Source organism: Nicotiana tomentosiformis, chromosome 1 (assembly GCF_000390325.3).
Source record: "Nicotiana tomentosiformis chromosome 1, ASM39032v3, whole genome shotgun sequence".
In the NCBI taxonomy this organism is placed as follows: domain Eukaryota; kingdom Viridiplantae; phylum Streptophyta; class Magnoliopsida; order Solanales; family Solanaceae; genus Nicotiana; species Nicotiana tomentosiformis.
The window spans coordinates 112,998,250-113,070,338 of record NC_090812.1 but is presented as its reverse complement, the minus strand read 5'-3'; the positions used below and the strand labels follow the sequence as shown (position 1 = coordinate 113,070,338).

Below are 72,089 nucleotides of genomic sequence, written 5' to 3'. Positions count from 1 at the left end.
AAAAGGAAATAAGGGATAGCCTTAACATACCTGAACCAATTCTCCTCAAAATCCCTGTAACACACGTCTTTTGCAAAAATATGTAACGGAGGATCGAAGTAGGGAAAACTCCGTGTGATATTCTTGAGAAAGATTGCACTGTACTCCCTTAGAAACGCAAAATCCCGTTGCTATTATGCTAAGAAGTCTCTTATGATTTTTTTGTTTAAGTAACTCACGTTACTATCATATCTTGGATGAAACTTTCTTGTTGAAGCTTCACCCGTCACATAATAGTCATAAGCCTTTTCATTATGTGAGTTTAGAGAGGCATTCTTAATCACATCTTTTAACCAAAAATGAGATAAGTTGTACATGGATCTAAATAGTGCCACCACCTCCGTAAGCATAAGGATAGTTGGCAATTTGCTGCCATATTTTCATAATCCCATGTGGATTGTTGTCCCCTCTACTAATTATCCAAATCTCACTTAAATAATTAACCACAAAATTCAATTTACAAGTTAATCTCCCACTTAAAAATCCATAATTACCCAAGTATTCACATAAATAAGAATTATCCCAAATTACTTAAAACACTACTCACTTTATACACCATATTATCATGTCCATGTGATACCTTCTATGGTACTAGTCCATAAATACCGGATATTATAGCTCGGACCGTATTTTATCTTAAAATGACAAACTTTGACGAAACTCATTTTCTTCGATTTGCTTACTCTCTCACCTTCACGAATTTACTTATCGCTTGTTTGAAATAGCATAATACTTATAACCTCCAAATAATGTCATTCCTGAGCTTTCATCGATTTACTTATGGCATACTTTTACGTACGAAAATATAGAGTGTAACAATGCTTGTGCAAAAGGGAAGCAGGTTAGGTCATCATTTAGACAAAAGAAAGAAGTGAGCACCTCAAGGCCACTTGATCTTCTTCATATGGATCTTTGTGGACCAATAAGGATTCCAAGTAGAGGAGGAAGGAAGTACATATTTGTGATTGTGGACGACTATTCGAGATTCACTTGGACACTATTTTTGAGGACGAACGATGAAACATTTCCCGCATTTGTTGCGTTTGTGAAGCATATTCAAGTGAAACTGGGAAATCACATTGTGATTATCAGATCCAATCATGGTACTAAATTTGACAATGCCAAGTTTGATGAGTGTTATGCTTAATATGTTATACGTCATAATTTTTTTCCTCCTAGAACACCTCAGCAAAATGGTATTGTGAAGAGGAAAAACAAGACTCTTGAAGATATGGCTAGAACAATATTGATCGACAGTGGTGTGCCTAAGTGTTTTTGGGCTGAAGTAGTCAACATTGCCTGTTACTTGATTAAAAGGTGCATAGTCAGGTCTCTACTTGAGAAGACTCCCAATGAATTGCTCAATGGGAGAAAACCCAAGCTGACTTACTTGAGAGCATTTGGATGCAAATGTTTCATTCTCAATAATGGTAAGGAGGCTTTGGGAAATTTTTATGCAAAAAGTGATGAGGGAATTTTTCTTGGTTACTCCTCTCAAAGAAAGACATACAAAGTCTACAACAAAATAACCCAATATGTAGAAGAAAATGTGCATGTGATCTTTGATGAATCCCATGAATCAAGTGGGAAAGGGTCTCATAACAAGGAAGATGAAGATGGAGAATTTTCAAAAGTTCCTGAAGAAGCTATAGATATTGCCAATGGAAAGACTGATTTGATGAGTCAAGTCAAGAACAACGATGCAGAAGATACACTAGAGCCTCCAGCAGACATAGAGGAACATGGTACCTCTATTACCTCAATTGAAGCTAAGCATAGGATTGTTGATGTTTTATCAGGTACTTCTTATGCAGGACAAAGGAGTAGAAGTCATACCTCTGTTGATGTCAATGATGGTTCAAATATGGAGGAACCTGGTCCTTCAAATCCTGAAGTTCAAGTATCCAACTGGAAGCACAAGAGTTCATATCCCTTACAAAATGTGGTCACACCCTTAGAATTTGGTATTCAAACTAGATCTAAGGCAAGAAACATGTTTGACTTCTCACCCTTCCTATCTTAAATCGAACCTAAAAACATCAAGGAAGCATTGAAAGATGCTGACTGAATAGCTGCTATGCAAGATGAACTCCATTTGTTTGAAAGAAACAAAGTGTGGCACCTGGTTCTTCGACCTTCAAACATAATTGTGATTGGAACTAGGTGGGTGTTCATGAACAAGCTTGATGAATTTGGTAACAAAACAAGAAATAAAGCAAGGCTGGTGGTCCAGGGATATAATCAAGAAGAAGGGATTGACTATGATGAGACATTTGCTCCAGTTGCTCGGAAGAAAGCTATCAGGATTCTTATAGCTTTTGATCTCATATGGAATTCAAATTGTTCCAACTAGATGTTAAAATTGCCTTTCTAAATGGATATTTGAAGGAAGAAGTATATGTCAAGCAACCTCCTAACTTTGAAATTCATGAGCATCTTGAGCATATCTTCAAGTTTGACAAAGCTCTATATGGTTTGAAGAAAGCCCCTCTAGCATGGTATGAGAGATTGTCAAAATTGCTTCTTGAGAATGGCTTTACTAGAGGAAAAATTGACAATACTCTATTTCTGAAGAAAAGAGGGAGAAATTTGTTGATTGTGCAAGTCTATATTGATGATATTATTTTTAGTGCAGCAAATGACTCTTTGTGTGAAGAATTTGAAAAGCTCATGGGACGTGAATTCGAGATGAGTATAATGGGTGAGCTAAATTTCTTTCTTGGGCTCCAAGGGAAGCAAACCTCAAAACGCACCATGATCAATCAACAAAAGTACATCAAGGAGCTGCTGAAAAGATTTAAGATAGAAAATTCTAAGACCATTAATACTCCTGTTGCCACTGCTACTCGATTAGACATGGACGAACCTAGTTCTCCTGTCAATAAAATGTTGTATAGGGGTATCATTAGATCTCTTCTGTACCTGACTGCTAGCAGACTTGATATTATTTTTAGTGTTAGGTTGTGTGCTAGGTTTCAATCAAGCCCAAAAGAATCCAATTTGAAGGCTTCCAAAAGAATTATGAGGTATCATAAGGGAACGCATGACCTGGTCCTCTTCTATCTTTCAGGAGATAATTTTGACTTGGTTAGATATGCTAATGTTGATTATGTTGGATATCTTGTAAACATGAAGAGTACATCTGGAATGGCATATTTTCTAGGGTCATGTTTAATCTCATGGGGTACAAAGAAACAATACTCCATGGCTCTTTCTGTTGTTGAAGCTGAGCATGTGATTGTTGCCTCTTGTTGTGCACAACTACTTTGGATCAAGCAACAACTTGAGGATTTTGTGTATTTACCGATTGTGTAACCTTATTGTGTGATAACACAATCTCTATCAACATGGAAAATAACCCACTAAATCATAAAAGGACCAAGCACATTGATGTGAGACATCATATCTTCACCAAGGCGCTGAGCAGGAAACACTTTGAAAGAAATCGTTTGGAGTTGGGGTTGATCAAGCTCAAGTAAGGACTAAGTCCCTCAGTGATTGGCTATGTGAAGAAGGAAATGTACAATGCTAAAACGTTTTTTGGCGACATCTAACTCAAATTTGTACTTTTACAAATAGACACACATGACAGACTAAGGACAAAACAAGTCAAGAATGACATTTCATATCTAGAAGTTTTTGCTCAAATTTTCAAAAACAACGTTAAGGAACCTAGTTTTTGTGACTCAGGTCAGTAGTTCCTTCAATACTTATATGCTTTTTAAACTGCTGAACTGCCATGTCATTAATGCATTCTCGTCTCTTCCAATTTCTTTTAAGCCCAAACGTTGCATCCTTTCTAAGCTGACCTGTTGCCCCATTTCCTCTCACACCCGTTTACAACTGGTCCCTTTTTCCTTTTTTAATCCTAACTCTTTTTCTCTCTCTTCACTCAAAGCTTAGAACACTCTCTCTCTCTCTCTCTCTCTCTCTCTCTCTCTCTCTCTATTTGAATGTTCTTCTCCTCGTATCTTACTAAGATAAATCAAACCATGTCTCAACAAAAATCTCCTTCTCCCAAAATATCTGAGGACAACACTACTCTGTCTCCTTCTAAAGTAACATCCCCATCAAAATCTAATTAAGCCAAATGACTCGCCCCCAAAAGCCACAATTTCCATAGAAACCAACCCTACTATCACTCCTTATAAACCATCTGCTTCTGGTCCCCAACGATGCCAAACTCCTAAAACGTTTATCCCACGCCATTATCCTTATGTTCCAACTAACAAGATAGACTCCGAGAAAACATAGTCTGCATCTCAGTTTCTTCAAAACATAGTGGAAATCAGAGAAGACGATGATGGTGTCAAAGTGACTAGTCAGACTGTCGTGACTGAGGAAGTGAGGTTGGAGGGACAAGTAGTTTCTAGTGTTGTTGGGAACTGCATGCGCCTGGGGGAGATGGAAATCAAGTTGTTGAGGTAGATATTCAAGGTACTCCAACTAAATCGGGTAATCTTCTCTCTCTCTCTCTCTCTACTTATAAAGGGATAGAGTCTATGGAGTTTGAAGGAAATTTAAGTGAGAAAAAAAAGGGGAGATCCAATATTCTTGAAAGTGAAACTGAAATTTTGGAAGATTTTGTTGAGGCCTTGAGGGAGAGTGGTAGTGGTTAAGGGACTCAGGGGGGACTACAGACTCAAGGGGCCTGACAAGCCAAGGGGAACAAGTGACTGAGTGTAAAACATGGGAACCAACTATCACGCCCCGTTTTCTCGTGAAAGCGGATTTCGACATGTGATATCTCTTTTAAATGGGTATTAAAAGAGATGAGTCACCACCTAATACTTTTAAGGTGTGTTAGGGCACTTATTGAAAATAACTTGATTAGTCTACGTCACCAAAGATCGAGTAAGGTCTCAAATTACCTCGAAATGAAGGTGTTAGATACTCTCTGAGGTCCACAACTATGGTTCCTGGCAGAATTTTGAACTATGTGAGATTTACCAAATTAATCTGTCACGGCCCAAAACCCAACCAGTCGTGATGGCACCTACCACACTTGCTAGACAAGCCAGACATAACAATAAAGAACCAAAATAGCGGAACTTATAGAAATATCATAAGTTTGAAACCTCAATAACAAAATAGTATTAATACATGATAAATCCCCTTGAAATGGTAAATACATAGTCATGAGCTCTAATACTGAAATATAAGTCTGAAATGACCAAGTACAATACTGTTTGAAATAAAGACAACAGTACAAAGGAAAAAAGACTCCAAAACTGCAGTCAAGAATGCATTTCTACCTCGTCTCTCAATGGTCCGCTCTGCTACAAGCCTCAGCTACTGATGACTGGGTCTGACACCTGGATCTACACAATTAAGTGCAGAGTGTAGCATGATTACAACCGACTCAATGTACTTATCAAGTATCATAACTAACCTCAGAGAGATAAAAGAAGCGAGAATTATAAACGATACTTGCTATAACCTATACAGTTTCATCAATTCAACAAGTACAGAACAATAATGTAATCAAGTCATAAAGCACAAAAAGAACCATTTGTACCTGCACAATTACTCAAGTTCTTTGCTCAGTCAATGATATAGCATATAAAGATGATTATACTCAAGTAAAGATGAAATGCAAAAAACCAAAGCAAGCACTAGCCAGAGTTTCCTCAATAACTCCATATCCGTACCAAACCACTGATTAGTTTTCCTCAAATCCGAGTGTACACCATCAAGAGAGAAACATGAGAGGTTGACCCTAGGGGGATAGATCCATATCCACACGCAGCACGGCCAATTCAATGTGCTATCAGCCCGGCATGGTCATAGGCTCAATATCATAATCCTCCCGGCATGGTCATATGTATTTCAACAAAAACTGCTTGGGTGGTCAAAGGTATTACAATACAATCCACCCGGCGTGGTCACAGGCACATCAACACAATCTGTCCAGTGTGGTCACAGGCTAACAACATAATCCACCTGGCGTGGTCACAGGCATATCAACACAATCCGCATGGCATGTTCACAGGCGTCAAGTTCAAATCATATCACACATAAGTGAATATACAAGATTACATATATATATGAAGAATGAATATCAATTTTCATGCCCATGGACTGGTATAATGACATGCTAAAGTGTAGGCATGTGCAAAGTGTGCTATCATAGCTCAAACCAGTACTTTCATCGCAAAAATAGCAATTATCAAGTTCATTGAGGGAATTAGCCTCTATGTAGCCTCAAACATGGATCAAATAGTTCACAACAAGGTTACAAATATGAGAAACATCATAGCTTAAAGATTAGCAGTCAATTCTAGGCATATCATAGCCTAAGCACTACCCCGAGCATGGATAAATACCACGGTGCTTGCACATGGGCTCAAACCCCACACATATCACCCATAGCACGTAGCTATCACACATAATTGGAGCAACTAGTGCCTCAACCAAGTCTAGGTAAGATACTTACCTCAAGCAAGCCAGATCACTCCTCTAACAAGCTCTTCCCCCGCGTATCAATCTCTGGACGGCTCAAATCTAGCCAAAATAACTCAATACCATCAATAATAGCCATAGGAAACAATTCAGAATGATAAAGCTAAAGTCTTGAATCAAATATGCAAAGTCAATCCAAAAGGCCAACCCCGGGCTTGCACTCTGGAACCTGACACAATTCACAAATTCCGAACACCCATTCAATTATGAGTCTAACCATACTAATATCATCCAATTACATCCACAAATCGACCCTCAAATCCTCGAATCTCACTCTCCAATAACATAGTTAAAAAAAACCAAATCCCACCTTAGATTCATGAAAATTTGGTGTAATAATCAATGGGTAATTAATATCTAGTACCAAAAGTGAGTAAAAGTCACTTACCTCTTCAATTATGGTGAAAAGCACTCCAAATATCGCCCTAGACCGAGTTCCAAAATCCCAAAAATGAGAAGAAAAGCCCAAACCCTCGATTTATAATCCTGCCCAGCAATTTCGCATTTGCGGTCCAATAGGTCGCACCTGCGGACAAACCATCGCAGGTGCGGAAACTCATTAAACCCCCGATCATGCGCACCTGCGGTCCATAATCTGCACCCGCGGGACCGCTCTTGCGGTGGCAATCCCGCTGTTGTACATCCGTACTTATAGATCCCTTCTGCATCTGCGACTCAAGCACATCCGGTCAAACTCCGATTCTGCAAAACATTCCTCGCAGAAGCGCATCCGCTTCTACGGTATACCATGTGCATCTACGATCTCACCCCAGCCTTGCCAACGTCGCAGCCGTGTGACCAAGGACGCACCTGCAGCTTCGCATATGCGGCCATACCCATCGCAAGTGCGAAAATACCTGAAGCTAGAATCCCTTCAGCAGTGCTTCACATCCAAAAATGATCCATTAAACATTTGAAACACCCCTGAGGCTCCCGAGACTCCATCCAAACATACCAACAAGTCCTACAACACAATACAAACTTACTCAAAGTCTCACATCACATCAAACAATATTAAAACCATGAATCACACCTTAATCTAAGCTTAATGAACTTCCAACTTCTAAAACTCATGTCGAGCCATACCAAATCAACTATGAATGACCTCAAATTTTGCATACGAGTCCCAAATGACACAACAGACCTATTCCAACTCCAGGAACCAAAATTTGAACCAGATATCAAGAAATTCAACCCTCGATCAAACCTCTCAACCTTCCAATCCTTCAACTTTCCAACTTTCGCCAAAAAGCATCAAATCAACCTACGGACCTCCAAATTAACATCCGGATATACGCCTAAGTCCAAAATCACCATACTAAACTATCGAAAACATCAAAACTCCATTCCAAAGTCGTCTATACAAAAGTCAAACTTCGGTTAACTCTTTTAATTTAAGCATCCAACTTTGTGACTAAGTGTCCCTATTCACTCCAAAACCTTCTCATAACCAATCCCAAACACCCTGGAAAGTCACATAATCACAATTGAACATAGGAGAAGGAATAAATAAGGGAACACAGATAAAATATACAAAACGACCGGTCAGGTCGCTACATTCTCCCCCTCTTAAATAAACGTTCATCCTAGAACTGGTCTAGAGTCATACCCGGAGTCTCAAATAGGTGTGGATAACTGTTCTGCATCTCCCACTCGTTCTCCCAACTACCCTCCTTGGTTGGCTGCCGTCTCCAATAAACTTTCACTTATATTATATTCTTCGACCTCAACTTTCGAACCTGCTAGTCCAAAATGGCCATCGGCTCTACATCATAAGTCAAATCCACATCTAGTTGTACTGTGCTAAAGTCCAAAATATGTGACGGATTATCATAATACTTTTGGAGCACAGAAACATGAAACATTTGGTGAACACCTAATAGACTAGGTGGCAATGCAAGTCTGTAAGCCACCTCTCCCACTCTCAAGCACTTCAAGGGGACCAATATATCGAGGCTCAACTTGTCCTTCTTCTCGAACCTCATCACACCCTTCATGGGTAAAACTTTGAGCAAAACCTTCTCACCCACCATATATGCAACATCAAACCTTCCTATCAACATAACTCTTATGTCTGGACTGTGTTGTATGAAGTTGCTCCTGGATTAACTTTACCTTTTTCCAAGTCATCACGAACCAAATCAGTACCCACCAACATAGACTCCCCAAGATCAAAACCAACCAACTGGAGAACGGTATCTCCTCTCATATAAGGCCCCATAAGGAGCCACCTGGATACTTGACTATTAGTTGTTATTGTAGGCGAACTCTGCTAACGGAAGAAATTGATCCCATGAACCTCTGAAATCCATAACACAGGCACATAACATTTCCTCCAAGATATGAATGGTGCGCTCAGACTATCTGTCCTTCTAAGGATGGAATGTTGTACTCAACTTCAGTCGTGTGCCCAACTCTCGCTACACTGTTGTCCAAAACTATGATGTGATATGCGTGCCTCAGTCATAAATGATAGAAATAGGCACACCGTACAAGTGGATAATCTCACGAATGTAAATCAGATCCAGCCGATCTGAAGAATAGGAAGTCACCACAGGAATAAAGTGTGAGGACTTAGTCAACCGGTTCACAATAACCCAGACTGCATCATATTTCTTCAAGGTCTGTGGCAAGCCAACCAAAATATCCATAGTGATGTGCTCCCACTTCAACTCCGGTATCTCCAATCTCTGAGTCAAACCTCCCAGTTTCTGATGCCCATACTTCACATGTTGACAATTCAAACACCGAGAGACATAAGCAATGATATCTTTCTTTATTCTCTACCACCGATAGTATTGTTTAAAGTCACAGTACATCTTCGTGCACCTGGGTGAATGGAATAGCGCGAGTTGTGAGCCTCCTCAAGGATTAGATTTCTCAACCCATCAACATTTGGAACGTACATCTGAACTTGAAGCCCTATAATACCATCATTACCAATCACAACTTCCTTAGCACCACCCCATCGCATCGTGTCCTTCAACAGCAACAAGTGAGGATCATCAAGCTGGAGAGTCTTGATACGCTCCAATAATGATGATTGTGCCACAACGCAAGCAAGAACACGACTGAGCTCTGAAATATCCAATCTCACAAACTGATTGGTCAATGCCTGAACATTCATGGCTAGTGGCCTCTCGACTATCGGTAAATATGCCAAACTACCCATACTCTTCGCCTTCCTACTCAATGCATCGGCCACCACATTGGCCTTTATCGGATGATTTAATATGGTGATATCATAGTCTTTCAGCAACTCTAACCATCTCTGTTGTCACAAATTGAGGTCCTTCTGCTCGAATAGATGTTGGAGACTCTAATGGTCAGTATAGACCTCACATGGAACGTCGTATAGATAGTGCCTCCAAATCTTGAATGCGTGAGAAATGGATGCCAACTCTAAATCATGAACTGTTAATTCTTCTCAGGCACCTTTAATTGTCGGGACGCGTAGGCAATCACCCGACCGTTCTACATCAACAACTCACCAAGCCCAATACGCGACGCATCATAATACACGGTGTAAGAATATCGAACCTGTAGGCAACACCAACATTGGGGTTGTAGTCAATGCAGTCTTGATCTTCTGAAAGCTCACCTCACATTCGTTGGACCATCTGAAAGGTACACTGTTTTGGGTTAATCTAGTGAAAGGTGCAGCAATGGATGAGAAACCCTCCACAAAACGGCGATAATAACTAGCCAAACCAAGAAAGCTCCAAATCTCAATAGCTAAAGATGGTTTGGGCTAACTCTGAACTACCTCAATCTTCTCCGGGTCTATCTTGATCCCCTCACTAGACACCACGTGGCCCAAGAACGCCATCGAATCAATCCAAAACTCACACTTGGAGAATTTAGCATATAGCTTCTTCTCCCTCAAAGTCTGGAGTGCGGCCCTCAGATGTTTCTCATGATCTTCCCGATTACTTGAGTACACCAATATATCATCAGTGAATACTATGATGAAAAAATCAAGATACGCTGGAACACACTGTTCATCAGGTGCATAAAGGTTGTTGGGGCATTGGTCAATCCAAAAGACATCACAAGAAACTCAAAGTACCCATAGCGGGTCCTGAAAGCCGTTGTTAGAATATCTGAATCCCGAATCTTCAATTGATGATACTCCGACCTCAAATCAATCTAGGAGAACACTCTAGCACCCTGGAGTTGATCAAATAAGTCATCAATGCGTGGTAGTGGGTACTTTTTCTTAATTGTAACTTTGTTAAGCTACTTGTAGTCAATACACATCCTCATAGTACCATCCTTCTTCTTCACAAATAGAACCGGTGGACCCCAAGGCGACACACTAGGTCTGATGAAGCCCTTATCATTTAACTCCTGAAGTTGTTCCTTTAACTCTTTTAATTCCGCTGGTGCCATGCAATATAGTGGAATAGATATGGGCTGAGTGTCCGGCACCAGATCAATTCCAAAATCAATGTCCTTGTCAGGTGGCATGCCCGACAGGTCTACAGAAAACATATCTGGGAGGTCACTTACTACCGGAACGGACTCAATGGTAGAAGCATCAGCACTACAATCCCTCATGAAGGCCAAATATGCTGAACATCCCTTCTCAACCATCCATTGAGCCTTAAAATATGAAATCACTCTACTGGGAACATGATCAAGGGGAACCCCTCCACTCATCCCAGGCAACCCCGGTATTGCCAACGTCACGGTGTTAGCGTGATAATCCAGAATAGCGTGACAAAGGTGTATGAGGATAAGGTGAGAACCTTCTATGTTGGTCTGTTTGTTGTGGATGAGAACACTTTGTGCTTGAAGGTCAATGGGAAAGATTTTTTCCTAAATGAAGACACACTTGGGGAAATGCATGAAGTGCCCACATATGGGCTAGGAGCATTTGAGGGAACTGTTTCATCTGCCTTCGAGAAGATGATCGTGAAAAGGGAGGACACTCTGTCAGGGGAGAGAGTGTATAAGAAAGCACCTAATCCAGAATATCAGCTTATGTTTGAGATGGTGAACAAAGTATTGTTGCCTCGGTCTGAGAGGAGATCTATTGCTTCTATCGCAAACTTAGTTCTTACTGAGGCACTGGCTTTCTACACCTCTATCAGCCTTCATGGGCTCATGATTTAGCATATTATGAAGGTGGCAAGCTTTAAGGATGGAAATCATGGTCTTCCGTATGGGTTCCTTCTCACAAAAAGTCTTTGAGCATTTTGATATTCTGTTGGGAAAAGCTACTATGGGGACAGGAAGTAAATGTTCATCATGAGCACACTGAAAGAATGTGAATACCTGCTAAATAAAGGAGGAGTGGGCATCTATTCAACCATCTCCCAACTGATTGAGGCACATGAGTCATCAATTGCAAAAATTAAGCGGCTTCATGCTGAGAATGTTATTTTGCAGTCCAAGCTCACTCAGAACAGCACAGAACCTGGCTCTAGTGGTTCCCTGGCAAAGGAGAATTCTCTTTTGAAGGCTAAGAATGCAAGGTTGAGGAAACAGGTGGAGGACCTGAAGGAGAAAATGATCACTGATCAAAGAACTGCAAATGAAAGAGTTGATAAACTTCTCATGGCCTTTGACCCTTAATCCTTATTTTCTCCTGCCCAGTGTTTCCTATCTCTATCCCTCTTCTATCCCATCTATATTTTGTCCCTTTTGATGTTGATGTTAATGACTTTGGCATGTTGGTTGTTTAAATTTGTAATATCTATGTTGTTGTTATTCTGCTACTCAGTTTTATCTTTATCTTCAATGAGCAATTACTATCTTTTTGTGCAATATTACTCTCTTGTATTCTGTTTTTGACCATGTTGTGTGTACATAAGTGGAATGAGTTAATGTTGTTGAACTTCTTTTTATTCGTGCTAATTCTGTCATTCTTTTCAATGATTCCAAAAGGGGAAAGATAATTGAGAGGGGGTAACTGTTGAATCAAATCTAGTTCTAGTTGCTGGTAACAAGTTGAATCTAGGCCTGATCTATATGGGGTACATGTTGGGAATCTAGTTCTCAAGGAGAATATCAATGCTGGGTTTGTCATCATCAAAAAGAGGAAAATTGATAAGTTATGCTATTGTGGGTTTTGATGATTTGTCAAACTCTATTGAGGAACCAGATAAGAACTTGATGTGATCAGTTCCTTTGCACCTGTTGTGATATGTTTCGATGTATGATCAGACATTCTCGAGGAACCAGATAAAGGAACAGATATGATCAGTTCTCAGTCGTCATACAGTCAACCTTATTTATAGTAGTGCAGCGGCACAGCTGCTGCTGCGAGAGGTCAAACCAAAATATATATTGTCTCTATCTATTCTCACATGCTCTTTCATATATATATATATATATATATAGAACATGATACAAGGTTGGACCTAACATTTGACAAACAAAAAATCATATCATCTCAAGTGTCAGCTGCCACTGTTTCCCGGGTGCTATCAAGAACAAAGGTGTTGCAAATACAAGGAGCAAATTCCAACACTGAAGATGTCTTTAGTCCTTAAGTTTATTGTGTCTTTGTCTTCTGTTCTTTACGTGTAAACCTACACTGCTTTTAAGAAGTATGTGTAGGACATTATTCAACCGTTGTTGTTTTGATTATGATGACTAGAGTTAGTCAAGAGTGTTGCTTTGTAATAGAGTTGTTACAAAGAGCTTACTATAGAGTTATTGTAAGAGGTGAGGGATTAATAGTTTAATTCCAAGATTGCAATAAGTTATAATCTGAAGTTTCCTCAGTTTAGTGGAGTTGAAATCCTACTGGGGTAGGTCGTAATTTTTAATCCCTTGAGCAGGGAGTTTTCCACGTAAATATCTAGGGCATCCCAATTAGATTGACTAGGATGATAGTTTCTCCTTCCGAGTTTGTAAAATCGGAATTTCGATCAAATCACACATCGCAGTATACTAGGCCTTTTAATTCTTTAAGAGGTTTATCTAAAAGATTCGCAATATAACTAGGAAGACGTTTTAAATACCACAACCAGTAAGTCAAGGAGAAAAAAAGTATGGATCAGATATAGAAAACAAAGGAAATATGGGCCTTCTAGAGATTCACATGGCATCATCAAATAATACAAGTCTTGGATAAGAATCTACAACTCACTAGAACGCCCTTGTTGACGATCCTTTACGTGTTCTTTACTTTCTACTTATTTACTGTGGGAACAGATAGAAAACTTGATTCTCTACACTGTTTGGTGGACTCCTAGTTTCTATCGGCCTCTAAGCTGTAAAGCTGCTTTGATTCTTCAACGTTCTCGATTTTCTTCTATGTTTATCTTTTTCTTTTTATTTGCTTCCAAAAAATTGATTTGGTTTAGCTATTATTGTTTGGATTATTTGGTTATCGTTACTATTTTTTCCTGATTGCTTGTCTGCATATTATAGGATTATTACGTTCAATTACAATTTTTTGTGGGGGTTTTTGGAGAGCAGAAATGAAGCAATCCGGATAATACACCAAATCAATGGATTGTAATAACTCAATGCTAATTGAAATTACAACGCAAATACTAACTTTAGTAAGGACGTTGCAATACAAAGCTAAGAAGAAGGAGGATGACAATGAAACTGTGACAGAATCGGGGATGAGGAAATCAGAAATACAGACCAGAGATGAGGGAGAGAACACTAAACATGGAAATTCGCATAAACTTTCTTTCTAACCCTAGTCCCCTTTTAACCATTTGCTAAATAGTCCTGGATCCTAAATAAAAGCCGATATAATATATATATTTGGCTAGCAGATGTAATTATTGTTGGCCAATCGGCCAAATATGTTACTTGCCCTTAAAGCTCTCCAACATTCTTCTTATCCCAATAACCTAATTGACTCAATTTCATTCACCTTTTCTAGCTCATATGCCCTTACAGAGTCAGCTTAGTTCACAACAGAAAAAAAATTCAAGATGGCGAATTAGAAGAATTTGTTCAAGTAGGAATTGTAAAGTACATAAAACAGATAGCGCAGATAGCTAATCTAAAATTCAGAATGAATATATGTATTCCAAGATCCAAAAGAAATGCATTTTCAGATAGAAAATTCTTCATCAAAGTGCTTTGTGACAATATAAAAATTTGGAGAAACCAATTTTGTTTGTTCTTCACTTGGGAAAAGCATGTATTAATCAGCAAGTCTGCGGTTCAGAAATAAGTGAGCTTGAGTATGCTATCAAGAACGTTTTCAAGTGAAAGAAACTTAATACATCAAAAGATTTTCTCGAACTAATCACAAGTGAACGAGGAAAGGATTTGCTTATTTCAAATGCTTTCATGTAGGGGAAAAGAGTATTGTGTAGCTTTTTTAGTGAGATCATGTAAGGGATAAATTAAGAAAGATTCAGTGAAAAAAATTTGAGAGCTTGTTAGATTAAGTGCTTATGTAAGTATGTTTCTGATAAGTGTAATTTGTTTGATTACCCTTATTTCAGTTTGAAATTTTAATGAACTTGACGAAATAGCTTTGTAAAGTACCAAAAAAATAAGTTTGACGTCTCAATGTCAACCTCGTAGAATTTTTTTATTGGCTTCTTTACGTCAGTTTTGGTTTATATTATTGTTTGTTTAACTACAAGTGTTTTTATATTTAGTTAAATATTGGTACCTAGTTTGATGTAAAGTTTTTGGTGGATCTATTCGTCAAAAAAACATTATATTTACTTACTCAAAATTTGAATACCCTTAAGAAAAGCCACTGAGTGTAGTATAAAAATAATGATAAAGTTGGGGTACAAATATCACAGGACTACTCATACCGAAATTAAAAGTTTAGATAAACACGGGAGAAAGTAATTCTACATTATATTCCGAGATTGCTATCCTTTATATCAATTCAATTGAATCATATAATGTGTCATGGTCAAGCAACATAGGCGACCCAGTATTTGACCCTAACCAACATAGCAATACTGGAATAATAACACCATTAACAACAATGATATTAATGCTTTAATATTTATCTATTTTAAGTAGGGTGTCCATGCATATTTAAAAATTAGTGAACCGATGGAACCGAACCGTACCGTATCGAATAAATTATTAAGTATTTTTTTTAAAAATTGTAGGTTTTATATAAATCCATAATTGTACTGAATAATTAGAGTAAGCTTTAAATTGTATAAAAATAAATCGAACAAATATCGAATCATACCGAATAAATTTACATATGAAAAATATATTTTATGTATTAAGTTTAAAAATAATAAAGTATTAAATTTTTCTTGAGCCTTGGGATTATGAAAACGGTTACAAACCAACAAGTAACTAAAACTCAAAATTACATCTCCCAAACATATTCTGCTACTCCTATTAAAACTAAATTAGTTCGAGCATCTTGAATAGCAACACACACGATATACCAGCAATTATGACTAGCAAACTATAATGTAATGAAAATGTTTTCTCTTGAGTGACCTTCATGGCAGGTGTTCCGGCGTTTACGAGTTCGGAAAGAAGATCAAGGATGAACAACAGATAGAGACAAAGGAAAGAGTGATGCCTACATCCCTGTACACAAATTAGTTCGAGCATCTTGAGTAGCAACACACACGGTATACCAGCAATTATGACTAGCAAACTATAATGTAATGAAAATATTTCCTCTTGAGTGACCTTCATGGCAAGTGTTCCAGCGTTTACGAGTTCGGAAAGAAGATCAAGGATGAACAGCAGATAAAGACAAAGGAAAGAGTGATGCCTACATCCCTATACACAAGATGTCATGTAGAACCATCTTGTGGTCATCGAGTATAGGAACTCGATAAGACAGACATCTCTGAGCAACCTCATCGTACCGGAAGTTGCGTGGTTGGTAAACATTAAACAAGGATCGACTTTTTAGCAATATAGCGTCAAATATCCTCTAGTTGCCCCCACCCAGTAGCCAATAGACCGAAAAAGGTTCTCTTTTTGAATACTTAATCTTATATAGATACTTTATTCTTGAGTCTCACCTTGATTAATATCTTTCCACTCACGTGATTTACATTTTCTTATCTTTGTTTAATTTCCTTTACGATGTTGTAAAATAGTGGATTGGATCTCTGGTCTGGCCATCTTTCAAGTTGTTTTCATTCATCACCCTTTAAACATTAAAAATATCTAGAGACTTTTACAAGTATGTATGTTATCGTGTTCCAACTTCTATTAGCGACTTTTACATGAGATTTAAAAAAATACCGAAAATTAACCAAACCATATCAATATCGCGTAAAAACCAAGATAATTGGAATGAATTTGAAAAGTTTAATTTTTGGTTTTACAGAATAGAGTAATCAAAAAATTGATATGGTAAAGATTTTATAAAATAACTTATTGAACCGAAAATAGACACAGTAACCTTTAGAAACTTATTACCTTTCCACTTATGTCATGTCGTCAGCTGGGCAATTTCACGAGATAATCATATTACATGTTAAATATCTAACTATTTCTGTCACCTCAGCTTATTATGATCGAGGATATGTTATTTGATTCATCATAAGAATTTAGAACCTTAGAGACTCTCACCTGGGTCCTTTAAATGAAAGGACCTATTCTAAATCTTCAATTAGGTAAATGACGTCAAGTTATTTTTAATTGGACGGATAACCCTTTAATTAGATTAAAGAACATTTTAAAAAAATTGTCTTGTTCTTTTTTTCCCTATTTCGATCAAATCAACCGGTGATCGTTTTGTCCGTAATATTCAACCTCCTTCTTATAAGTCATTTATCAATTCCCTATGGTCGCTAATTAATCAACGCCGATGAAGGTCATTTCCAACCTTCTTTTTGGTCGATGGGGTCATTTTCTTAATTTTAAATTTACGTAAAATAAAGGGAAAAGGAAATAGAGGTCATTTTCTTACCGTTCGGTTAAATCTTCTCCTCTCACTGTAGATACTAATTATAGGAGAAAAATAAAAAAGGAGTGCACATGCATCAGAAACGTTCATTTTGAATTAGTTTGGTGTATGTGGTTGGGCATAGAATGGAAAGAGTTTAATTCGCATAGAATTCATGTGCAGAGGGAGGGGGAAATGAATGCAATTTTAACAACAGCCAGCAACTTACTGACAAAGCATTTACTACTACTCCACTAAGTTTGAAGATTTCCTTCACTCCTTAGATGCATTGCTGTCCAATGGCTCAAGAGAAAGCAAAGCTGTCGACAACAGCACATTGTGACTTATTTCTTAGCTCTCTGCAAACGAAGAAATGTAATCTGATGAACTGTTTCCCTCTGCTACATAATAAATTTCAGTAATGGACTCTTTGTTTATCTCTCCAATATTCAATGCAATTCATCAGTTCGACATGGTTAGCTTAGCATTCCTTGTGACGGAAAATAATGTTTTTAATATACGTGTGTCCTCCATTAATATCGTTCCTATGGAGTTTGGTTTCAAAAATCAAATACTCCGCCCCTCTTTATAAGGAGAAGCTGGTGTATTAAATTCTCATTATGCTTAGAGTGATTTGAACCTGCGACATTTCGATCACACAGGCAACTATTTTTACCGTTACAATAATTTTAAGTTATTTTTCTTTAAGAGCAATTTTCTTAATTAACTAGTAACATGCTAGGAAGCAGATATGGGGCCACTATATACAATTATTGAGGAACCAAAGCTCCTAGATCCACCCCGTCCCCCAAACCAAAACAACCCAAAAAACCTTATAGTACTAGTAATTTTTAGCATGTCTCTTGGTTCCTCGTATTAAAAATCCTTGGCTCCAAACTTTGCTACCAAAGAACGACTATTCATTCCATCATATCTTATATGCCCACTTTTTCCCTTTTGAATTTGTTGTATCTTTTCATATTTGGGATCAATTTAATCTTTTTATCTTCAGTTTGCTTTACTAAATAATTTGTGGAGACTCACCTCATATAAAAGTTCACGTTATCTTTAAGAAAGAAAGAAATTCAAAATGACATATGGTATATATTAAAGTGTTTGTTTATATTCAAAGGGTAAATTTCACAAATAGTCATATAACTATGAATTCTTTTAGCCCCGATCGCCTAAAAATTATCCGGGCCTTGAAATACGACCTAAGGAACCATAGTTACCGCCCCGCCATGACGGTTACTCATTTTTTTTGCGTTTTACGGCCAAAAAATAAGAATTCCTCCCGATTCCCATATTTTCGTGTGCTATAGCCCTCGCCTTCAGAGTGGGCCCGAGCCCCCGGACCCGGATGGCCTAAAAAAATTTCGGGTCATAGAAAATGACCTAAAAAATCATAGTCACCGCCCCGCCATGACCGTTCCTCATTTTTTTGCGTTTTACGACCAAAAAACTAGAATTCCGCCTGATTCCCATATTTTCGTCGTTTTACTTCATATTTCTTATTTTCAATCTAATAAATATTAACCCAATTAAGAGAGGACCGATCCGACCTGACCCCAGCCGATCCAATATCCATATATATAAGTTAAAATGTACTAAAAAAACATACCCCCCCCCCCCGAAAAATATATACGCTATTTATTCTCTAATTCATATTTTAATATTATTTTCAAGATTTTCATCCAAATTGATAGTGATTGCTTTCCGATTTCGAGTATCTATCTCCTTATCCATACTGTTAGGATCGAGAACCCGGGTAGTGCGGAATTTAGCCAAACAAGGGTATAATGACAATAACAAAGACAATAAAAGGTGATAATAACGGCAATTAAAGAATATAAAGAACACACAAATTTAACTTGGTTCGGTCAAGGTGACCTACGTCCACAAGCGGAGAGGGGCAATTTCACTATACCAACAAGAGTACAAAAGAGAGTACAAAATTAGAGTAAATACTCTAATTAATCCCAAATACCCCAAGAGAATAACCTCACAAGATCACTCCAAAGAAAGGGTTCACACAAGTGTTTCCCAACACTCACTTTCTTACAAAATACTCTATAATGAAATAAAGGAGGAGAAAGAAAGACAAGAGTGAAAAGCTCTTGAATTGGTGTGTTTTGCAAATGAGGAGAAACTCCTCTATTTATAGAAAGAAATCCTTGGCCTAATAATGGATATTATGTCATGGCAAATGTCATGATCCACAAATTTGTTATAATGGATATTATGTCATGGCAAATGTCATGAACCACAAATTTGTTATAATGGATATTATGTCATGGCAAATGTCATGAAAAGTTGGCCATATTACAAATCTCCACCTTGGCCTAATTTTGGCTTATAGTAAATTTGCGCCACCTTCTCCGCAAACCCCAATGGGCAAAATCATTCTTCATAAATGCCAATCAAGTTCAGGCAAAGCTTGAACTTGGATACTGGAAGAGGTTTTGTGAACATGTCAGCAGGATTGTCTCTAGTGTTGATCTTCTTAACAGAGACTTTTCTTTCAGCAATGGTTTCTCGGATGAAATGATACTTTATATCAATGTGCTTCGTCCTCTCATGATACATTTGATCTTTAGTCAAGTGAATGGCACTTTGACTATCACAAAAAATGATAATACCACCTTGGTGTAAACTGAGTTTCGCAAATAGACCATTCAACCATAAAGTTTCTTTGATCGCCTCGGTCACTGCCATATATTCTGCTTCGGTAGTAGATAAAGCTACTACATGTTATAATGTAGCTTTCCAACTAATAGCGCAACCCCTGATGCAAAATACATAGCATGTCAGTGATCTTCTTTTGTCAAGATCACCTGCATAATCTGAGTCTACAAAACCAACCAAAGTGTTAGTATTTCTCCCAAACTCCAAACATGTGTTTGAAGTACCTCGCAAGTATCTGAGAATCGATTTCACAGCATGCCAATGTGCTTTACCAGGGCAAGCCATATACCGGCTTACCACGCTCACTGCTTGTGAAATGTCTGGACGTGTACAAACCATTTCATACATAATACTGTCGACTGCACTGGAATAAGGAACCTGTGCCATGTACCTCTCTTCTTCCTCTGACTGCGAGAATTGAGCAGCTGATAACTTAAAATGAGCAGCAAGAGGGGTACTAACTGGTTTAGCATTTTTCATGCCAAATCGCTCCAAGTACTTCTTCTGGGTCAGAAATAGCCTGTTGGATTTTCGATCTCTTTTGATCTCCATGCCAAGGATTTTCTTAGCTGCTCCCAAATCTTTCATCTCAAATTCACTTTTCAGCTAACTTTTCAAATTGTGAATTTCTGTTAAATCCTTAGCAGCAATGAGCATGTCATCAACATATAATAATAGGTACACAAATGAACCATCATTTAACTTTCAGAAGTAAACACAACTATCATACATGCTCCTCGAATAACCATGACCCACCATAAAGGAATCAAACCTTTTATACCATTGTCTTGGAGACTGCTTTAATCCGTACAAAGATTTCTTCAACAAGCAAACATAATCTTCTTTTCCTTCAATTTCAAATCCTTCGAGTTGATGCATGTATATTTATTCCTCACGTTCGCCATGTAAGAAAGTTGTCTTAACATCAAGTTGTTCTAATTCCAAATCATACATGGCAACGAAGGCAAGCAAGACACGAATAGAGCTATGTTTAACAACATGTGAGAAAATATCATTAAAATCAACTCCTTGTACCTGACTATAGCCCTTTGCAACTAATCGTGCCTTATACCTCTCATCTTCAACCCCTAGAATGCCATCCTTTTTCTTGAAGACCCATTTGCAACCAACAATTCTTTTTCCTGATGGCAGCTTCACAAGAGACCAAGTACCATTCTTGTGGAGAGACTCAATTTCTTCATTCATTGCAATCAGCCACTTGGCTGAGTCAGCACCAGAAACTGCTTCTGAATATTTTGATGGTTCTCCAATTTCTTCAGTGTCCTGTGCAACTGAAAAAGCAAATGCAACATAATCTCCAAACCTTAATGGTTGTTTACCTTCTCTTCTTGGTCTATGTTTGGCTATAGAATACTCCTCTTCTTCTGGTTCAACTTCAGGAATTTCAGCTTCTGTCTCAACTTCAGGAGTTTGAACTGTATTTTACTCCAAAGTTGATGAGCTTGGCTCAGAAGGAATGCCAATCTCAATATCCACCTAGTTCTGTGTACTCTTTCCTTTATCTGTATTACAAGAACTAGAAGACTCTTTTCTAGAATGTAACATAGAGGATTCATCAAAGGTTACATCTCTGTTAATTATAAATTTTGGTGTCGTGGGATCAGGATACCATAGTCGGTATCCTTTCACCCCAGATGCATACCCAAGGAAAATGCACTTTTTAGCCCTTGGCTCTAATTTTCCATCATTTACATGCATGTATGCAGGGCAACCAAATATTTTTAAATCGGAATAATTAGCAGGAGTACCTGACCACATTTCCTCTGGAGTCTTAAAGTTCAAAGGTGCAGAAGGAGCTCGGTTGACAATATAACAAGATGTAGAGATAGCTTCTACCCAAAAGGCGTTTGTCAACCCAGCATTTGAAATCATGCAACGAGCCCTTTCCAAAAGAGTTATATTCATCATTTCTTCCATACCATTTTGCTGAGGTGTCATTCTCACAGTACGATGTCGAGCAATTCCTTCATTCTTACAAAATTCGTTGAATTCATCATTACAAAATTCCAAGCCATTATCTGTTCTAAGCCACTTAACCTGTTTTCCTGTTTGCTTCTCAATCAAAACTTTCCATTGTTTGAAATTTAAGAAAACATCACTTTTATTTTTCATGAAATAAACCCAAACTTTCCTTGAATAATCATCAATGAAAGTTAACATATACCTGGCACCACCTTTTGATGGGGTGCGTGAAGGACCCCTAAGATCTGAATGAATGTAATCCAAAGTACCTTTTGTTCTATGAATCGCTTGAGATTTGAAGCTGACTCTTTTCTGCTTTCCGAACACACAATGTTCACAGTACTTCATATTTCTGGTACTTTGGCCACATAAGAGACCTCTTTTACTGAGGATGGAAAGACCTTTTTCACTCATATGCCCCAATCGCATATGCCACAATTTGGTGATGTCAGAATCTGATTTATCTGATATTGAAACTGCAGCAGCACCTGTAACAGTAGATCCCAAAAGAGTATACAACGTACCAGATCTGCGTACTTTCATGATCACAAGAGCACCATGAGAAATTTTTAGAGCTCCACCTTCACCTGTGTACTTGCACCCAAGAGATTCTAGAGTGCCCAAAGAGATGAGATTTTTCTTCAAGTCAGGAACATGTCTAACATTGGTGAGAGATCTCACCACACCATCATGCATTTTGATTCGGACTGTACCTTTTCAAATAACTTTGCAGGCAGCATTGTTGCCCATCAAGATAACTCCACCTCCAATAGATTCATATGTGGTAAATAAATCTCGACTGGGACACATATGATAAGAACAACCCGAATCTAAAATCCACTCATTTTTAGATTTGAAACTATTATTAATTGCTAAAAAAATAGTTCCCTCTGTCTCATCAGCAGCTACACTTTCTTCGGCAGTGTCAATATTTTTGTGCTCATTTTTCTTTTTTGTATGCTTTTCTTTGTTTTTCAATTTAAAGCATTCAGAAATAATGTAACCTTTCTTATGACAATATTTGCACATGACATATCAGTATCTAGATTTTGACCTTGATTTAGGTTTTTCACTACTTGAATCTTTCTTATTGGATCTACCTCTTATGAATAAGCCTTCCCATTGGTTCCCACTAGTTTACCCAGTAATATCTCTATCTATTTGTTCTTTTAATTTCAAAATAGATTTGATATCTTTATAAGAGATATTATCCTTTTCATAAAGAATAGTATCTCTTATATGTTTAAACAACTGGGGTAAGGAAACAAGCAATAACACAGCTTGATCCTCATCTTTGATTTCAGCATCTATGTTACTTAAATCCATAAGAAGAGAATCAAAAGAATCAAGATGAGTAAGTATAGAGGTACCTTCAGCCATACGAAAAGTGTAGAGTTTTTGCTTTAGGTAAAGTCTGTTTTCTACTATTCTTTTCATATATAGGGTTTTAAGCTTTTCCCATATGCCTTTGGCTGAGCTTTCTATTGCAACTTCACGCAAAACCTCATTTGAAAGATTTAAAATAATACCTGCTTTTGCATTTTTATCTATAACGACAAACTCCTCGTCCGTCATTTTATCCGGCATCTTCTCTTTTCCTTGCAGTGCCAAATCTAAGCCATCTTGAATTAGGATAGCTTCCATCTTTAATTGCCACAAAAGTTTTCACTTCGGTCAAATTTCTCAACATAAGACTTTGTTAGAGTCATTTTGGCCGTTTAGATCAGGCTCTGATACCAATTTGTTAGGATCGGGAACCCTGGTAGTGCGAAATTTAGCCAAACAACGGTATAATGACAATAACAAAGACAATGGAAGGTGATAATAACGGCAATTAAAGAATATAAAGAAGACACAAATTTAACGTGGTTCGGTCAAGGTGACCTAAGTCCACAAGCGGAGAGGAGCAATTTTACTATACCAACAAGAGTACAAAAGAGAGTACAAAATTAGAGTAATCCCAAATACTCCAAGAGAATAACCTCACAAGATCACTCCAAAGAAAGGGTTCACACAAGTGTTTTCCAACACTCACTCTCTTACAAAATACTCTATAATGAAATAAAGGAGGAGAAAGAAAGACAAGAGTGAAAAGCTCTTGAATTGATGTGTTTTGCAAATGAGGAGAAACTTCTCTATTTATAGCAAGAAATCTTTAGCCTAATAATGGATATTATGTCATGGCAAATGTCATGATTCACAAATTTATTATAATGGATATTATGTCATAGCAAATGTCATGAACCACAAATTTGTTATAATGGATATTATGTCATGGCAAATGTCATGAAAATTTGGCCATATTACACATACCTTTTATTTCCTTTTTTTTCCTCACGTAAATTGAAAGAGAAGGAGTACTTTGGAAAGCCATACAATATACTCCTTATATGTTAATCACTTGTGACATTTTCGCTTACCAAGCAATTTCAATACCCGGTTCACCTCACATAATTTTATAAACCTCTTTCTTATAAAACTCCTTTGTAAAAACTTCTTCCATTAAAATTTAAGTCATTGATTCGAATGGCGTCAGATCGGGTCGGCTCTCTTAATTGGTTCAATGTTTATTAGATGAAAATATATATATAAAGTAAAAAAATTATTGCATCTGAAAGTTGAGTTTTCAGAGTCTTGTGATTTTTATGTTTGAAAATGTTGCTGTATGACTTTTGTGAAAAAAAATTATAAACGGTGAGTATATGCATTTGATATGTCTAGTGAGTTTTCGAGCTCCTCTCTAGCATGCATTGTTGTATTAGTGTAACTTTAGCTTCCAGCTGACTGAGGGTCCGTAGGCCGGTGGCTTAGTAAATGACCATATATATAGCACTATGCATTCTTTTGACCCATCCAATCTAAAAAGGAAAATAAATTAATAATATGCTGATACTAAAAAGGAAGGGGAAAAAAATACAGTAGTTGAAGTTCCTCCAAAGACCCAAGAGAGTTATAAAGAGGCATTGAATTCCATTTAATGTTTTCTTGCCTTCTCCACCAACCCATATCTGCCTATAAAAAGAGACTCAAGGAGACTCTACTTCATCACTCAGGTGTAAAGGTAAGAGAAAGAAAGAAAGAAAAAGGTGGTAAAGAAAGAGGAAGTGATGGCGAAGTTGTCCATAGTTATCCTTTGTCTTGCTTTGGTAGTGGTTCAAACCACAGCAGCAAGAGAAATGCCAAGTGACAAAGGTCTTGCTGATCAAAAGAATATCTTTGGAGGCACTGGTGGTTTTGGTGGCATTGGAAACAATGGCCTGCCTTTTGCCGGAGTTGTTAGCGGAGTAGGTGGCGACGTTGCTGGAATTGGTGGCGGAGTTGGTGGTGGAGCTGGAATTGGTGGTGGACTTGGGGGTGGTTCATTAGGTGGACTAGGTGGTGGAATAGGGAATGCTGGAGTTCTTGGTGGTGTAGGTGGATTGGGGGGTCTAGGTGGTGGTGTAGGTGGATTGGGGGGTCTAGGTGGTGGTTTAGGTGGTGGTGCTGGTGGTGCTGGTGGTGGTGCAGGGAACCTTCCACTTCCATGAAGATTTAGAAGTTTCATTTATTTTTAGTATATTATCTTTATGAGGTCAAGTTTATTTCATGCATGTAGTCAAGTTTGCTAGCTAGTGTGAGAAAAGAGTGATTTTTTTCCTTTTTTCCTGTTATGTTTTTGTTGTTCATGTTTGGTTTCATTCATAGTGTAATGTTACGTGATGTTTCCCTAGTTCAATGCTGTGTACGCTAGCTTTTGTACTTTTTTGTTTTAATGGAAGGTGTTTCAGATCAGTTAAACGTTCAAATCTTTTTGGCTCTTCGCTTCTTTCGTTTACTTATCTTGATATAATTAAACTCTAGCAAGCTTGGAATTTTAATGCAAAGAGTGAAGAGTGTACTAGTGGGCTTTCTATGTCGTCAACGACCAATGAACCGAGGAAATCTGGTCAAATTCAAAAATAATCAGATTTTAAATTTGGACGAAAACACTGTTTAAAATACGAAAAACCTTCCAAAATAATATACTGGAGTTCGAATTTTTTACATGTGAACTTCCAGCATAGTATACTGGATCAGCATATTATGCTGGAACTTCAGTATATTATGATGGAGTTCCAGTATAAATATACTGGAACTCCATCATAATAAATCGGAGTTCCAACATAATATGTTGGTCCAGTATAATATGCTGGAAGTTCATACACATGTGCTCCAATTTCTAGTATATTATGCTGGAATTTTCTGTGTTACAGCAAAATAGTGGTTATTTACAAACACTGACTATTTTTCAATTACCAGTCCGAAAACAAGCTATTCCGTGCTATTTTTACGAGAAAATCCAAGATATGTGGAGGATACTACTAACATAGTATTAATTATAATGATTAGGCAAAATCATCTACCTTAAGGAAGTGCCTTTTCTCGATGAAAGTTATGGGCAATGGTGGAAGCAGAATTTTCAATACGGGATTCAAAAAATAAAAATAAAAAACATATGAAGAAGTTAAAAGAATTAAACATCTAATAAATGTATATAAAAAATATTTGACTTTATATACACAGTATAATTTTCTAATGAAGAGGTTCGGCTGAATCTATTCTGTCCACCTAGCTCCGCCCCTAGTTACAACAAGTGGAGTATGCAGTATGAAAGGCCTCGTTTTAGTTAATTAGGAAAATGTAATATTATTGAGTTATCTTCACCTTATACGTCGATCTCACCCTTTACCATCTTGATGTCGTCCAAAACTTCCTCATATAAGATTTAAAAATCAGTTATTTTAATATCAGAGTGTTTTCATAAGGTTGGACAGGGGGAAAAAAGACACAAAATGGTAACAAGTTAGCAAATGATAATCAGAAATAATGCTTTACTCTTTTTTTTTAAAGATGATGAAAGCTTTGGTGTGTCTGTGGTATGGCATAAATTCATCTCCCAGAAAATGTTATCCTGAACAAAACCATTTTCCATTGCGTGATTTCAATGAATTATTGAAATCTTTTCTCAAATAAAAATATTTTTCACTAGAAAGATGAACATGGCTTCCGTTGCTTATGGGTATAATACATCTACACTTTTCTTTACAAACATCTTAAATCCTTATGTCTCACTTGTTTCAAGCCGCACTTAAATATTATCTTCATCCTTTAGTAATAAATTATATCACCAAACTACTCTCATACCCTACCGTGATCCTCCACCTATTATTACCATATATGTCACTTACTTTTATACGAATCATGCATTTTGACAATAATCTAAAGCCTATTTCCAAGTTGATGCATTTTTCACAGATATATTTTCCAACACACGTTTTTCATCACAACTTTTGAGAAAACAATAACACCTATTCACCTCAGTGTATAACATCCAACTAGAAGAGCCCAAGTAGCTCCAAAGTAAAAAAGCTTAATGTACGTTAAGGTGTAGACAAACAAACTTCATGTGTTACAAGCTGAAAAGAGGCATTAACACATGCAAAATCCATAGTATCATACTAAAAGTCTTGCCTAAAACAATTTGGAGTACAAATCTTGCGTTATGAGAGACTACGGTAGCGAATAAATGTTGGGTTGAAAGTTCCACCAACAAGTTGATAGATTCCATTTACGTCCTCACACCAGAAGTGCATAAATGGGTTCAATGACCACCAGTTAGTTTGAACCTTTTATCACACATGCATCTTTCTCTATAATATTTGATTTTTTTGTGATTAATTAATACTCCTAATTCCTTTTTAAAACATCAAAATTTAAAAGTATAATATGCTTTCATTTGTGAAGAGGAACCAATCAAAAATAAGGGTTGAGATGAAGTTAAAGTCCCATTTAATTTAGGTATCTTAGATATTGGATCCTTAGCTCAAGCTTGCATCTCATATCCAAATCCCCCTGGATTACCGTACAAACTACTACTACAACAACAACCCAGTATAATCCCACTAGTAGGGTCTGGAGTAGTTTGTACGCAGACCTTACCCCTACCCTAGAGCAGAGAGGTTGTTTCCGATAGACCCTCGGCTCCCTCCCTCCAAGAACTCCTCACTTTGCTCTTGGGGTGACTCGAACTCACAACTTCTTGGTCGGAAGTGGAGGGTGCTCACCACTAGAGCAACCCACTCTTGTCAAACTACTACGAGGAGTATTAAATAAAGGTTTTTTTTATTTAACATTTTGCACACTCTTTGCTTTTAATTAGCTGATCTCAGAAGCAAAGCTTAACGACTGAATTTACCGCTATTAGGGAAGCAACATTTGGAGGAAGAGAGTCTGTATAAATGCAATTAATCCAAAAACAGGTCAAAATTAATCGGATATAGCTATCTGATTAATGTTGGAAAGCTGCACCTAAGCAAAACCTCCTGGTAGTACAGATGATTTTGAAGATACAGAATTATGTCTAGCAAGCTGGGATCAAGGAAGAAGACTGAAAAGGCATAACAACATTTTCTAATAAGAAGAAGATGTAGGGATGACTTTCCAAAAGTGCAGTGGAGTGGTCTGCAACAACCTTGGATCTTCATCTTGAGACTTGCAGCCCTTGGTAGATAACCCACCAGGGACAGGTTGTCGATAATTAAGTATGTCCTATGTGTGCTTCTCAGTTCTCAGACAGAAAGTGTCTCCCACCTCCTTTTCCAATGTCATGTATCTACACTAGTGTGGAATAAGCCTTTTGCATTGCAAAGAATTGCTAGAACAGCTATGACTTGGCCAGATGAACTGACATGCGCTGAAGTTAATGCCCAAGGAAGATGTTCAGGTGCTATCTCAATAGAATGATCTTGGCTGCACGTGTTCATTAATCTCTGGATTGAGAGAAATCAGAGTCTTTTAGGCTAAACAAGCTGATCCCAAGAGCATTGTTATACAGGAAGTATTCTATGGAGGAGCAGACTTGCTAAGGAGCGAGAAACTGATTTTTTTATCCAGTTTAGTGTAGTCTATTTTTTGTTAGTAGTAAGGTAGAGTTGATGTTCGGTCATTTGTGGCGTCCTGTAGTGTGCTCGTCTGCATGTATTTTGTTGACTGTATATAATACCTTCGGTAATAAAATCTTTTATTTACCAAAAAATATACTCCCTCATTTCCTTTTTAGTCCGTGCCAAAAAGAATGACTTATTTCCTTATTTGGAAACAATTTACATTTATGCAATGATTTATAGCCACACAAAATATATATGCCTCATTTTACACCACAAGTTCAAAAGTCTTCTCTCTTTTCTTAAACTCCGTGCACAGTCAAATGGGTTCACATAAATTGACACGGGGAGAGTATATATTACCGGATAGAGAAACATTAACTTTGAAGAGTTGCATGAATTCAAATTCTTGAAATTTCTAAAATTTGTAAAGAATAATATATGCAAGTGTCTAAAACATCTAAGAAAAAAGATAATGGTAATCTACAGAAGTACAAATAGCACCTACTGTTCTCCATAAATTGCCCAAACAATTTTCTCTAGTGCCAAAACAAACAACTAATCTAGTCAAGCCTTGGAGGAGAAACTGTCTAGAATGCTCTGTACTATTTCTACAAGTCAATCTAAAGCGGAAAGTATTTCAATGGTACCAGAGTGATAATAGCGATTGGTTCGAGTAAAAACACAATGAAAACGGCTGTGTTTACCAATCCAGATGTTCTGAATGTAATTTTTTTCCCCAAATGTTTGAAAACATCACCGTACAAAATGAGAATTTAATCCCTTCTCAGTGAGAACAAACTAAAACCAAATCCTGAATAAATATGAGTGAAAACCTGTGTAATAATCACATGTAAAGTCCTTCCGGCACTCCCTCTTTCTTCTTGAACATGACCTTATCTTTCGCCTTCTTGAAATCTGCATGAGTCACCTGTAGAAAACAGAAGAATTCTGTCAACATCGATTGCAAAAGGAAAACTACTATTGGCTGAAGTTTTACTGCCAAGGCAGCATGATTTTTGCCACCATCGACATGAACAGGATCAGCCACTCAGGTAGTTTCACATTATATAATTCCAAGTATACTTTGTTTTTGCCCCGTTGTAAAGAAAACTAGTAGTTCGTCTGACTATAGGTAGAAATTGTATGTTCCGACTATAGGTAGAAACTGTATGGTCCACATCTATTTTACTTATTCAGAGTTCAGACACATTGCTAACGTTAAGCCCCACATTCCAAGTTTCGAGAATTAAATTCTTCAACAAGTCCAAAATTTCTCAAGAACCCAAGTTAAAGAATCAAGTATAAGTGTATAACATGCATCCTCATTAAACTAAATTCATAACAGTCAACCCCGCACATGAAAGAAGACATGGACTTGCTCAATTTCCACAGTTGAGCATTTGGGTGCAAATAAAGGCAAATTTAATTTTCCATTTTGAGGTCTTACCTTCATACGCCGTTCTCGTAGAGCGAGCAATCCAGCTTCAGTACATATTGCCTTGATATCAGCTCCAGAAAACTCATCCTTGGTCATAACAAATTCTTCTAGGTTGACATCATCAGCCAAAGTCATCCTTGCTGTGTGTATCTGAATATCCCAAAATAAGATTTTTACGGTCAGCAAAGAGGCGGCAAACCAAGATGCATCACTCAAAATAATTTTTGTTAACATTATGACAACAGACCTGGAAAATCCGCCTCCTTGTTTTAATATCAGGAAGAGGGAACTCAATCTTCCTGTCTATTCTGCCAGGTCGCAGCAGGGCAGGATCAAGACTTTCGATTTTATTTGTAGCAAGAATCACCTTAACATCTCCTCTGGAATCAAAACCATCTAGCTGGTTCAACAATTCTAACATAGTCCTCTGAATCTCACGTTCACCACCAGAGTGTGCATCATACCTGGCAGATGAAGACATTAATTAGCAGAAATCCACAACATTCCAATCTTTATGTTACTGATGCCAGAATCAAACCTCTTGGTACCAACTGCATCAATCTCATCAATGAAGACAATAGAAGGCGAGAGATCATCAGCAACTCTGAAGAGCTCCCTGACCAATTTAGGCCCATCTCCCAAATATTTCTGAATCAGTTCACTTCCGACAACACGCAAGAAAGTTGCTGAAGTGGAGTTTGCTACTGCCTGAACAAATATAATTAACATAGCTCAAATTTTATCGCTTGTCTGCTGACAGAGACATTAGTACTCTGACAGCAAATAATTAACACTCAACAAAGATCATAATTATGGAAACCAACAATGCATTTACTATTATTAAGGAAAGATCATAATTAGGCATTCAAATGTGGTCCGAAATAAGTGTTATTAAGGAAGCCAACAATGCGTTTACTATTATTCCAAATTACCCTTGCTCCGGTTGATGATCTAGAAAGTCTGAAAAGAGATAAAGGTTAATTTGAAGTGACATAAAGGGTACCTTTGTCAAACCCCTAAAATTTAATGCTATTATATAGTTTTCTTCATGGGCACGCCAAAACCTTAAACGACATTTAAAACTGACAGGAGGTAGTAACTACTAGCACTTGTTACACGGACACAAATAGATAGCATGACATTTGGCCGTACTACTGGCAGCCAGACCCGGAAAACATATCCAACAAACCATTCTTTCCCAAAATTCAAAGACATAGCATGACATTTCAAACAGGCTAATGGCAACCAAACTAGAAAAATGCATCCAACAAAACAAGATTTTCCTCAAAGCTCAAAGAGGAATTGCCACGCAGCCACGCCACGGCTCTAGAAATGAACTTTGCAAATACCATAATAGTAGATACTGCATATTGAATTTCAAGTAACTCTACATGACATGACATGTGCAAATCTTATCCAAATAGAGAATACAACTAAACTCGTCCCAAACAATCTTTTTTTTTTTTTTTGATGACCGAGAAATCCGTCTGGGGCCGATCTTTTGGACCAACCGCAGCCTTCAAAACTCGGTGGATAATGGGCCTGCCCCTCTACCCTTCTCCACTTAAATACCAGACTTTGCTTTGCATGGTGTGGGGGCTTGAACTTGTGACCTAAGACACAAATCCACCACCCTTTGCCACTTGAGCTAGGCCCTGGGAGCAACTCGTCCCAAACAATCTTCTCAATAAAAGATGAATCTATTTCGGAAAAAATCCGTTGACTTCGCTCATATGTATTTTGTTATTAACTTGACCCTTTAGCAAATCACCAACTTTCTATCTGATAACACTTATCATGTCATTTATCATAATTTTTCTTTTCTTCACAAAGTTTAATGGCTTCAACGAAACCCAGTTTGACATTTGGAGGTCGTATCTGGGGAATATACTTGGACAGAAGGAGTAAATCGTTCTTTAGAATTTTCAAATAACAGGAAAATATTTCATCACATACAAAATTCTTCAATTTAGTCACCCTCTGTCTTTCTTCAATCACATTAGAGTCCTCCTACTCCAACCAAGGGAGATCAAAGTGGAAGCTTAAAGAAAGTACTTTTAAGTCCATTGTACACAAGGAAATTTCACAAACCTTTGCAAGCAAGGTTTTGCCAGTCCCAGGCTCTCCATAGAGAATGACCCCTTTAGGAGGTTTTATACCAATGTCTTCATACAGCTCAGGGTGAGTCAACGGAAGCTCAACAGCTTCTTTGATCTCCTGAATCTGAGCATCCAATCCACCAATATCAGCATAGGATTCCAAAGGAGCTTTCTCAACCTTCATGACAGACACCATCGGATCAACATCGTCTTGTAGAAGACCAACAACTGATAGAACCTGAATGAGAGAGAACATACATAAGTCAAGAGATCCACCCTCAAATTTATACAATTTTTCTAAAAAAACAATAGAGGAAGAAGAGGAAGATATTTTCTGAGAAATTACTGCTAGAAAGAAGAGAAATCAGACATAAGTTAAAATGATCCAGCCTCAAACTTAGGCACTTTATCTGGAAAATAAATAAAGGAAGAAGAGGGAGAGATTTGCTGAGAAGTTACTGCTAGAAAGAAGACATAAAATGTTTGATAACGCATGGAATTAAGAAAATGGGGGCATTAATTTCGAGACTCATTAACCTTTGAGACATAGTGAATCAATTAGCCACAGGAATTATTCCAACAACCAAGGCATTTCCAACTAAAAAAAAAAACTGATAGTCATATTGGAAGCTTTTTATTACTTCTCAAGTACTGTGGCATAGATATTCTAAGAAAGCATCAAAATCTGAGTAATAGAAATTGTTAATTCAAGACTTATCGAAAGAAAAAAGAATGTTAATTCAACGATATATCACAAACTCCAGATATTTTCAGTTTGTGTCGTAACATGCTATAATGTCAATTCAAAAGGATATTAGATTCTGGATTGTCAGTTCTTGTGGCACAGGATGTTTAAATGGTAATTTGTCTGGACCATACATTAAAAACAATGGAAAGGTTGATCCTCCGAAGCAGTAAAGCAAATCAAAGCAATCACATCGCACTTTCTTCAAACACTTTGAAAGCAGCTAAAATGATAGCTGCCTGACCCTATAATTCAATGGCACTTTAAGTAGGTTCTCATGTACACAACCTAACCTAGAAAGGTTCTGGAACTAATAGAGCATATCTGCCGCATTAGTAAGGTAAACTTGGGGGTTGGGTGTGGTGTTTGGGAGAGAGGGAGGGGGGGGGGGGGGGATGGGTTTAGAAGAGGAAAGGTTAAATACGTCTTGCTATAGCACTAGAAAATCTAATTAAATAGAACGATATTGTCAGAACCACTGCAATATTCTACAGAAGATCTACAAGCGTACAACAATCAAAAATACAGAGACACTTCGAAACTGTTAAACTAAAGCCTAATATCCTTAAGAAATTGAGTGGCTCCATTGGCAAATATGTGAATCTGGTTACCACTAAAGGAGAACACATTATAATAACAAGAAATAAGGATCTTCGCAGCAGCAGCAACAACAAGGTAACAATCCCAGTGTAATCCCACAAGTAGGGTCTGGGGAAGGTAGTATGTACATAAACCAATGTTATCAAAGGCGAAAAGCGCAAAAAAACTCTAAGGTCCATCGCGGCTTTACGTGCAAAGTACAAATAAACCGTGAGCTTTCATGAAGAAAGACGCAAATGGAGAAAAAATACAAATATGAATATGTTGTCCAAGACCAATAAGTTATAAGTATGAATAACAAATATATGGACAAAGTAATTGAAAAAATATTACGACAAAATGAACTATCAATTGTTTAGTGTCGACTCTTCAAGATTATACTCATTGACAAGGAAAAGTATGCTTTAGAGCATTCATGGTGATACTGAAGTGAGGCGACGCGCTCAACATGTTTTGTGCCTCGTTTCAGGGCTTAAGCATGCCCTTGACAACACTAACGCAAACTTTATCCCTGCCTTGTGAAAATAGAGAGATTGTTGCGGAGAGAACCTCAGCTCAGAACAACCATAGTCACAATTCTCAAAAATATTATGTAGAACATATAAAGGCAGAACGACCAAAGAGTGCCCATCAAACTATTAACTAGCTGCATGCTGGGGATAAAACACCACTAAAAGGTTACAATGGAAAAAAAACACCCCTTCACAAGTTAATCACTCCACCCAACAACAAATACACCTCAGTCCTAGACAAGTTGGGTCGATTTTATTAATCCCAGTCGACCATTTTTCTTCATTAAGTTCATCTCAGGCTAACATTATTAAAAATAAAAATAAAAATCACTAGAAGTTCTCTTAATGTTCTATTGGCAAAAAAATCACTCCAACCAACCAGTCTGAAAACCCTGAATCAGCCATGTTTAAATCCTGATGAAACTTTCAAGAATGTAAGTGTTCAATGCTCCTCGCTATAGGATATATTTTTGGAGTCAAATGCACTAAACCCTTACACTCTCAGTTCATAATGGTAGAATCACAACTAAACAATATTAACAAGCACTACCAATAATTACTCACAGACCTAAAATTATGTGATTCCAAACGCTAAATTCTGGAATTGATTCAAACACATTCAGCTGTTGCTCCACCGCCAAGTCCAAATCCAAGTCTTAACTTACTAAAAGCTCAAATGCCAAATGTTACCAATTACCTAGTTAGGGGTATAACTAAACTGCACTCGAACTTAAACACTGTCGTGTCTCACTTCACAAATCCCTAATTCGTCGATATCCATAGGAACATATAACACTAGGTCAACTATTGCAAATCCTAAATAGGCCATGGCCAACGAAATGCCACAATAAATTAAAAATAACATAGTCAAATACCTTATTATGCATCAGAATAGCACAACCAGGTTCCAATTGGTCCTTATCCACAAAGGACAAGATCCCAACATAATACTCCGGCCCAACTGAAGACGAAACTATAGCATGATTCTCATCAATAAGCTCCTCTAAATTGCCCACGCTCATCGGCGAACCACGTAGATCATCAACCTTAGATCTATCCTCTTCAGTTTTCTCTTCCTGAGGTTTTAATCGTTCCTGATTGGCCACGAATTCTTCTTCCATTAACAGGTAATCTTTGATCCTCTCAAGCTTTAGGAGACGAAGCTTGCACTTTGTCAGCGGTGTAACGGTTGGTAAGCGAGCTGCAGCTTCGGAACCCTTCTGTTTGCGCTGCTTACGGCCGACTCGAGCCGGTGGAGCAGCCGGCTCGAACTTTTTCTCCTTCTTGTCTCCGTCGTTCTTCCGATCTCCGGGGAGTTGCCGGTTAAGTCCACCGGGTGTTCCCTGTCCCATTGAGCTGTAACTGTAAAGAAAGGGGGGAGAAGGGCTTCAGAAATGGTTTTGGGAGTTTTGAGATTGTCTTCTTTTACAAGAAATATAAACATCAGAGCGTAACAACTTGAGAGACGGGTATAAATATGGGAATCAATGCGCTGGACTGGCCCATCAATATTTGGGTCCGGATTGGAGGTTCTGCTGACCGGTGCCCGGGTATATTCAAAAATAGCTATATTTAACATTCAAATATAGCCACAGTTTCAAAAGTAATCGAAATTTAGCCACTTTTTATGTAAACATAAATTTAAACAAAAATACTGTTCAAAATTCAGAAAATATCTCAGCATAATATACTGGAATTCCAGCATAAGTATTATACTGGAGTTCCAGCATAAGTATATTGGAACTCCAGCATAGTATACTGGACTTCCAGCATAATATATTGGAGTTCCAATATAATATACCGGTCCAGCATAATATGTTGGAAGTTCATACACAGGTGCATCGATCTCCAATATACTATGCTGGAATTTTCTGTGTTGCAGGAAAATAGTGACTATTTTTCAATGACTTTGCAAACGCTGGCTATTTTTGAATGACCAGTCCGAAAATTGGCTAATCCGTGCTATTTTTACTTTGGTAGGAGACACGCCTAGGCAAGTTAAAAGATAAATATTTGGAAAATGACCCTATATAGCCGTTCCCAAAATAATAGCAGAAAAAATATATATTTTTGGTATATAGATATATTCTATATGTTATAAATTTTATACACTTTTTCGACTACCGAATGTAAATAGTTTCTGGCGCGGGCTAAAAGTAAAAAAAGACTTTACATAATTGTCACTGTTTAAAAAAAATATAATAAATTCTTAGTATGAAACCTAGTATTACAGTTGTGGCAGGAAAATATTTATATTTGTAGCACACAATTCCATTAGAATAAGAATATTAATTATTAATCCCTAAAAATAAGAATATTGGATGGAAAGTCAATAATTCTTTGTGCGAAAATCATGTCTTTTTTTCTCTTTATCTATTAGCTTTCTTTTTTTTCTTCATCTTTCCTTCTTTACCTTTTGGGATTTCCTTCTAATTTTATTTTCTGCCGAAGCCGATGTATCTCCTAAATTTGTTCCATTAGTTTTCTTTTGAATTATCTTTCTTAAGTTTTTCTATTCATTCTTTCTTCCTTTCATAACATAAAGATCTTACTTGCTAATAAATAAATAAATATACATTGAATTAACAGATATAATATATACAAAAAATATACATAAGAAATACCTTTTCAATTAAGATGACACTTGACATATGAAATATACATAAAAAATATATATATCTTAAATTTAATTAAGATGGCACTAAACATATAAATATACATAACATATGCATAAAAATACATCCTGAATTAAAATAGCACTTGACATATAAAATATATTTGAAATATACATTAAAATATATCTTAAAATAAGATGGCACTTCACAAATATATATACAAAATATATATACATAAAAATAAATTTTGAATTAAAGTGATACTTGATATACAAAGTATAAAAGACGTATAAATCAATACATCTTGAATTTAGGTGGCATGCACATATGCCTCAGATTTTCGAAAATGGAGTTAAGAAGATGAATGCTGGAAAGAGAGAATGGAGATGGGGGGAAAGTACTTCCCGTGATTAGTGCAGTCAGTTAACTTATTAAATGTTGAGCTTAATTTTTATAATATGCTAATAATGAAAAAAAAAAGTGCTCTTTATGGCATAAACAAGAAATGATTCTATATTTTAGATAATAGTTAAAAAAAGATCAAGCGTGTAAAAAATAATTGACATCCAATTTTGGGTAACTTCAAAAGCGTTTTTTTCTTCTTTTTCATTGTTGTTTTTTTCTTCTATGTATTCATGTCACATTTATCCAGGAGCTTCGTTGTTGCTTTCTTCTTCTCTGGATTCATGTCTCATGTATCTAGGAGCCGTTTGGTTTCTTCTTTTTCTTCTTAGTTGTATAATATCATTGTAGGTTGTGCTTAGTGTTTACCCGTAAAATGGTACAATTAAATTTGTTATGTGATTTATAGACAAGCGAATTAATTTGATCCAAAATGACAAAGATATAAGATTAAAATCGAGATTTAACTATTGAAATTGAAGAAGATGACAAGCCTGGCTCCGAACCCAACGCCTCTGAGAGCACAAATGGAAATAATGACAAATTGAAAGAAAGTTATTAATTCCAGAGCAAAATAGTGTTTTTATATAGAATAATTTCTTCTCCCTACAATGGTTGTTGATACCACTACTTATAGTACTACCTCGTGAAACAAGATCCTAAGATCAAGCTCCTCTTAAATGGGAATAAAAAGGGTCATTGATGAGTATATAATGGCAGGCCTTGAATGCAAATATTCTCTGTAATGACAACTTCTTTAATGTTAGCGAATATTCCTTCATTGAATGCTTTTACGATGGCAAATCCTTGAACTTCTAGCGTTGACCATGTTCTCTTTGGAACTTATCCGGTACCGGTCACACATTTTGCACTCGGCGTTGGTCGTTTCCTGACTCGTCCTTTGCCTACCTTCGATTCCACGTGTTACTTCACCATTTGATCACATGTTATCGGCTAATTTTACCCCCATACCAATAGTCCCCCTACTTTCTAGTGACGTAACTTAATATTATCGGGAAGTAGGTGAAGATTTCTTTCTTGGCGGAAAAGTTCCTGAACAGTTTCTGACGCTTGAAAGGACGCACATCTTCTCGCATTTAATATCCCAAACACGTGTTGTCCCGTGATTTAGCAAATATTTTCCCTAGCTTTTCGAGGTAATCATGACCATGATTTTTGCCGTCTATAGCTTCTCTGCTATTCATCATTTTTACTTCTTCAGTTTAACAACTTTCATAAGTCTTTCTTCTTCTCCGCATTTTCTTAGAAACCTTTCATAACCTTCAATTTTTCGCAGTAGGAATTTTACTAAACTTTTGTTACCATGGCTTCTTACACTGTTTTTTTCGAAAGTACTAGTCTTCTTTTCGGGGGAGGCTCGAAGAACAACAAGGACAAGGAGGTCGATGTCGACTCTGATCCTTCCACTATTAGCACTATCATACCACATCATCTCAGCACCGCGAACGACCTTCAAGAGAAGGCTCCTTCTGCATCTTCTCAGACTTGGCCAGTTAGCAGGTATCCCTCCTCCACTCGCCCTTCTAGTATCCCAACTGTGAAGGAGGACTGCAATTGCCCAAACATTGAAATCCTCGCCCCAGACATGGTAGAGCGAGTTACCTACTCCAAGGAGGGGTTTACGTATGTTTATACGTATCCCTTCACCTTGGGTTCGTTCTCCTTAGGGTCTAGGGAATGACTCTACCCAATAATTTTGGAATTCTACCACCGGTATCAAGTCTTCTTAGCACAAGTGGGCTCATTTATATGCCGAATGGTGGTCTGTCTTCGCTAGTTGTGCACAAAGACTGGGGAAACCCTAACTCTTGCACACATAGTGAACCTTTACTCTCATAAGGTTTTCCGTGGGGGAGTATTAAACCTCAGTTAGTGTGGTCACCATGCTCTCCTCACCAGCATAGATGATGACAACGATCGTGGGTGGATGGAACAATTCGTCATCATTGCTACTAGGGACATCATCCCGACCACAACTCCAACTTTTTCCGAGTCGTGGAATTGTTTTCGTAAGTTTTCGGTCATTTATTTCCTCTCTCCGTGAAAAGATCATTTTCGGCTTTGCTAATTTTCTATTTTCTTCATTTCAGCTACCCGATGGGAACCGACACGTGTTGAAGGCCTGGACCAATGGGTTCAGAAAATTCTAGACATCACAACTCCAGAATCCCGGCGGTGGAAGGAGATGTCCCCCAAATACGGGTGGAAGGCTAAAAATTATGGTAAACCAAATCCTTCTTTTCTTTTATCCTTGTACGAACACAAGAAATTTCATGAATAAATTGCTAACTCCATTTTTGCTTATACAATGCTTCCGAGGGGCTCTGTCATCTTCTCCGAGGTCAACACCTTAGATGATCTCGAGGAGGTCACGAGGGTGTTGGAAAATTCCATTGCCCAGAATAGAGCTCATGAATCTGCCCGAGCCTCCGGTTAGGGTGCCTCCTCTCGGAGTCCCCAGCCTCGAGAGCAAGAAACCAAAGAGAATACGCTCTTTCTCAGTTGGGACATAAGAGAATAGGGCAAAGAAGACGCCATCTGAGCCGGCCATAATGGTCCTCATCGATGAAGGGGAAGCCAATGAAGAAGAGGCTCCCTTTCAAAAGAGAAAAGGACCTTCATCAGCTCAACCGGATGCTCAGTCGGGAGAGATTCAAAACCTGATGTCAGATGAGGTTGAGGTCTTTTGGGGTGAAATGGGCTTGGTCAAGAATGCTGATTCTAGCATCCCGGCCCCAATCATTGTCTTTGGTCCAAGTAGTTTGGAACTCGATCTTCTTCTCCCCCCAAACACTGAGGAAATAATAAACAACACTCCCTCTCTTTAACAGTCGTTTCTTCTCATTCCATAATGATGGCTTCTCACCCATAGACACCAGATGCTCCTTCGCCACCAACATCAACTATTTCTCCTCTGCCGGTATCAGCTGATCGAGAAAGGGGTGTTTCTCCTCCTGGGTCTCCCAACCATGGGAACTTGGGGCATGATTATTCAACCCCTTCCCCGGATCCTCGAGGGAGGAGAAGTGCCACTCTTTTGGTTTCGAAAGAGTATCATCTTTGTCCAAGCCGATGGAGCTTGCGAATGATCTGAAGTCGCTGGCTTCGAAGAAAGATTAGAAGAAAATGAGCTCCCTTTCTGGGCCCTGATAAACAATGGCATGTATAGTGTTTCACATGTATCCTTCGAGTTTCCCTCTATCTCATTTTTGATATGTATATGCTGCAATGCTAGATTTAATTCTAATCTCTTCTTTATAGTCCAACCTCCTTGTTTCTGAGGGCCTACAAAGGTTGATCCTTGATAAACAAGGGCTTACTTCCGAGCGAGATCAACTTTTGGCTGAGAAAACCCAGCTTGTTGCGCGCCTCCCGGTGCTGGAGGCAAAAGATACAGAGATGAATGAGCTTGAGGCTTGGTTGTAGTAGAGCGAACAAGATAGAATAGCCCACAGCCAAGAAGCTGGTCAATTACACGAAAAGCTTCAAGAGGCTAAGGCTAAGTGGTCCAAACTTCACGATGCTACCATCACCGCTGCCGAGCACGAGTCTGCCTTCGAGGAGCAAATCAATAACTTGAAGGCTAGTTTATGCTCCAAAACTGAGAAGGCCAATGTTGCCGAGGAGAAGAGGCCCCGATTGGAATAGAAGCTTAAGAGGGCCATGGACCAAAACCGACTTCACTCAACTACAAATATTGAGCTCGACGCCTGCCTCCGTGCTGTGAAGTCCGAAAGGGAAGAGCTTGAGGCCAAAATCGATAAACTTCAGGCCAAACTCCAAGATCAAGAGGATTCACTCATCTTCGAGAAGACCTAGGACATATATCATATGAAGAGGAAGACCCTGGAGGAGGCCAAAGTGGGTATCGCCTACATAGATATTTGTATTACCCAGGCCGGGGAACTAGAGTTATCTGCTCGTGCCAATCTTCATGCTTGGCCCACTGCAAGTGACTCCTCGAGTACTGGTTTCAAGTACTCGGGAACCAAATGGGATACTAAAGAAGATGAAGACCCCGAACCGGTAGTAGATCTGCCTTCTTCTACCGAGGGAAACATAGATCCATCTCTCCCTTCGGGGTCTGGCGACAATGATGTATAGTTTTCTTTTTTTCTTCCCCCCTTTTTTATCTTGTAATTATACCAAACTTTTCATCGAGTTTGTCACTTGACAAATAAAGAACTTTTTGCTTAAATATTGTGCAAAAATATTCTTTTTATATTTACTAGATTAAAGCTTCAGGTATACTTTTTCATCTAATAGCTTTTGATTTCGAGCATAAACACTTTCGGAATCTACCCTTTTGTACTAACCCGGCCGGTCGTTTTGAGTATTACAACCCCGTTTCCCCATTTAATACTTAATTTATGCTTTATAGTTGTTATGTGACTTGTCGGGGTGATTAGTTCGGGTCTGGTGAGGTTTTGGAATGATTTGGAATACTTAGTTCCAAGGTTTAGAACCTAAGTTGAAAAAGTTGTCCGGAAGTTGACTTATGTGTAACGACCCTGGAGAATATTTGCTAAGGAAATTAATGTTTCGTGGTGCCGAACTAGGCTTACGTGTTTGAGAATTGTAGAAATTCTTCACGGCGAGCAAGCTCGCCGCGACTCAGACCTTTTGGGTTGAACAATGCGCCGGTGAGTAAAGGAAATTTTTTGCCGGAAAAAGGTCATTTCTGCGGCCCACTATGCGGTCGCATAATCACTCTTCTGATCGCATAATGGTCACAGAGTGAATCAGAAGTGGGGCAAGTTTGGAGATCAGGTTTGCGGCGCATTATGCGACCGCAGAACAGGTATGCAGGCTGAAGCAGTGATGCCTAGTTCCGGAGGGCCTTTTTGCGACCCATTATTCGGGCCGCATAAGCATTATGCAGTTGCATATACGACCGCACAGTGTATTTCGGGGTTTCATTTTTCTGGTTTTATAAACCCGACCCCAATCTTATAAAACACCATTATGGGTCATTTTGAAGGGTTTTATCTGATATTTTAGAAAGAGGTGAGAGCATCTTAGAGAGAGAAAGTGAAGACCTAGTCATTTATTTATCAATTCTTGTTCAAGGCTTGAAGATTTCACAAAGATCTTGCTAGGGCTTCAAAGAGGTAAGAGTTTCTTTCCCCAATTCTTCAATTTCGAGTTTGGAGTAAAAGATGGGGGATTAAAAATATGATTCTTGGGTGTAAGAGTATTATTTATATATACACGTACCAATAAGGTTTGTGGAAAGATTGTTGAGTTCAAATGGGTAATGATTGGGTTGAAAATGGTAGAAATCTTCAAAGACTTTAATTGAAGATTTGAGAGTCGAGTTGATGTCAAAATTTGATAAAATTTGTATGGTTGGACTCGTGATTGAATGGGCGTTCATATTTTGTAACTTTTGTCGGGTTCTGAGATATGGACCCCATGGGCAATTTTTGAGTGCAATTTTGGATTTTGTTGGAAAATTAGTATTTTCATATGGAAATAAATTCCTATAATTTGAATTGATTGAATCGAATTAAATGTGACTAGATTCGAGATGTTCGGAGGTCGATTCGCTAGGCAAAGGCTTATTGGAATAAAGAATTGCTCGGATTGAGGTAAGTAACCGTTCTAAATTTGGTCCTAAGAGTATAAAGCCCCGGATTATATGTTGTATGATTGGTTTTGAGGTGACGCACATGCTAGGTGACGGCCGTGTGGGCGTGCACTGTAGGAATTATGACTTGGTCAAATTCCGTGGAACTGTATAGTTCAATAATCTGTTGTTATCTATATATTCTCCATGTAGTAGAGAAATTGAACCACAAATCATGTTTAGATTATGTGTTGGTACTGTAGGCACCCACATAGGTCGTGTACATGTTGAACTATCTGCTAAATTATTATTTTGTACTCAGTCACATTTTACTTATTTATTTTATCTCAGTCTCTATTGTTCATTATTGATGCATCATATCACTATTGTTTGGGCTGATTTTCATGATTATTGAGAGCCCGAGAGACTAGAGAGATTTATGATTGAGTAAGGCAGAGGGCCTGATTGTGAGATATTATACTATAGCATATGTGTTGTCTGTACAACATGTGTGTTGTCCGTGCAGATCCAGATATTATATTATAGCACGTAAGTTATTCGTGCAGCATATGAGTTGTCCATGCGGATCCAGATATTATATTATAGCACGTGAGTTGTCCGTACGACACGTGAATTGTCTGTGCGGATCCAAATATTGATACTATAGCACGTGAGTTGTCCGTGCAGGTTATAGCGCTTGGGCTAAAGGAGCCTCTCTAGAGTTTGTACACACCCTAGTGAGCGCAGGTACCTACCGAGTGCGAGTGCTGAGTGAATGAAATGACTGAGTGACTATGATCCTGAGAGGATGCATTTGATTTCATCCTTATTGCACTACAATTGTCATATATCACTGTGTTGGAAATTTCTGAAAGATATTATCTTCTTCTTCCTCTTTAGTCGAACTTGATATGAAATTACTGTTGTGTTTTAAATGTTGAACAAGAAAGCATTCCTAAATCTTATGTTGGAAATTACTGTAATTGGACTCAGCTTTGAAGCTCATCACTACTTTCAGTTCTTTATTTATTATTGTTACTAGCTGAGTTAGTTGTACTCATACTACACCCTTGTACCTCGTGTGCAGATCCAGGTACTTCTGGACATGGCGGTTGCTAGTTCTCAGAGTTTCATCTATTGGAGATTATTGAGGCAGCTTCTTGGCATCCACAAACCTTGACTCTCTTTCCTTTCAGTTTTTGTACTGTTCTACATTTTCAGACAGTGTTTCTAGCAGTCAGACTTTGTTATCATTTAGATGCTCATGTACTTAGTGACACCGGATTTTGGAGTGTTTATAATTGTACTTGTGATATTTTTTCCGCTGAATTTAATTATTGTATTTTAAATTTAAAAGATATGTGATTTATTAAGATTGTCGGCTTGCCTAGTATTGAGATAGGTGCCATCATGACGGGTGAGATTTTGGTTCGTGACACTTTTACTATGAGGGTTTCCTAAGGGAGGGCCTTTATGTTTACAGCGCTCTTGAAGAGGACATCTCATATTCATTCCAGCACAAGAATTTGAAGTTTTTGTTAACTTTCAAATGATAAAATTAGCTCATCATTTGGACAAGAAATAAGATAAAAATAAAAGGACTTTATTTTATTCCCCCTATTTTTAAAATTACATAGGCATTTGTTTGCGTAACTAAATAAAGTTACTAATATATGTGACTAACTTGTACAACTTATTTATACGGGGGATGGTCATGCAGTCCCCGGTCCTGATGAAACATTGATCCCGGTTCTCGTAGTCCCCGATTTTCGTGGCACTCTTGGTGTCGTATCATATATTCCCCCTAGTGTTCGAATGCGAAGCATGCGAATTTGAACACTGGAAGTCTTGCACCCGTATTGTTGCTTCACCGGTAAAAACAACTTGTGAATGATTAAATAATCCTTTATTTTTATTAATGGAAGGCAAAGCTTTCCATCGAACCAAAGATTATTTAACTATCCACATAGCAGTTTACCATCGATGTGAAAATTTTACTGCCTCGACATTTGAAAGTCTTGCCTTTGCCGATGACTCTCCCCTTTTAGTATGTTTTACGTCGCTGCCTCATTAAATACCTTGCTAGAAAAATCTGATTAGGACAAAAACTAGTCGAAGGGAAAAAGAGTGCAACACATACTTTCAGTATTGGTAGGATCCATCAGTAATATACCTTTTGAGGTGACTCGCGTTCCAATTGCTGGGTAATTTGACTCCATCTTGATTTTCCAACTCGTACGACCATTTACCGTTGATAGCTGAAACCCGGTAAAGGCATTCCCATGTTGGTCCCAGCTTCCCGGCATTGACTTCTTGAGTGCTCTGAGTCACATTTCTCACAACCAAGTCCCCTACCTTGAAGTAATGGAGATTGGCCCTACGATTATAATATCTTTCCATCTTTTGCTTTTGAGCCACCATCCTCACGTACGCCAAGTCCTTGTCTTCATCGAGCAAGTCCAGCCTCACCAACAATGCTTCATTGTTTTGCATCTTCATTTGTTCGTGAAAACCTTAAAGTCGGTTCCCCTACTTCCACCAGTATCAGAGCTTCCGCGCCATACATGAGAGAGAAAGGTGTTTCTCGCGTGCTCGACTTCGCCATTGTCCGATATGCCCATAGCACTCCCGGTAGCTCATTAGGCCACTTGCCCTTAGCATCTTCTAACATCTTTTTAAGGTTCTAAACAATTACCTTGTTGGTTGATTTTGCCTGTCCGTTAGCACTTGGATGGTATGGTGAATATGTAGTTCTCTTAATTTTCAATCCTTCCAAAACATTTGCGACCTTTGAACATATGAACTGCGGCCTGTTGTCATAAGCAATTTTCTTCGGTATTCCGAATCGGCAGATTATGTGGTCCCATATGAAGTCTACCACTTCGCACTCAACAATTGTTTGGTAACGACCTGCTTCAACCCATTTAGTGATGTAATCAGTCAAAACTAAAAGAAACCTTACCTTTCTGGGGCCCGATGGCAAAGGACCAACTATGTTCATCCCCCACTTTATGAACGGCCAAAGGGACAGTACCGAATGCAAAAGTTCTGCTGGTTAGTGCATCAACTATGCATGTCATTGACATTTATCACATTTTACAACGAATGCCTTTGCGTTCTGCTCCATCCGCGACCAATAATAACCTGCCTGATCAACATTAGAACCAACAAATTTGCACTTGAGTGATTCTCGCAAACTCCTGTGTAGACTTCCCTCATCACGTAATTTGCCTACGGCCCCCCCAGACACCGGGCCAATGGTCTTTGGTATGATATTCTGTATAGTTGTCCATCTTTGAGGTAGTAGCAAGCTGCTTTGGTCTGCAGTGCTCGGGGCGCCTTCGGATCTTCGGGTAATTTACCATGATGAAGATACTCGACGAAATCGTTCCTCCAGTCCCAGATTAAGTTGGTTGAATTGACTTCGCAGTAACCATCCACATCCAATACCGAATGCAAACGCTGGACGACAGTACCCTAGTCAGATCCTTTCATCTCCGTGGATGGCCCCAAATTAGCAACCACGTTTTTTCCCTCAGAATGTGGATAATCGAACATTATATGAATCATGCAATCAACGCCTGAACCGTGTTCAAATACTGATCCATGCGATTTTCTTTTGTGTTGAAAATCCCATATACTTGGTTTACTACCAGTTGGGAGTCGCATTTTACTTCGATGACCTCGGAGTGTAGTCCCCGGTCTAGTTCAAGTCCTGCAACCAAAGCCTCATACATCTCTTCGTTGTTAGTTAATGTCACAGTTTTAATGGACTGCCTTAGTGTTTCCCCCGAGGGAGTGATTAGAAATACAACGAGACCGGGCCCCTTTAAGTTGGAAGCTCTATCCTTAAACAATGTCCAAACTCCTGATATCGTTTCCGACACCAATACTGCTTCCTTAGCAGCCAAGGGCATTAACCCGGGACTGAAGTCAGCCACAAAATCGGCCAAACCTTGTGACCTGATTGCAGTCTTGGGTTTATACTCAATGTCGAATTCACTAATTTCAACTGCCCATTTAGCCAAATGGCTCGACAATTCAGACTTGTGAAGGAAATAAGACTTAAGCTTTCGAGAGGCATCTAAGAGAGATAAGGCCAGCTTCTTGAGGTGCGGATAATGAGTCTCTGCTCCAAATAATATTTTACTAACGTAATAAACAGGAAATGGTGTACCTTCTTCTTCTCAAACCAAAACGGCATTTATCGCTACTTTTGAGACCACTAGATATATTAACAATTGCTTGCCTTCCCCCGGTTTTGACAGTAGCGGGGGATGGACATGTATCTCTGTAGGTTTTTCAGAGCCTGTTAGCATTCCGGAGTCCATACGAAATCGTTCTTCTTTTTCAAAAGTGAAAAAAAGTTATGACACTTTTATGAGGATCTTAAGATGAATCTTCTTAGAGCCGCCAACCTTCCATTCAGCCTCTATTCTTCCTTCACACTTGTCAATTGGTCCGTAATGTCTTCGATAACTTTGATTTTATTAGTATTTACCTTGATTTCCCTTTGCGAGATCAAAAACTTACCGGAACAAACCTCAAACGTGCATTTCTCCGGGTTGAGCTTCATAATTTGCTTTCTCATAATGTCAAAAGTTTTTTGAAGATGTTTTAGGTGATCTCCTACATTCAAAGACCTGACTAACATATCATCAATATATACTTCCATTTTTTTTCCTATTTGATTCTCAAACATATTATTAATGTGCCTCTCATAAGTGGCTCCGGCGTTCTTAAGCCCAAAATGCATCACATTATAGCAATATGTGCCACAGTTTGTTATGAAAGAGGTCTTTTCCTAATCCTCCAGGTTTTTCTTGATCAGATTGTACCCGGAGTAAGAATTGAGGAAACTCATTAGCTCGTGCCTGGCGGTAGCATCAATCATTTGATCAATGTTCGGCAATGGAAATGAGTCATTAGGGCATGCCTTATTTAAATCCTTATAGTCTACGCACACCCTAAACATGTTATTCTTTTTTTGGTACTACAACTAGGTTGGCTAACCATTTCAGATATTTACCTCCCGGATTGAACCAATATTGAGTAATCGTATTACTTCTTCTTTAACAAACCTGTTTTTGACCTTTGCTATCGAGCGTTTCTTTTGCCTTAATGGTGGGAAATTTAGATCCAGACTCAGATTGTGAACTGATACCTCTAATGGGATACCTATCATATCTGAGTGTGTCCATGCAAAGCAGCCAATATTAGCTTTAAGAAAGTTTATGAATTCTAACCTGAGCTCGGGATTTAATCCTGTTCCTAGATGAAACTTCCTTTCCAAAAATTCTTCGATTAAGGCCACTTGCTCTAGTTCTTCTACGGTCGACTTGGTCGCATTCGTCTCCTCTGGTACCTAAAAGTATCTTGGAACCTAATAGGATTTCGATGACTCATCACCCTTATCTTCTTCATTCAGAAAAGTAGAAGGCATTGATTCCTCTAATTGTTATATGTTGAACTCTCTCCCTTTGCTGCTGGAAACGGCTACCGTGTTCATCTCCCTCGTTGTCGGTTGATCTCCTCTTATTTTCTCGATCCCTTCTGAGTCAGAAATTTCAATAACTGGTGATATGTTGAGGGTACAACCTTCATCTGGTGTATTCACGGCCTTTCGAGGATTACATTGTAACCCATATCGCCATCTACCACTTCGAATAGAGTGGTCTTGGACACTCATTCGGCCTGCGTGGGCAACAAAATCTCTCCCCAGGTGGTCACTCTTGTCAAGTTAAAGCCAGCTAAGAGTTTTGTAGCCGGAATGATGCTTCCGGTCAACTTTGCTTGCTCCAGCACTCTCCATTGGATGATGTTGGCTGAGCTTCCTAGGTCAACCAAAATACGCCTAATTTTGAAATCATAAACATTAACAGAGATTACCAAAGCATCATTGTGTGGCAGAAGAAGTTTGTTAGCGTCCTCCTCCGTAAAGGTGATTTCATCTTCCGCTACTTCCTGAAGCCTCGTGTTATGAATCACCGATATCTTCATTTTCTTAGCCGCTGAGAAGGTAACACCATTGAATTCGTTTCCTATGAAGATCATGTTGATAGTCATCCAAGGCAACCCTTCTACTACCTTCGAAGACTTCGTATTATCCGGCTTCTACCATAGTTGTTCTTCGCTCGGTCACTCAAGAATTCCCTAAGATGGCCATTCTTCAACAATGTCGCCACCTTTTTGCAAAGATATCGGCAATCTCAGTTCTATGGCCGTGAGTCGCATGGTATTCACACCATAAACTGGAATCCCTCTGCTAGAATTTGATTGAATTGGCTTCGTGAACCGTGCTTCTTTGATAATTGGCATTTCTGATACCAATTCTACCAAACTGATAATAAATTTGTAATGTGACAACCTGGGGTATGTGGAGTCTCGAGCTCATGTCACTTCATTCTCCTGTACCGACCCCGATCGGCCCTTCTATCGGGAGCAAACCTATCCAATGACTAAAACCTTATGTTGCTACGCCCATCGACCTTCTCGTACGGTAGAAAGCAACCTCTAGAGGATCACTGGTCTGCATTAAAGTCACTCCTGAATTTATCTTGGAGTTTGTCTCGAGTGGGTTTTAACCACGTATTAATACCTTCTTGCTTTAGTTTTAGTCCGAAAGTATTGATTTTTATTCCCAAAACTAATGTTGTGCAAATTGCAGGAATGTTGGAGAATTGGACTTTAATGAAGAAATTTAACTCAAAAGGCAGTATTCCGACTCATAAGTCAAGACAGAGCACAACAAGCTAAAAGTGCGGTCGCAGATATGGTGTTGAAGCACATAGGATTATTGAAGCAAGTGCGGACCACACACAATTTGTGCAGCTGCAAAATATGGTCGAACTGACAAGAATTCAAAAAGTTCAGAGAGTATGCAAAATGACCAAGTGTGAAGCCTTGCCAAAAGTGCAGCCGCAGAAGGAAAAGGACGGCTACAGAAGTTGAAGTGCAGTCGCAAACCAAATTGTGCGGCTGCAGCATTCCTCAACCTGCAGAACCAAGTAAAGTGCGGACTGCCCGTGGAATTGTACGGCCGCAGAACCTCCTGAAGGGTGTTTTTGTCAGCGAATTTTGGGCCACTATAAATAGACAGGAAATACGTTTTAGGGCAAGTTTTGTAGTTTTTTTAGTTGTAGCCGTTATAGTTTAGTACTTTTGGTAATTTGTGACCAATTTGGGTTGAAAACATATTAGTTTATCATTTTAATTTTGTACTATGGCTTTAATTAGTGTTTCTTCTTTATTTTCTTCCATTTCTTTTATGAGTAGCTAGATATTTTCTAGGATTGTGACCCAACCCTAGTATGTATACCTTATGGGTAATTAATATAATGCTTGTTTATGATTGGGTGTTTGTTATTTAGCCTTGTTCATGCATTATTTCTAGATTGCAAACATTGATTCATGCCTTTTTGACTTGGTTCTTGCTTGAGAAAGAGGGACCTAGTCTAGAAAAACTTGACTAACAAGAAATTGGGCTAGTTAAGGTTTTGGCTAGCCTAATGAAAGGGTTTGAACTAGAGATAAGAAAAACTAGACTTGAGCTCATCAACTATTTGACTTGATACTCAACTGGCTTGAGAAAGACAATTTGGGTAAACATCACTCTTTAACCGAGAGGTATTGAGTGGGTAATTTAGAGTTGAGAGCTATAATACATTCCGATCACAAAAACAAGTGTTAATATAATTAACCCATTAGGTTAACTACTAGGTGAAGGTTACATCCCTAGGCCTTTTACCGATTTGAAAAACAACAAAACAACTGCTCATTTTCTAGTCTCTTTTCTCTAGTTAGTCATTGCTAGTGTCAATTGTAGAAGTAAATTACAAAACCCCTTGTTTGGAAGTGTAATTGAGATATTTCATCTACTCTCATCAAGTGTACACTATAGCACCCATATTTAACTCCTTGAGGAAATTGACCTCGACTCATTGTTGGGTACTATTATTTCAACGACCGTTTCCACTCATTGTTGAGTGTGGATTGGGTGTGCATCAATTTTTGGCAACGTTGCCGGGGAGTTTTAATGGCGTTAGCTATATATTTGAGTGCGCTTTTGGAATATATTCTTTCCTTTACGTGTTACTAACTTGTTGGAGAAATAATAGGTACAAACATAGAGAACGATGATCTTAGAAATATGCATTTGGGGGACTTGGACGGTGAGGAGGAACAACTCGATAAGGTACCTCAAGTGCCACAACCTAATCGGCGAGGCCGGGTGCCACAAGACAATGTGTCCATACCACCCCACCTCAACCACAAGCAGTACAACACCTAATATCCCCTAACGAAGGTTATGCTAGTGCAATAATCCCTCCCCGTATTAGGGCAAGCAACTTCCAAATCACCATTGTGATGCTCACTTTGCTTGAGCAACGAGGCTTTTTCACTGGTGTGCCGAGTCAAAATGCTTACAAATATTTGAAAGGCTTTGTGGATAAATGTTGGGGTAGCAAGCAAACTAATATTTCCGAGGATACTTTGAGGCAAAGGCTTTTTCCCTTCTCTCTATGGGGTAAAGCTTTAGATTGGTTGGAACGTTTGCCGAACCATTCAATACACACTTGGGATGAGTTGGCGGCCAAGTTCATTGCTAAGTATTTCTCTCCCGGGCACATGCTACCCTTCGGGATGAAATCTTGGCATTCAGGCAAGAACCGAATGAACCACTACACGAAATTTGGGAAGGCTATAGAATAATGGTTAAGGAAGGTCCTAACAACAATATGACGGAGAACATGTTGCAACAAACCTTCTATCATTGGATTAACACAGCCAACTAATATGTAGTGAACCAACTAGCCGGTGAAAACTTCATGACATTCTAGATGAGATGGAGGAAATGTCATAAGCTTGGCAATCCCGAGATAATATTCCACAAGGTGATCCGAATATGATACACCTCCACAAAGAGTTGCAAGACCATGAAAAAACCATTACTAAATTGACAACAACCATAACTCAACTAGCAAAGGCCCAACTCAATCAAGTGCAAGCTCCCAAGCATGTTCATGCTATGTAGAGAGTTAATGTTTTGGTGAACAAGAAGAGGACCAGGGTCCACAAATGCAAACCCGAGTGGAGAACTATGTGCAAGATGATGGCAGTTTTGATCAAGATGATTCTTATAATGAGCAAGAGGAGGAAGTTCAATATGTGAAAAAATTTCAAGGGCAAGAAAACAAATTCCAAGGCTTAAATCAACAATAATGGCGACCACAAAATAACCATGGCAATTGGAGTTCTAACAATCAAGGGAATTGGCATAATAACAATAATCAAGAAAATTGGAGTGGAAACAACCAAGAAAATTTGAGAGGCAAAAATCAAGGTGGTTGGGGAAGCAATCAAGGCAACCGAGGGTCGGGTTTTCAAAGGCCCCCAATGTATCAACAACCAAGAAACCCACCTACTTATCCTTCCCATGGTTCAAGTTCTTCAAACAATGAGATGTGACATATTGAGAATGTGTTCAAGTAAATGATAGAAAAGAATGCCGATTCAAATACCCAATTTGCCTCACACAACACATCAATCCGTAATCTAGAAGTTCAAATGGGAAAAATCTCTCAAGATATAAATTCTCTCCCTAAGGGTTTACTGCCATGTGACACGTTGGTGAACCCGAATGAGGGTAACAATACGGGGCATGCTATGGCAGTTATCACAAGAAGTGGAAGAGGCGAAAATCCACCCACCTCAAGTGAAAGGTGACTTGTCGATGATGACCAAGTGGTGCAAGAAGAAGAGATCCCAAACAATGTTGTTCAAGCAAATGAGTAAGTTCGAATTTATATTGATGATAGTGTTGGAGAGACTCAAGATGAGGTGAATCCATCTAGGGAACACATCATTGACATACCGGAACCGGTAGTGCAAAAGGCTAATGTACTATTGCCTAAGCCTCCACCTCCATACCCTCAAAGACTTGCCAAGAAAAATTATGAGAATCAATTCAAGAAGTTCATTCAAATGATGAAGATTCTTTCAATCAATGTGCCATTAGTAGAATCTTTGGAATAAATGTCCGGTTATGCAAAGTTTATGAAAGATCTTGTGACCAAGAAGTTGTCGATGAATTTTGAAAATATTAAAGTCACTCATCATGTGAGTGCAATTATTCATTCCATGGCTCATAAGTTGGAGGATCCCAATACTTTCACGATTCCTTGTACAATTGGGAGTGTCGAGTTTGCTAAAGCTCTTTGTGATCTTGGGGAAAGTATAAATTTTATGCCCTATTCGATTTTCATGACTTTGGAAATTGGGTAACCAAGACTCACTTCTATAAGGTTGCAAATGGTCGATCGTACCATGAAGAGGCCGTTGGGTGTGATTGAAAATGTTTTGGTCTGGATTGATAAGTTCATTGTTCCAGCGGACTTTGTTATTCTAGATTGTGAAGTTGATTATAAAGTGCCTATCATTATTGAGAGACCTTTCCTTGCTACGGGTAAGGCTTTTTGTGAAGTGGAAGCTAAAGAACTCACTTTCCGGGTTGGTGATGAACAAGTGGTATTCCATGTGTGTAAGTCCATGCGACAACCAAATAGCAATGAGGTGTGTTCTTTTGTGGACTTAGTGACCGATGTTATTGTTGATGATACAAGAGCTGCAATCAATGTTGGTGATATGTTGGAGGGTGTTTTGCTCAATTTTGATGATGACAAGATGGATGATTTCATGGAATGTGTGAACTCTTTGCAAGGAATGGGGTCGTACAACTATGTGTTGATACCAAATTTTGTCCTCATATTTTTTAAATAAGTATAAATACTTTAAAACATCATTTTGCATCATTATCTAATTTTAAAACTTCAAAATCAATTTTTCTTGAATTTAAATTATTCAAATATTTATTAATTATCCTTTAAATTATTTTGTAATGACTCAATCATCCAATTTATTATTTTGCACCCATATATATGTTTCATAATATTTTTACTTCATTTCATATAATTATATTTGTATTTTTAAGATATTTACATAATTTTGCAATAATAGCCTATATTTTATGCATAATTACTTTTTATTGTATTATTTGTGTTAAATAGCATTTTTTATATTTTTATAATGTCAAGATAGCATTATAAATTATTTTTACTACCTAACTGATGTTTTTATTATTTATTAATCTCTTTTATGAATTATTTTTAAAATAATTTTGCATATTTAATTTATAGCCCACTCTATTTTAAAAGGCGTTTCTGGGGCGAGCCCCGGGGCAAAATTAGGCCCAAACCTTTGGCCCACTCCACTTCACTCTTCAACAGCCCAACCAAATGACCCCTTTAAAAATCCGGTCACGACCCATTGTATTTAACCCGCCCCATTTCTTATTCAATCATGCTCGTTGATCTTCAATGATCACCGACCCATAATAAATCCCCATATCTCCTTATATCCCCAAGCCCAAACCCTAAAGACCTATTCCCAATTTCCTCTGCCCCTAAATCCTCTCTACTCTCTTCTCTTCACTAAACCCTAGCCTCCCCCCCTTAATCCCTCTCCTAATTCCACTGATAATGGGATTCGACTACTATTCTCTTACCATATTTGAAACATTTTGGTACTGGTTGTCCGTTTGTGGTGTTACCTAGGTGCTTACCTAAACATGGCAAGCAATACCTTCTGAAATCGAACCAAAGTGGTTCGAATCTTTGATTTTGAGCATTATTTTGTCTACATACGTTCAATACCATATTATGTGAGTCCGATTTCATTTAGATCTCTATGGATTTACACTTTCCCTAAAAAAACTAGGGTTTACCCGATTTCTCTCCTAAATTGATTTTGAAGTGATTTTGCATGCTTTCTTTCCTTATTTGTTGTTCGATTTACTTTGTTTCCTTGTGTGGTCGTTCAATTTTTACTGCTATATAAACCCCTCCCCATTCCCCTTCGAGACAAACTTAAATTGACATATTCTTCACTAAAAATTGGGGGTTTTGCTATTCTCTTATTCTATATTCTGTTTTGGCCGGCTGAAAGCCAAGGCCACTAAGATCTTGTTACTCAATCTCCTCTTGGTGCGATCATTGCCCGAAGTTCTCTCTAAGCTCTTGGAAACTTTGACACATTGAGATTCTGGGTTCTAATGGAATTTTGATTCTTTACTGTTATTTGTTTAACTGGTGAGTTACTGTACTTTTGCAATTTCAATTCTTATATATCTGAAAATCGCATATGTTTTCATTTCTGAGGTTCATAGCTTAATGTGTTTTCTGGGTTATTTTTGTGTTCTATTCTGTTTGCTTTACTTCAATTTTAGGTCTCTCTAACCTTTAACTTCATAATGTTGCTAGTCAAAATGTGCCTAATCCTGATTCAAGTAATTTAGATTCTCTTAAGTCAATATATTCTGAACCACTATTGTGTGTGACGTTTGCCTTAGTTAGCATCTCTTCAGTGTTTAGTTCTACTCAAAATGCCAATTCTGTTATTTGAACAAGTTTCATCTGCATAATTTGTACTCTCTTTAGTTTAACTAGTCGATTGTGTTCAAAACCTGAATGTTTGCATTTACTATATAGCAGGAGGTTATCTCTCTATTCTATTCTGGATTTCTGTAATGGTATCTTGCCTATGTAGCATGTTTTAATCCTGTGTCAAGATCCTTTTTATCAACCATGACTAATTCTCTGTCGATATGCCCTTTAGCATGTTTTTGGCTCTCTCGATTCACCTATAATTGTCATAATCTTCTTCCTTATCATGTCTAAATGTTGTTCTACTATCAAATTAACATGACTATTTTGTAACACTAGGACCTATACTTAGCATAATTTGGACCTTTTAGGTTTTCACTTATTTGGTATTATGAATCTGTGTACGATAACTTTTGCCAATTTTTCAAACTTGTTCTTTCCTTAACTCTCCTAATATATGTCTGCCTATGCACTAAGTGTTGAACATGTTTCTAAATCTTTACTAAGTTTGTTCTTAAATCATGTGACCTGTTCGATTATCTGCTCTATATGCTTAACTTGACTATGTCTGTATCCCTCAATTACTGTCTCTCAACTACTGTCCACTCCCTTTCACTTGTCACCTATGCTCTCTTAAAGTTCTCATTCTTAGCCGGCTGAAAGCCAAGGCTAACTAGGCTTTACTACTGACCTCCCTAGTGTGAGCACTGCCCGGGGTCGTTTTGAGGCCCATGTGAACTCCGACACACTAGGATTTGGGTCCCTAATCATTTCTCCTAATACTAGAACCTAAACTGTCCCAGTTCCTTCTTCTTATTGTCCCATGAACTTGTAAGTTGTTTGGTTTTAGCGATTCAATGCTTGGCAACATGGTTGTATGATTTGGCGTTTGAGCTCTTCTATGGATTCTGGTTTGTGTTGAAAGTTTGGGTATGCTGCTGAAGGCCCAGACAATGCTTGGTATTTCTTTGGGCCTGCTGCGGGCATACTGTCATTATTTGTACCACATTTGTAACTACTTTTATTATTGGGCCTGTAATAATTTTGTAACAAACAATGGGGTGTTAGTAAAAATGGGGAAGGGATATATATTAATATTTGCATACAAAATGGGTAGATAATATGCCTATAGGACTTACTAATTTATTTGCTATATGTGCTATTCAATCACTATGTGCACTATAGAAATCATGCCATTAGGGGAAGCGCACACACACACATTGCCTGCTAGCAAACATGAATAAAAAATGATGCAATTATGTTTACTGCTATGTGCTATTAGAAAATCTGCCTATAGGAACCAGTTGTCACTAATTGTTCTTTCAATTTGCGCCATTCACTACAAATTGTTCCGTTTGGCGCTGTTCACCTAGAATATATGCCTATAGGATTAATATATGACAATAAAATAGGCTCTAAGTACTACACGTTAGAGATCCTGCCTATAGGGAATAATTGCTCGCCATAACTGGTTAATGCTAGACCACTCGAATATTGTTTTATGTACGCTACTGTTAGAGAGCATGAATAATTCTGGGGCTTTTCCCCAACAACGTTTGCTATCTTTTGACTGCGTAGATCACCCAGGCATAACACCTATAGGTTTAATAATTTGAAACTTGCGATTTCAATAATCAGCTTATAACAACTGTATAATCCCTTCTACACGCGATATCTTGCATATGAAATGGCCTGCATGCTTTAATTTAAAGTCACCTAACAATCATGTCTATAGGGTTTAAGGTTCTTAATCCCGAAACCTCTTAACTTGAATATTTACGTGCATTTGCTATCTAAGTATGGAGGTTAATGTGAGCCTTTAACTGCCTTTACATTAAGTCTAAAGTGTTTTTGCATGTCGCTTAGCTTTTCATTTTCGAGTAGCCTAGGTAAGGTCTAGAACCATCCAAATAGAGGTCCAAAACCTCCTGGACCATAGGTATGGGACGGGTAGTGCACACGTAGGTCACATATTAGAATTGAATTAGAACGCTTTAGGTAAACACCTTTAACATAGTAATCGAGTAGCATGAGATGATAGTGTGTGCCCGCTGGATAATATGAGTAATTACCTACCCTAAAATAGTGGTGAAGTATTATTTATGTTGTACGAGGTGATCCTTTAGGCTAAAAAACTTAGGACCGCCCCCCTTGTTTTTTCTTTATGTGTGGTTATTAGATCTAAATAATTGTATCCTTATATTTGTACTAAGACTTGTACTAGTCATGTTCTTTGACTTCTGAATTCCCTTTGTTTATTTGATCACCTAGTTTAAATGTAATCCACATAATCTTAAGTACGGCTGGGACCCATAGTTGTGGACCTCGAAGAGTGCCTAACACCTTCTCTTTGAAGTAATTTGAGCCCTTACCCGATCTTTGGTGGCCTTGACTAGTCAAACAGAGTTATTTGCAAATAGGTACACTAACTCACCTTAAAAAAATATTAGGTGGCGACTCTCCTCTTTTAATACCCATTTCAAAGAGTTATCACAACGTCTAGGCCCACTTTTTTTGAGAAAATAGGGGGCGACATCATGTCGACTCTACTGGGGAAACTTAGGCTGTTACCATATTGAACTTGGCTTATGTGGATTAGTTTTCTTTGTTATAAAACGCACATTCCTTTTCCATCTTTATTTTTTAAATTTTGCTATTACATGTACATCACTTTCCCGTTCACCTTTACTTGTTTAAACTCGTTATAACATGCACATCCCTTCCCTTCTCCACCTTTATTTGCTTAAATTTGTTATAACATGCACATCTCTTTCCCTATTCGCCCTTAGTTGCTCTAACTGCTCTTCATTAGCTATATCATGCCTCTCCCGTGCCTACTCCCTTGTTTGCTTTATTACATTCTTGCATATATTCCACGGACTAACTTCTTCCTTTGTCTTTCTTTTATGTTTTTCATGTTTTTACCTTAATACTGTATTTATCGCTTTTTACATATTTATCATGCACATACTTGGCAATGTGTTATTATCTCTGCATAAAGCATGCTCCACATTATACTCCAATCGTGACAATTATCGACATAGCGGCGCTTGATGAGTGTCCGCGCTCTTCCAAAATTACCCTTTTAAATCGGAAAGGCTTATTTGCGGTAGACTAGTCGATCAACGGTGCATTCGACAGTCCTGTGCCTTTCCCTATCAAGTTGTCCACTTGGGAGTACCAGTCTAGGCCATTATAGAAACCTCACTCCAACATTAAATGTACATGCATCATGTTAAACCTAGTACGGGTTAGAACGTTACTAACGTGATAGCCCGCTAAGATAAGCCTTGTTCAAAGTCCGACGGTATTTCCACAATCCCAATGGACACCGTCACGTTATGTGCATTACTTGGAGAAAATAGGTCAATATGTTGATCATTAGTGTGTAAATAGTCGAATCTGGAGGGGGAAAGGGCTAACTCTATTTGTTTGCAGAAAATGAAGCACGAAGTCCTCAGGTTCGGCATGGTCCAAAACATCCCACCTCTGCTAGTTGATTGGTGGAAAAATCTCGCGCCTAGTGACAAGAATCATGTGAGAAGGATCCTTGGTAATTTGCCATCCTAGTTAGACATCCAACCGAATAAAGCATTGATTGAGGCCGCTACTATATTTTGGGATGAGAAAAGGGACGTCTTCCGCTTCGATAACATAGAAATGACTCCTCTCTTAGAGGAAATAGGAGGTTTCGCTAAGCTGTCGTGGGATAGTCCAGGGTTATTAGTGCCAGAGAATCACACCCCTCGTGATTTTCTGAAAATGCTGGGTTTCAAGAAAAATGATGAGTTGCTTTGGTTGAAGAAGTCATACATCCCATTTGAGTTCCTTTATGAGCGTTATGGGTACATCAAGTCATATCGATTTCATCATGATGAACTTGCCATTACTTCCTTGGGTTGGACGCACCGTCGGGTTTATGTGTTCATTGTTTGCTTCTTAGGGTGGTTGATATTTCCAATGAAAGGGGAAAGGATTCATACCCATTTAGCCATGGTCACAAGGACTTTTATGGAAGGCATCGAGGGACAGACTTATACCATCATCCCCATGATCCTAGCCGAGATGTACCGCGCTCTAGATCGGTGCAAGTAGGGGTTCGGGCACTTCGAGGGTTGTAATCTGTTACTGCAAGTTTGGTTATTAGAACATTTTCAAAGAGTAGATCATCGCTAAGAGCTTCTGCATCGACCATTGAATGACTACATAGATTACCATCACCCAAAGAGAATGACATTTATCCCAGACAGGTTTGCACAACTTGGAAATGCTGTGAGCTGGGTGCGTTTCTTCAGCAGTCTGACGGACAAGCAAGTACATTGGATGTTTGAATGGTTTCCTAACAGTTAGTTCATCATCAGGTCAAGAGAGACTACTCACCTAGTATTGATCGGGTTGAGGGGAATCTATCCTTATGCTCCAATAAGGGTAATGAGACAAGCGAGAAAAAAACAGGTTATACCTCGGGGTTCCAACATGGTCCAGTACAAAGTAGATTTTAAAGGGGACGTTATTCCATTCACGTTCGAGGCATAACATATGTGGAATCAGAAGTTCATTGTGGAAAAGGATACTATTGAGCCAGATAGGTATCATACTAGCCATGTGTATTTCTACCCATCATGGTTAGTGGACGATATAGCAGGAGACGTCAAGCCGAGAAATTAATCTGAAAAACAGGATCATAGATGACGTTGCTGAAGCACAAGTCAAGTATAGGAGGTTACACAAAAGGGTCTTCGAGTCTGAAGCTAGGCATCTAGAACAACACAAAGTGGATATGGAAGCAATCAAAGAATGAAGGGAAACCGCCACTAAATCAACAGAAAGATTAGATTATTTGGATCAAGGGTTGATGGAGCTTAAGGGAAAGATAAGAAAGAGACTTTCAGATTGTCAGAACACGGATGGCAATGAAGGGGGGTATCTAGAAATGGCTTACCTGTTGTTAGATATGCGCGACCTGGGAATCTGATTGATGGAGTCAAAAGAGCCAAGCATGGGGAAGGTCCTTCTGGGACCAAGTAAGGATGTTTTTACTGCCTTTTAGGTTAGTTTTAGATTTCGATTGTAATAAGGCAAATGCCATTAGTAACTTTCTTATTATTGTCGTTTTAGTAAGGATTTGATTCATTTTTGCATTAATGAAATGACACAATTATTGTCATCAATTTTCTCAAAATCTATGTGTCACTTAGGCCTATCTCGGGCACAACGAGGTCCCCTAAATTAGGACGCGAATATGTTACATGATTTTCAAAGCATGCTCAATATTGCAAGCATTCTTTCAATATTCCTTACTGACTTGGTTACCTTTTATTTTTCTTTCTTTTGATTATTCCCATTCCCCAAGGTTGGTTTGTGTATACTGGCATCATCCGCATATCATACTAGATCCAGAAGTCCTCAACCTCCTCCTCCACCAAGTGATCCTAAAGGAAAAAGCAAAGGAAAAGGAAAAATGGACGATTTAAGCGGTATCAGAAAGGACAATGCAGAGAACATTGAAACTTTGGACGGTCGGAGTACTCCAGCACAGAATGAATTGGTCCTAAACTTGAGCAGGTCTGGAACTTGGAAAACCTTCCCCTCACCCTAAACGTCCCTGATATCAATCAACAAAACACAAATGCCCAAAAATCCGACACCTCCCCAAAACACACAGAATCAAAACCCATCACCAAATCCTCTCGCACCACATCAATACGCCACACCTCCTCAGAACCACAACCCTCCACTGGTACCTACTCCTCAACAACACCATCACCATCCAACTCAATACCCACAAACAACCATATACCACACCCCTCAAAATGCACCACAGCCTACTCCTGATCTACAAAACTCAACCAATGATCACCATTACACCTAGATTCCCGGAGTCCACCAAAGCAATCCCATATATGTGGAAACTTTACCCCACACCCCACAACAAGCTCTATATTTACCGGAATCCACCAAGAAGGACCTGCTCATCAAGAACATGGCGGAAGAACTCAAGAAGCTCTCTGGCAGAGTTCAGAGTATCGAATGTGGAAAGGGCATTGAGGGTTTGAATTATGAGGACCTATGCATACAGCCGGATGTAGAACTGCCGGAGGGTTACAAACCTCCCAAGTTCAAAATGTTTGACGGAACTGGTGATCCGAAAGTGCATCTAAGAACATATTGTGACAAGTTGGTAGGAGTTGGCAAAGATGAACGAATCCGTATGAAGCTGTTCATGAGGAGCCTAACTGGAGATGCTTTGTCTTGGTACATCAGTCAGAACCCAAAGAAGTGGGTTAATTGGGTGAGCATGACATCATATTTCATGTATCAATTTAGGTTCAACATAGAAAACGCACCAGACATTTTCTACATTCAAAATCCCAAGAAGAAACCAACGGAAACCTTCCGCGAGTATGCTACTCGATGAAGGTCTGAAGCTGCGAAGGTAAGACCAACACTTGAAGAAGAACATATGAATAAGTTATTCGACAGAGCTCAAGACCCGCAATACTATGAAAGGTTGATGGTTATTGAAAACCATAAGTTCTCTGACATCATCAAGCTGGGAGAGAGAATAGAAGAAGGGATCAAAAGCGGAATGGTGATGAATTTCGAAGCACTCCAGGCCATAAATAAAGCTTTACAGTCGGGAGGTATCTCTAAGAAGAAAGAAGTGGGTGCAGTAATGGTATCCTAAGATCCGAAGTCTCCTCTCACATACCAAACACCTCCACCCGCATACCAGCCTTTACCTCCTAGATACCAACAACCTGCTTCCACCTACCACACTCATAACACCCAACCCGCATATTACCACTCACCACCACCAGCCCGCCAGCCTTATCAAAAACCAAGGCCAAATTTCTATCGCAGACCACCTAGACAATACACTCCGATTGCTGAACCCATAGACCAACTCTACAAGAGACTGAAGGTTGCCGGTTATGTCACTTCCATTCCCAGTATTGCTATGGAAAACTCTTCTTAGTGGATTAATCCAAACAAGACGTGTCTATCACTCAGGCATGAAGGGCCATATCATTGAGGAATGTCGCACTCTGAAGGACAAGATCCAGACATTAATTGACACTAAAGTCATACAGGCAAAGGAGATTACACCTAATGTTCGTAACAATCCTCTTCCAGATCACAGAGGTGAGGAAGTAAATGTGATAGAGACCGATGAAGAATGGTATCCAGAAGGGTCAATTGGACTCATTCGGGAGGGGGATGATCCTAAAACATCTCCAGTCACCCTCACACCCATTGTAGTGCAAACTCAGGCACCAATTGAAGTTGAAGTAGCCACACCAATGCCATTTGAAGTTGAGGTAACCACACCCTTCACTGTGATGGTAGCACCTACTCCATCTTACCAGTCTAAAGCTATACCATGGGATTATGTTGCGGAGGCAAGAAGGAAAGAAAAAACAAAAAATGGAAGAAACAGGTGCAGGACAAGGCATTACTAGAGCCGATAGGGTTTATACAACCGATCATTTGGGAGAAACAAGCAAAAAAGCTGCATCTAAGCCATTTGTTGTCGAGACCGGCCCTGGCGACCTTTGGAGGAAGGTGTAAGCAAGAGAATACTCTATGGTTGACCATTTGAACAAAACTCCTGCTCAGATATCTATTTTATCATTGCTGCAAAACTATGAGACACATAGGAATGCCCTGATGAAGGTGCTGAGTGAAGCCTACGTACCCACCAACATCACCAGTGGGGAAATGGCCAACATGGTCGGGCAGGTGTTAGAAAGTCGCAAAATCGTTTTTCATGAAGATGAGCTGCCACTGGAAGCACTTAGTCACAATAGGGCACTACATATTATAGTGCAATTTGAGGACAAATTCATCACCGGGGTCCTGATATGGGGGTTCAAGTCTCAACATATGTCCGCTGACTACTCTGAAGAGGTTGGGTAAAGGTCTGAACGAGATACGAGCAGGAAGTATGAATGTGAAAGTGTTTGACGGATCTCAAAGGGCCATAATCGGAGAAATCAACCTCAGCCTATAGATGGGTCCAACCTGGTTGATGTTGAGTTTCAAGTGCTGGATATATCTGCTACCTACAATCTACTATTGGGATGACCCTGGATACATGCCGTTGGGGTCGTAGCTTCTACCCTGCATCAGGTTGTGAAGTTTGAATGGAATCATTAGGAAGTGATCATCCATGGAGACGGGAGTAATCCCATCTATACCAATCAGACTGTTCCAGTCATCGAGAATAGGAGGAAGCTGGGTGGAGAAACATACCATCACATTGAGCACGTCAACGCAATTGAAAAGGACAAATGGTGGAGCAACAAGATAGAAAGTATGTTTCTATGGACAGGGTACGAGCATGGCAAGGGTCTCGGCAAGAATCTCCAAGGGATCACCAAACCAGTACAATTGAAGCGTCATGGTACAACTTTTGGGCTTGGGTATGAATATACTTGGCAAGAGTATCAGGATTAGTCGCCGCCATTGCGTGTTCCTTATTATCTGATGGAACAACCGGCACCACATTTACACCAGACATTTCATCAAACCGACATGATGTGGTGGTCTGAAGAATATGAAGCTCTAGCTGGCATAAGGAAGCTATTTCTGGATGATGAAGATATGGACTGCAGTGTGATAGTTGAGGAGGAGGAGGAGGAAGACCTTACTATTCAGACCATGGAGAAAAGAGCTGTTCTCAAAAATTGGACTGCTGCACCATGCCGTCGAGTTCCTGGGTAGCTTGGAAATTAGCATCAATTATTTTTAAGTGCAATTTTATGAGCATCTAAGACATTATCAGTATTTTGTTCTGAACGTATTTTGTTTGAACATTATTTTGTATTATTCTTTAAGTCTTCGAGCATTATCAGTATTTTGTTCTGAACATTATCAGTATTAAGTCTTCGAGCCGTACTTGTTTGACATTTTCAAGATTATTTAATGCATTGTTATTTTTAGTATTTATTATTATTCTTTATATTTTTTCTCTACAGCATTATTATTACCTATCCCGATGAACCTACGACTGTGACATGTAATGAGATAACACAACATAAGGATAGTGATTTAGAGGATCTGGAAGAGGCTGTAATACCTAAGGAAATTGTCAGAGAAGTGGAAAATTTTGAAAATAAGTCTAAGTCTAATTTGGACGAGACCGAGACGGTTAACTTATGGGATTCCGAAACAGTCAAGGAAACCCGTATAAGCATTCACCTATCACCATCAGAGAAGGAAGAGTTCATCCAGTTCTTAAAGGAGTATGAAGACATCTTTGCATGGTCTTACAATGATATGACTGGTCTGAGTACATTCATAGTGGCTCATAAGTTACCCACCGATTCCATGTGTCCACCAGTGAAACATAAGCTCATAAAATTCAAGCAAGATATGAGTTTGAAGATAAAAGAGGAAGTCACTAAGCAAATCAAAGCCAAAGTTCTCAAAGTGGTTGAATATCCGACTTAGTTAGCCAACATTGTGTCGGTTCCGAAGAAGGATGGGAAGGTCAGAGTATGTGTTGATTATCAGGATCTAAACAGAGCAAGTCCCAAAGATAATTTCCCGTTGCCCAATATACACATACTAATCGACAACTGTGCCAAACATGAACTCCAGTCTTTTGTGGATTGCTTTGCGGGGTATCATCAGATCTGGATGGATAAAGAGGATGCCGAAAAGACAGCCTTTATCACACCATGGGGGATGTACTGCTATAAAATGATGTTGTTTGGCCTAAAGAATGCTGGAGCCACTTACATGAGAGCCATGACAACCATTTTTCACGACATGATACACAGGGAAATATAGGTGTACATGGATGACGTCATCATCAAATCCAGGAGAAGCACATATCATATAGCAGACTTGAGAAAATTCTTTAATCGGCTTCGAAGGTACAATCTGAAACTGAATCCTGCAAAGTGTGCCTTCGGAGTCCTTGCTGGAAAATTGCTAGGATTCATCGTCAGCTTCCAAGGGATTGAATTGGACCCGTCAAAGGTCAAAGCTATCCGAGACTTGCCACCTCCAAAGAACAAGAAAAATGTGATGAGTTTCTTAGGACGTCTCAACTATATCAGTCGTTTCATATCACAATCAACTGTGATCTGTGAACCAATTTTCAAAATGTTGAAGAAAGATGCCGTAACGAGCTGGACTGAGAATGCCAGAAAGCTTTCGACAAAATCAAGGAGTATTTATCTAAACCACCTGTTCTGGTCCCACCGGAACCAGGGAGACCTTTGCTGCTTTATTTGTCTGTACTAGATGGGGCTTTTGGTTGTGTTCTGGGACAACACGATGAGACGGGAAGAAAAGAGCATGCCATATATTATTTGAGTAAAAATTCACAGCCTATGAAATTCGGTACTCTTTGCTGGAGCGTACCTACTGTGCTTTAACATGGATAGCTTAAACGTTGAGGCACTACTTCTGTGCTTATACCACATATCCCATATCAAGAATGGACCCATTGAAATACATCTTCTAGAAACCCATGCCTACCGAAAAGTTGGCGAAATGGCAAATATTTCTGAGTGAGTTCGACTTCATCTATGTAACTCAGAAGGCAGTCAAAGGGCAAGCATTGGCATATCATTTGGCATAAAATCCTGTAGACGGAGAATACGAACCATTGAAAACGTATTTTCCAGATGAGGAAGTACCATTTGTGGGAGAAGATATCACTGAAGCATACGATGGTTGGAGGATATTCTTCGACGGAGCTGCAAACTACAAAGGAGTAGGTATTGGAGCTGTCTTAGTATCAAAAATCGGCCAACACTATCTGGTATCCGCAAAACTTAGGTTTCCATGTACCAACAATATGGCAAAATATGAGGCTTGCATCTTGGGACTCAGGTTGCCCATTGACATGAACATTCAAGAGTTGCTGGTGGTTGGAGATTTCGATCTCTTGGTACATCAGGTTTCAGGAGAGTGGTCCACGAAGAACACTAAGATATTACCATATATGTACTGTGTGCAAGAGCTGATCAAGAGGTTCACGAAGATAGAATTCAAAATATGTTTCGAGGATTCAGAATGAGTTCGCAGATGCATTGGCCACTCTATCTTCCATGATACAACACCCTGACAAGAATTGCATCGACCCTATCCCAATAGGAATTCATAAGCAACCAGCTTATTGTGCTCATGTTGAAGAAGAAAGTGATGGAAATCCATGGTTCCATGACATCAAAGAATACTTGGCAAAAGGAGAATATCCGGAGCATGCAGCTCTTACTCAGAAACACACACTCCAAAGGTTAGCCAACCACTTCTTTCAAAGCGGAGGGATTCTGTACAGAAGGACTCCTGACTTGGGGTTATTATGGTGTGTCGATGCCAAGGAAGCATCCAAATTGCTCGAGGAAATACATGCCGACACTTGTGGGCCGCACATGAATGGTTTTGTCTTAGCCAAGAAAATACTATGAGCAGGATATTTCTGGATAACCATGGAGACAGACTGCATCAGGTATGTCCAGAAGTGCCACCAATTCCAGATACATGCTGACATGATATGAGTGCCACCTAATGAACTCAATGCAACAAGTGCACCATGGCCTTTCTCCGCTTGGGGTATGGATTTCATCGGTCCAATCGAACCAGCTGCTTCAAATGGGCATAGATTTATTCTAGTGGCTATAGACTATTTCACAAAATGGGTTGAAGCTGCATCTTACAAAGCTATAACTAAGTAGGTCATCGTAGACTTTGTTCGGGATCGCATTATTTGTCGGTTCGGAGTACCATAGTCAATCATCACCGACAATGCCGCCAATCTCAACAGTGATCTGATGAAGGCCATGTGTGAAACTTTCAAGATCAAGCATAAGAATTCCACAACATACATGCCGCAAATGAATGGAGCTATAGAAGCCGCCAACAAAAACATCAAGAAGATACTGAGGAAAATGGTAGATAATTACAAACAATGGCACGAGAAGATACCATTTGCTTTGCTTGGATATCGTACCACAGTTCGCACATCGACTAGGGAAACTCCTTATTTATTGGTTTACGCTATTGAAGCGGTTATCCCTGTCAAAGTAGAAATCTCTTCTCTAAGAATCATACAAGAAGCCGAGCTCAACGATGCCGAATAGGTACAAAGCCGCTGGCCCTCATTGATGGAAAGAGAATGAATGCAGTATGTCACAGTCAACTCTATCTAAACAGAATGACAATAGCTTTCAACAAAAAGGTCAGACCAAGTCAATTCACACTAGGGCAGTTAGTGTTAAAATGGATTTTCTGCATCAAGATGAAGCTAAAGGGAAGTTTTCACGCAATTGGCAAGGTCCCTGCATGGTTCATCAAGTGCTAACCGGAGGAGCACTTATACTTGTAGAAATGGACGGAGAAATTTGGCCAAAACCTATCAACTCAGACGCAGTCAAGAGATACTATGTTTAGGATTGCTTTTATTTCTTCATTTGATGTAACTGAACTACGCTTGACCCGATTCCCGTTTAAGAGGGGATACGTAGGCATCCCTATGGGTTCGGTCACATCTTAATAAAATCTTCATTTTGCCATGATCAGAAAATTGGGGCAGACATCGTCATACACTAAACATCCAAAGTATTGCATTTAAACTGGGTAGAATTTTGAGGGGAACCCTCAAAATTGTAAAGCAAGGAGGTCGCAATGTCTCTAAAATATGTCACAGTCACCGGTTCATCTAAATTATTTGAAATCGCATACTACTACATTTTAAACAACTATATTTATCAAATGCATGCATATTTTTTGAAAACTTTATTTCTATTGCAGCCAGATGTTACCCAGGGTAGCTCAAACAGGATCTCAAGACAGGAGCACAGGCAAAGCAGAAGACAAAATTGTGCACCAACCTTCCCCCACAGAGCTCACAATGTTTCTTTAAATGCAGGCACAATAAGACAACGATATTCACAAACACATCAAGACACTGCCTTCAAGACAACAAATTATCTAGCGCAAACATCTTTAGCTAAGAAATACTTTACTCTCCCATTGTCTCATATTCTTTGCATGGGGCTAAGCATTGTCTCCCTTATTGCATAAGGCTAAGCATTGCCTCCTAATTGCATAAGGCTAAGCATTGCCTTTCCCTGTATGAGACTAAGCATTGTCTCCTCTTCCTGCATGAGGCTAAGCATTGCCTCCCTCTTTGCATGAGGCTAAGCATTGCCCCCTAATTGCATAAGGTTAAGCACTGCCTTTCCCTACAAGAGACTAAACATTGTCTCCTGATTGCATGAGACTAAGCATTGCCTCCCTAATTGTATAAGGCTAAGCATTGCCTTTCCCTACATGAGACTAAGCATTGTCTCCTCATTGCATGAGGCTAAGCATTGCCTCCCTAATTACATAAGGCTAAGCGCCGCCTTTCCCTGCATAAGACTAAGCATTGTCTCACTGATTACATGAGGCTAAGCATTGCCTCCCTAATTGCATAAGGCTAAGCACTGCCTTTCCCTGCATGAGACTAAGAGTTGTCTCCTCTTCCTGCATGAGGCTAAGCATTGCCTCCATAATTGCATAAGGATAAGTACTATCTTTCCCTGCATAAGACTAAGCATTGTATCCTGATTGCATAAGGCTAAGCATTGCCTCCCTAATTGCATAAGGCTAAGCACTGCCTTTCCCTACATGAGACTAAGCATTGTCTCCTCTTTGCATGAGGCTAAGCATTGCCTCCCTAATTGCATAAAGCTAAGCATTGCCTCCCTTATTTGCATGAGGCTAAGTATTGCCTCCTCTTCTTGCATGAGGCTAAGCACTGCCTCCCTGATTCCATAAGGCTAAGCACTGCCGTTTCCTGCAAAAGACTAAGAATTGTCTTCCCATTTGGCATAAGGTTAAGCATTTCCTTTTCCCTGCATAAGATTAAATACTATCTCCACTACGCTATCTAAGACCTGGCACTATCCTCTATTCACCTAGGGTTAAGCACTGCCCTCATCTTATACAAGACTAAGCCTTGCCTTGTCTCATCTTCGCTTGTGACCAAGCGTCACATCTTTGCACTTTATGGGCTGAAATATCGCCATTTTGTCCGAAGGCGTCATAGTCCGAAGGCATCATGCTCATAGCCAGGAAACACTATTCCATGGCCCGAGGATCTCTCGAAATTGTACATCATTATTCAAAGGCGTCATAGTCCAAAGGCACCATTCTCATTTCCCAAGGACATCATTTCATGGCATGCGAATCCCTTGTCACACGATTCATGGCCCACGACGTCATAGTCTAAGGACATCATCCTCATCGTCCAAAGACAACTTTCATGGTCCAAAGGAATTTTTTATCATGTTTAAATTCTCGCAATAATCCATATATACTTGCATGCATCGTGTTTTAAGTTTTGCAGGTAATCCAGGAAGTAATCGTTCTTCAAACGGGAGCAACCTTCGCTCCGGTTTCCGTTCATAACGTTCACATCCTACAATTGTTTCAACGTAACTAACCACTATTAATTACATGCTTTTTACTCTATGACCGTTCAGATACTCGCTCCATGATACATCCACAACGTTCCAGACTCACATTCATGATTTCACATAAATTCATCTGATATTGTCCTACCCAAAACAACCCTTTCCGAAACATACGACCATTCCTATAACAATTCCATCGGTTTCGCTCACTGTTGGATCTAGAACTACACACTGCCTAATTCCTGTAACACCAGAGATATGTAGGCAACTCAGGAACCAGGGTTTGGCCCCCATTTTTTCAAATTACATCACCCCTCATTTAATTCGATCAAAATTGGTCATCATTTTCTTTACCCGATAACTCTTTCATCATTTCCGAGTAAAGAGTGGCAGTTGTTGATACCCAATTTTGCCCTCATATTTTTTAAATAAGTATAAATACTTTTAAAACATAATTTTGCATCATTATCTAATTTTAAAACATCAAAATCAATTTTTCTTGCATTTAAATTGTTCAAATATTTATTAATTATACTTTAAATTATTTTGTGGTGACTCAATCATCCAATTTATTATTTTGCATCCATTTATATGTTTCATAATATTTTTACTTCATTTCATATAATTATGTTTGTATTTTAAGCTATTTACATAATTTTGCAATAATAGCCTATATTCTATGCATAATTACTTTGTATTGTATTATTTGTGCTAAATAGCATTTTTATATTTTTATAATGTCAAGCTAGCATTCTAAATTATTTTTACTGTATAAGTGATGTTTTTATTATTTATTAATCTCTTTTATGAATTATTTTTAAAATAATTTTGCATATTTAATTTATAGCCCATTACAAGGCTATTTTCGGACCAAAATCAGGCCCAAACCTTTGGCCCATTCCACTTCAATCTTCAAGAGCCCAACCAAGCGACCCCTTTAAAAATCCGGACGCGACCCGTTGCATTTAACCCGCCCCACTTCTTATTCAATTCTGGCCATTGATCTTCAATGATCAACGACCCATAATAAATCCCCATATCTCCTTATATCCCCAAGCCCAAACCCTAAAGACACATTCCTCTCTACTTTCTCCTCTTCACTAAACCCTAGAAACCTCCCCTTAATCCCTCTCCTAATCCCACTGATAGTAGGATTCGACTACTATTCTCTTGCCATATTTGAAACCTTTTGGTACTGGTTGTCTGTTTGTAGTGTTACCTAGGTGCTTGCCTAAACATGGAAAGCAATACCTTCTGAAATCGAACCAAAGTGGTTCGAATCTTTGATTTTGAGCATTATTTCATCTACATACGTTCAATACCATATTATGTGAGTCCGATTTCATTTAGATCTCTGTTGATTTATACTTTTCCTAAAAAACTAGGGTTTACCTAATTTCTCTCCTAAATTGATTTTGAACTGATTTTGTATGCTTTCTTTCCTTATTTGTTGTTCGATTTACTCTGTTTCCTTGTGTGGTCGTTCAATTTTTACTGCTATATAAACCGCTCCCCATTCCCGTTCGAGACAGACTTGAATCGACATATTCTTCACTAAGAATTTGGGCTTTTGCTATTCTCTTGTTCTATATTCTATTTTGGTCGGCTGAAAGCCAAGGCCACTAAGACCTTTTAATCAACCTCCTCTTGGTGCGAGCATTGCCCAGAGTTCTCTCGAAGCTCTTGGGAACTTTGACGTATTGAGATTCTAGGTTCTTGTAAAATTTTGATTCTTTACTATTATTCGTTTAATTGGTGAGTTACTGTACTTTTGCAATTTTAATTCTTATATATCTGAAATTCGCATATGTTTTCACTTCTTAGGTTCATAGCTTAATGTGTTTTCTGGGTTATTCTTGTGTGCAATTCTGTTGGCTTTACTTCAATTTTAGGTCTTTTTAACCTTTAACTTCATAATGTTGCTAGTCGAAACGTGCCTAAGCTTGATTCAAGTAATTTAGATTCTCTTAAGTCAATATATTCTGAACCACTAATGTGTGTGACCTTTGCCTTAGTTAGCATCTCTTCATTGTTTAGTTCTGCTCAAAATGCCAATTCTGTTATTTGAACATGTTTCATCTGCATAATTTCTACTCTCTTTAGTTTAACTAGTCGATTGTTTTCAAAACCTGAATGTTTGCATTTACTATATAGCACGAGTTTATCTCCGTATTCTATTCTGAATTTCTATAATGGTATCTTGCCTATGTAGCATGTTTTAATCCTGTGTCAAGATCCTTTTTATCAACCATGACTAATTCTATGTCGATATACCCTTTAGCATGTTTTTGGCTCTTTTGATTCACCAGTAATTGTCATAATTTGCTTCCCT

The 72,089-nt window shown here is 38.6% G+C and overlaps 2 protein-coding genes across 3 annotated transcripts; one reads left to right on the top strand and one right to left on the bottom strand.

The window, feature by feature from the left end:
• The first annotated feature begins 25,022 nt into the window (after nt 1-25,022).
• Nucleotides 25,023-25,776, top strand: LOC104088346 (glycine-rich cell wall structural protein 2-like). 2 transcript variants are annotated; one of them, XM_070189942.1, is made up of 2 exons: nt 25,023-25,426; nt 25,466-25,776. In XM_070189942.1, exons 1-2 carry the CDS (start codon nt 25,099-25,101, stop codon nt 25,516-25,518), a joined length of 381 nt encoding a protein of 126 aa, XP_070046043.1. In that variant the 5' UTR covers nt 25,023-25,098; the 3' UTR covers nt 25,519-25,776. The 2 variants fall into 2 exon arrangements, with proteins under 2 accessions (XP_070046043.1, XP_070046040.1); XM_070189939.1 differs by having other exon boundaries at nt 25,023-25,435.
• Nucleotides 25,777-29,560: 3,784 nt separating this feature from the next.
• Nucleotides 29,561-35,742, bottom strand: LOC104088344 (26S proteasome regulatory subunit 4 homolog A). The gene is made up of 6 exons (XM_070189933.1): nt 35,166-35,742; nt 32,426-32,671; nt 30,873-31,042; nt 30,582-30,798; nt 30,344-30,484; nt 29,561-29,824 (listed from the first exon to the last, which is right to left on the bottom strand). The coding sequence occupies exons 1-6, from the start codon at nt 35,640-35,642 to the stop codon at nt 29,741-29,743; spliced, it is 1,335 nt and encodes a 444-aa protein (XP_070046034.1). The 5' UTR covers nt 35,643-35,742; the 3' UTR covers nt 29,561-29,740.
• Between the last annotated feature and the right edge of the window lie 36,347 nt (nt 35,743-72,089).

What these genes read in the sequence shown, in the direction of transcription:
- LOC104088346 (XM_070189939.1), top strand. Translation starts at nt 25,099, where the DNA reads ATGGCGAAGTTGTCCATAGTTATCCTTTGTCTTGCTTTGGTAGTGGTT. An exon ending in GGGTCTAGGTGGTGGTGTAG is followed by an intron (nt 25,436 to 25,465) that starts GTGGATTGGGGG and finishes GTGGTGGTTTAG; the next exon opens with GTGGTGGTGCTGGTGGTGCT.
- LOC104088344 (XM_070189933.1), bottom strand. Translation starts at nt 35,642, where the DNA reads ATGGGACAGGGAACACCCGGTGGACTTAACCGGCAACTCCCCGGAGAT. An exon ending in CTATTCTGATGCATAATAAG is followed by an intron (nt 32,672 to 35,165) that starts GTATTTGACTAT and finishes TCTCTCATTCAG; the next exon opens with GTTCTATCAGTTGTTGGTCT. An exon ending in GATGCAGTTGGTACCAAGAG is followed by an intron (nt 30,799 to 30,872) that starts GTTTGATTCTGG and finishes TTCATCTGCCAG; the next exon opens with GTATGATGCACACTCTGGTG.